The following is a 72,089-nucleotide window of genomic DNA, read 5'->3' as shown; positions in this document are numbered from 1 at the left end:
GCCTGTAGAAAAATCTGATGGAATCACGTCCTCATGTTCTGATATCAAAGATACGCGAAGTGCAACTTGTATGAAGCTGTATGAAGCCTTTGCAATATTTTGCATTTATATTTTTTGTATATATTTTATAGTTTTCACATGATTTGATATAATTGTATTGATTAGTTCGTTAAATTCACATACTTTATGTGTTTGATTATTGTCTTATATTAAATCTAGTATATCTTAAGTTTAAACCAAACGCATGCTGTCCACTCAATTGGACATCTGAAGATCTCTTTGAAAAATTTGTAAAAAAATAAAATAAAAATCAATTCTTGTTTTTCATGCCCTAAGAGCAATAAAAACACATAGGAAAAAAATCCTGACTGAGGATATCATAATTCATGCATGAAAGGGTTAAGGAGAATTAGCAAATATGACAAAAATGTCCAGGTGGACACTGTCAAAACGGCAATCAAGAAATGAACCGATGACTTTAACCCTCAGAAGTACACATTGCAGAACATAACGCAGAATTTAGCAGTCAAAACTGATTCATCGTTGATTCAAACCTTTTCAGCAGCTGTCAGGGACAAGTATGTGCAGTCTGGACGGAGTAAAAGTTGCAGATGTCTGGTTAGGCTAGTGTGCACATGACCATGGACAGGAGTCGTCCCATATTCGATTTCAATTCAAGTCATTCAACTGTGCTCTCCTCTCAGAGTTATATTCACCATCGAGTCATCTCCCACCACATGTGTACGTTTTTAGAGTTGGTCACTATCTCACTCTTTACTGTATAGATACAACTTTGGCATTAGTGATCACTTGAATATACAGCTACAACTTATCGCGCCTGCCTGCTGATCGCTGATTGGCTAAAAGCGTCGATTCACCATCGACTTACAATGGCTGCCGCATGCGCGTGTCCGCTAAGTCCGTGAGACCGGGTGTCCCGTTTGTCATTTTAGGCCTCAGAAGGGTTATTTGCACTTTATTAAAAAATATATTTTAGGTATAAGTTCCTTTCTTTATGATTCCTGTCTTATGTTCCCCTTGTCCTGTGTGGACTTTTGTCATTTCCTGTCCTGTACCATGTTTTGTAGTCCCTTGTAGTTTTTCTTGTTTATTAGTCTCCCCAGGTGTTTCTAATTAGCCCCGCCCCCTTGTTATCTTGTTTAGCTTGTTTGCCTGTGTATTTAAACCTCTGTGCTTCAGTTGTTGTTGGTCGGTTGTTGTAGCTGTTCCTTGTTTCTTTTCCATGTTCCTGTCCTGAGTTCCGTTGTTTGCCCTGGATTACCTGTTTGTTTTATTAAAGTAGTGCTTGCATGTGGATTCTCTCTCCGCTTTGTTCCTACCTCATCGTTACATATATTTTAACTGTGTGCTGGAATGATCATTGTAACAATGCATAGTGGGCAGATCGAGGCTTCGTGAAACAATGAAACAGTTGAAGCAAATGTGCCATATTGTGTCGAGGCTTCGAAACAATCCGACACCCGTCTCAACGGTGACACCTAGTGGTCACTTGCAGGTGTTGATCTGAAACAACCTTGACAATGTAAAAAAATGTTTTGTTTTTATTGTATTTTTCTAATATGTGAAGCTTGTAACCTGTAGGCTCCTCATAGTGCATAATGTTATTTTGGTCATGAAAAAAGAATATTAATAAAAGAAATCAAGCCACAATGTCTCACTTTTTTATAGATGTTTATTCAAAAATATTAATTTCTCTGCTGTGGAAGGACTAAGCCTATCTATCTATCTATCTATCTATCTATCTATCTATCTATCTATCTATCTATCTATCTATGCATCTATTAATGTGTCACTATATGTACTCTGTCTGTCTCTAGCCTATCAGTCAGTGTGTCAATTTAAATGTAAGCCTAAATATAACTAAACAAATCGCACTATAAATGTCACTATATCACCAAAAATCCGCTATCTCAAAATCAAACTCCTCTCACAAAAACCCACGAGGTCAAGATGCGTTGACTTCACTTTTATACAGATGTGCGATTGTGTGGTCTGTTCCCGACCCTGTCAATCAAACGCTGATTCGGCGGACCATGCCACCTGTCGAAACACTTGTGAAACACCCGAAGCTTCATTTAGCCGTAGCACGTGACATGGGTGTTTTGAATCACGCTTCGGATCAGTGTTTCGAAACATCTGCGCTTCGGGATCTCGAAAAGCTTCGGAACGTCAGTTTCGCGTCAGCCATCCCAAACAATGCATTGAAAGTGTACTTTCAAAATACATTATAGTATATAATAGTATTTTGTACAAAGTATAGTTTTATTTGTCTAATAATGTACATTTGTTATTGAAGTCAAAATATACAATTTGTAGTATTTGGAATATTAATCAAATGAATCACACCACGACAGCCTCGAGGGCAAGTGCGCCATCATGCGCTTCGGAAGACCCGAGTTCGAATCCCAGCGTCTCTCTCTCTCTCTCTCACTTCCTGTCTAGCTACTGTCCTATCATAATAAAATGCCAAAGATATATTGTTTTTAAATAAAAAAATATAAATACACTTACTATATTCCTTGTATGTTTCGAAGACACTCGTAATGAATTTGTAATGTACTTGTAACACAAATAAAGTACACTTTAATATCACTAAATAAGCATGTAATTAGTCCCTACATAGACATATACTTAAAGGGATAGTTCGCCCAAAAATGATATTTAAGCCATGATTTACTCACCCTAAAGCCGTTCGAGATGCATACGTCAATCTTTTTTCAGACGAACACATTTTCAGTTATTTTAGAAAATGTCTTAGATCTTTCAGTGGTTATAATGTGAAGCAATGGGGTCCAGCTGATTCAAGAACGAAAATGTACATGCATCCTTCTCAAAAATAATCCATCCGGCTCCAGGGGGATAAACGAAGGCCTTCTGAGGGTAATCCATGCAGTTTTGTCGTAAAAATATACATATTTAAAACTTTATAAACTAAAATAACTGGCTTCCGGTGGCGGTCGGTGCGCGTTAACAGAGATGGATGCTGGCGTATGACGTATGACGTAGCGTAGGAAGCGTCGTGACGTAGAATGAACGTGACAGCGGAGCCAGAGAGCAGAGCAAAACAAAACTCAACGTTCGTTCTACGTCACGACGCTTCCTACGCTACGTCATACGTCATACGCCAGCATCCATCTCTGTTAACGCGCACAGACCTCCACCATTATATGTATTAATTTACCCAGCAGATAAGTCAGTGACACTTTAAGTGAGCAAAGAGCATGACTGCATTATATAATTAGCATTGCAAGGAGAGATAGCCTAGGCTGATAGTAGACCATATTTGTAGGGCTCCATAATTTTACATCATTAATTTATGCTTCTTCATTTTTCCATTATGATCGGTAAATAAAAACAAACTCTGGATTTTACACAAATGATGATAAGCTATATTTCAGTAAGACACAGTTCCGAAAGTGTGTTTTATTTTATTTTAAACCATGCATGGCAAATAAGACAATAACAGGCTACCAAATAATACAAGCCCTGGCCATTGTTTTTTAGTTGTTGTTTTTTTGCGTACAATGGGAATTAAAAACCCTACAGTGCTGAAAAGTAAAAAAAAAAAAAAGAATAAAAAAAAGAAAGAAATATACTAAAACAGTTATTATGTTGATAGCAAATATTATTATTTTCTACTTTCTTGAGTATAATTAAATTGTGGTACTTTTACTTTTACTTACTTTTACGCTACAAATATTTTTCACCGAAAGTACAGAGTACTTTGACAAAGGTGCCGACTAGACAGGGCGAGCTCACAAACACTTTTCAAACTGCGTGCGGTGGAGGTTGAGCCCTCAGCCCTGCGCTTCAGCCAATAACAGACAGGTCTGACTCGGGTGCAAAACCAATCAAAACTTCCAGTTCAGCTGGGGGGCGGGGCGTTAAAACCGCGCTTTGACATTCAATTATCACTGGCGCTCGTGTTTAGAATCCGTATCGCTAACGTTTCAATATTTTAGTGAATGTAAGTGAGCTATGCTTATATTTTGATTTTAAAATGTAATTATGGCAACTCTGCTCATGAAATGCGTCATCCCATTGATATTACCAGAGCATTGAGCAGTTGAAGTAAATAAAAAACTCGGCTCATAACATGGACACCGTTATTGCATGGACGGAGCAAGAACAATGTAAGTGTCTTGAAAACATTAACACAGTTCAATTGAAAGGTAAAACTCTTTAACAATACAGTTAGCAGGTAAACTGTGCTAAACTGTACGAAGCAAACTTTGTACAAAGCTGAAAAACCCTCAACAACAGTGAAATAAGATTGCATGATTTATCTGTCAAGATGCATGTAAAAGTGTAAGTTAGTTCGTTATGAAATGATTCAAATGAAAACATTCAAATTATCTTACCTGGACTAACTTTTAAAGATTAGTAATAAAACATTTGCTCTTGACAACAGGGAAAGCTAGTATGTTTGCTTAGCATACCGTCAAAAACTACAATTTATGAGTTTAATATCATGTTTTGCTTTGAAATCAAAATTACTTGAAATTACTTCTGTGGTTTCATGTGTGAGAATATATTATTTTATTCAATTCTATAATACAGGCTATGTTGATTAGCATTGCATTAATGGGTTAGTTCACCCAAAAATGAAAATATTTGAAAAAGCCCATGATTTACTCACCCTCAAGTCATAGGTGTATATGACATTCTTTTTTCAGACGAATAGTTATATTAATTAATATAAATGTCCTGGCTCCTCCAAGCCTTATAAAAATTTAAAACCCAAAAAAGTGCATCAATACTAAATAACATTTACATAACAAAACAAATCTGTACTTTTTGCCTTTTCTGTCTCATTGTTATTATTTTATCAAACTGTGTAAATATGTAATTTATTGTTAGCAATGCTTTGGCAATGTAAAGCTTTTTACCATTACAATAAAGCCACTCGAATCTTGAATCTATTAACATTTTATTAATGTAAATAATAGATGTATACAGCTAAACAAATGTAATGTACGTGTGCCAATGAATTAAAAAAAGTTCAACTTAATAGGCCTATTTCACAAAATGGCGACCGAGACCGGAAGTAGGGTAACGATACTTCCGGTCGCGCCGCCGCCCGCTACGATCGCCATTCATTCTCAAAATGGACTGTGAACAGCTTGTTTTCTCTGTCATTAATATATCTGACAAAAGTAAGAATAGCAGATGTTGTCCGTTTTGTTGATAGTTTTCATGGAGCTGTGACAAGATCGAAATTGGACAAAGGTTACAAATTATTTTTGACGTTTGCTTACATAAAAAAAAAAGTTCCATTCATTTAAATGGCATGGCACTTGATGACTAAGCTCACACTTACTATAGCTAAACAAAATAAATAAATAGAAATGATGTCTGATTGTAGGCTATGTTTGAAATCTAGTGGCTTTTGTTAAAATTTCATGTTATTAGTGTTAGTTTGTCCCGGAGATTGCAGCAATCTTCCACTAGTGACTAGATTATGGCTCATTTTTCATGTTACCACCATGAATGAAACTAAGAATTGTACATCTTTACAGTGAATTTGACCTAACGTTGCTAGTGGGTCTAATAATGAAATTAAGGCAAATAATTAAAAAAATGGTTAGACTAAAAACATGAATGAAGTGAGTGATATTACATGTTTTAAAAAATCATGATGTCACAAAATCACATTTTACTGTCGGGTCCCCTTATGAAAAGAAAATATATTTCCCTATATATGAATGATCAATATATTGAATGGTTTAACAGTATATTTGAAAATATACAGAATAATATATTGTGTTAATATTACAATAGTGAATAATACATAAAGAATTTTCATATATTTAAAAATGTGAGACATATATTTACTAATATATCATAATGTATGTAATTTTATATTCAGTAATACACTTCATAATATACAGGGATTAAAGTTCTCAGTCGCTACGAGAGTATACGACGGATTTCCGTCAATATCAGCGTTCCCCCCGTCCTTATATCTGAAATTCACTGTTCATAATTTTAATGCTGTAAATATGCTTACATTTCTCAAATAGTGTAATAAATGTCTTAATTTTAGTTTGAATGGGAAAGACGAGGTGATTCACCCTGCTTAGGGGGGTGTGATCAAAGCCTGGAGTGGAGCAAAAGCATGTTCCTCTCTCCACTCTAAGCGTTCTGTTATCACTCCGCTCCTGATCCAGTCCGGGTTTTCCAGTCCCGCTCACGGAAAAACTGCTCCGTGTTCACTCATTTTTAAGAAAGTTACAGAAAACAACTTCTACAAACAATTTTAATTTGCCAACAGTTAATAATAATAAATAAAAGTGCATGACGTGGAAATCAGATAACAATCAAGTGCAATATAAACATGTTTTGTCAGGGCATCACCAGTGGCGGTTCTAGACCACAGTAACTGGGGGGGCCAGGCAGGGGCCACTTGTGTTTTTAGGGGGCACACCTTTAACATTCATCTTAACCTATTTTCAGTATTATTTCAAGTCATTTTTCACCATGTCATGCATGACTGCAATCTCTAGAAAAAGCTAATAAATTATATTAGCTAAGCTAATAAAACAATTTCAATTCAAATTAATGTTTCATTATGTTTAATTGTAGTGTGATATAATGATCAATAATAACACATTTTTAGCATCTAAGCACATCTAGGCACTTTTTTACACCTGGGGTGGGCGATATGGCAATAATATCATATCACGATTTTATCACGATTATTTTTTCATGTTGGTTTTACTATTTTGCATGTGACTGAGCATTACAGCCAAACTAATGTCCCTATTTTAAAAACAAAGCCTTATAGGTAACAAAATATAAAATAAAAAAGAATGGCAGACATTTAGGCCAAAGTGGCGAAGATAAAAAATCTTTGTCATTATTTTCTTTGTTATTAAAAATTATGAACAGAGATACATATTACACATACACAACTTAATATACAAATGAAATAAACAGTGCTTTATTTTTTCAGCTATAGGTGTATTTAACAGTAGAATTGAAGAAAGTAATTAAATAAACAAATATGAAAATAAAACACAACAGACTTAAAGTTCTCAGTCAAGAGCAGTGAATGATTTCCTCTGTGTGTTTTGTTGTTTTATTAACATTAAAGGGATAGTTCTCCCCCCAAAAAGTCATAATTTACTCTCTTAAGTTGTTTTAAACCCGAATAAGTTTCTTTCTTCTGTTGAAAATAAACGTTATTTGAAAGAATGTGAGTAACCAAACAGTTGATGTACCCCTGTGACTTCCATAGTATTTTTTTTTTCCTACTATGTATGGAAGTCAATGGGGACCAGCAACTGTTTGGTTTTGGGTGAACTATCTCTTTAAGGACAAGCGGCAGCATGTTTATTATTAGGGCTACTGTCTCTTTAAGAACTGCACGCGACGCGTCTAATATACACGCATATGACAATCAGATTTTAATTAATTTTCTCTGTTTGCTTTCACTTTAGACATAACCAACTTTGTTTATGTAAACATTGTCTGTATTTGACAGTATTAGCGCAATATAAGACTCAAAAGATAACTTAGTCCAGTAACAGGCTTTTAGTGCATGTGCGCGTCGAGTGTACGCGCTCAGTAAAGCGCATGTTTGAACAGCGCATCAGCAGCGAATGACATGTTTAACCGGCAAGGCTTTAAAGCACATGCAAATAATGAACTTTTGTGAACTGCAGTGTCCCGTTCCTCTGCGTTAACATTTGATGTGAATATACGTCGTGCTGCAGTGTAGCCTATAGATGAAGGCGCCGCAACTGATAAAATGCGCAGTTGTTTGGTGTGATTTTACGATTCCAAATTTAGGGGGGCCAGAGGGGGGGCCAAGCTTGTTGACACAAGAACAATTTAACACACCATCACCCTTCATTGTGAAATTTTCACATCTCCTCTTTATATAAATCACGCCCCTTTCTTGAGCAGCGATCGGGATATTGGTTATCCTGCAAAGTTTTTGATTTGTCTAACTTTAATTGCATCCATTTGCTGTGGCAGTATATGGCCTAACAACAATGACACTTCATTTATATACCTTTTAATCTGTTCCTAATGGTTAGCAGACAACAATAATGAAAGCACATAATGTGATGGATAACAAGAGAATATGTTAATGAGATTCATGGTACCAGTCAAATGAAGAGAACTGGCATAATTTAAATTTATATTACATAAAAAGATTGTGTCATATTTCTTTTGTTAAAGAGGTCAGCAAAAAAGTAAACAATAAAGCATTTCCTATTGTTTTAGAGAGGGGCATGTTATGCATGTGAGGTGACAAATGATTAAGAGGTCAGTAGGCCTATGAGTGACAGTAGGCCTATGAGAATATTAGCCATAGAGAATATCAGTATATATTTGTAATAATTCATTATCACTATATCATATATTTTGCTTATTTCAGTAATACAATTTGTGGTTGCCTTTCAGTGTTTTTCACAGGACTTTAATCACTAAAGACAAAGTGTTTTCTACATGTCCAATACAAGACATTAGATACACAACATTCAAGTTCATACTCTTACTGAGCATAATGTACATTTACACATTTGGCAGACACTTCTATCCAAAGCGACTTACATTGCGTTTCAAAGTACACATTTACATTTATCAGGTCTTAGTTTCCCTGGGAATCGAACCCATGAACTTGGTGTTGTAAGTAACTCTACTGTTTGAGCTACAGGAAAGCTCGACACTATGTACAATTCAATATTACTATATATTTGCTATATAGAATTGTTCTGAAAGAAGAAGAGTCAAAATTCGTTTTTATTTTTTATTTATTTATTTTTTATTTTATAAATCTGTTGAAAATGTTACAAGTTCATGAGATAATTAACTTCATGACCCTACGTGTATAAGCATAGCTGCTTTATGTCCAGGGAAAAGGATACAGAGGCGTCAGAGCTGGTTGTACAGAAAAGAGATCTTAATATAATCAGCAAAGTAAGTAAAAAAAAAATCAGTAAAATAAGCTGATAAGTGTTTTTATATAAAAAATAATAGATCCATTATAAAATTAGGCTATATGCAGATCAATAAATGCAACTTGAAAAAAATGTAAATGACGTTGCAATTTATGTTTCTTTTAGGTAGCCTAGCTACTTTAATTTAATCTACATCTGTTGTTATTTGTGATTAGAACTCATGACAACACACTACAGAAAATATGATACACTAATGTTGAGAAGAAGATTCTTACACGTCTTCTGAAGTGCACTGACAAGTCTGTTCATCCAATGAAACCGAAATGCCCCATGTTAACATAGGCGTGGTTTCTGAGCTTGACACTTAAGTATGTTAAACTTATTTGAAATTGCGTCAAATACGCAGGAATACACACTTCAAAAACAAATCGCTTTATTATGCATACCAGTGTGTATACAACTGGTGAAACATACGTTTTTAATCATGGATCCGTGAAAAATGGCTGCGACGAATCTGTAGCCGTCTAACATCTGCTGGAAATCCAGGTAAAACTATCTGTGTGCACGCGCGTTTCCCCAGTTAACATGATCCCCAGTTGATCCGTAACACCGGCATCAACACTCCATTTTCAACATCTGCTTCTTCCTTCACACCACAGACACGTCTTTTTGTCGTCTGTGTCTGGCCTGATTTAACTTCTCCCCCAGTTGTTCCATGAAAACCTGCAAAGCACGGCCTGCGGTGTAAGATATCTACGACGGATCGTAGATTCGTAAGTTACACGGACTTCATCCTCCGTGAAGTGCTTAACACACAAAAAAGTGCCCCTCTTCTCTCGGTATAGCCCAAATCCAGCGCTTTTTCAACATTTCGTCACAAGAAAAGCTGTGCAATAATAAATACGGTTGTTTCTTCTATGAGTGCAAACATAAAAAGGTACGCAACAGGACTGGCCGCTTTTAGTCTCCGCATTTGTCCTCCGACTGCTACTGCTAGCGCTTTCACCGGAAAAGAGTTTACCCTACTTCCGGTCTCGGCGGCCATTTTTGTGAAATAGGCCTATTAAAACAAGCAACACGCAACCAAACCTACATGCTGATACTGTATGATTATAAACAAAGTTTGAAAGGCAAATTCATTGCAAGACTGAGCTTTTGCTTTCTCTCTCTTTAGATGAATAAACAAAACATACTTGTAACCTAGTTCCTCCTCCCATCAGTCTGTTCCTCCTCCCATCAGTCTCTTCCTCCACCCATCAGTCTGTTCCTCCTCCCATCAGTCTGTTCCTCCTCCCATCAGTCTCTTCCTCCTCCCATCAGTCTCTTCCTCCTCCCATCAGTCTGTTCCTCCTCCCATCAGTTCATCAGAGAATATCAGCCTCAGTCTCTCAGAGATTGTTCAGTCTGTCAGGATGAAAACAAGAGAGAGGAACTGTGAGGAAGATCTTTCTGGACTGAGATCAGATATGAAAAAGAAAAAGGTAATATCTGTTGTAGAAGATTCATTTGTTAATTCATTTTTGAAAACCATGTTTAAAAGCCAGGCTGTATTTCCTTGTTAAATTCAGTTCTCTCTCTTTCTTTTTTCTTCTGTAGGTCAGAATGAGGATGTCACTGGAAGCTCTGTGTTCTTGTCCTGCTCTTACAGTGATAGAGTCAAGACATGACAGTATATTAAAGACTCAGTGACAGCAGGAATATATGAGACATCATTCAGAGAAATGTTTCAGTTGAGGATCAGGATCCAGAACACAGTGTTTTCTCAGAGGAGTTTAAGAAAGAAGCTTCACTCAGATACTCATGTAAGTCTGAGAACATTTACTCATTTACTGCTGTTCATTTCACTAATACTGGATCAAACGTCACATCAGACAGAAGGACGAGTACAGCATCCTGCTGAAAAGACCAGCTTATTTTTATTATAGCCTACATCAAACGTGATTATTTCAATATAATTTTATACACAATATTTGGTATACTAAAGTAAAAAATAAAATAAAAATGTATTGGTTTACTATAGATACAAATAATAATAATAACAACTAGCCTATAATAAATTGATTTTTACATGGTAAAAAAAAAAAAAAAAAACTGCAAATGTTTTTAAACATCATATTATAGCCTATGTAATTTAATTGTGACATAAATGTATGGTTTTGGCAAGTAAAAACTGTGAATTACCAGATAATTAAAGGCGGGCATACACTGTGCGGTTTTCGTCCGATTTTGAGCCAAATTATGTATTTTTCGGGTCGAGCTGATTTTCAAATTTGTCATGCGTCGTTTGTCGTAAACTCAGTGTTTTTTCCCTCACTGCGCCTGCGCGAAAACAGAAGTTTCATCTGCAGCGAAACGAAAAGAGGGAGACCTTTAAGTTCTGTAGTTCAAACTAGCTACAAATTACTGTTGCTTACCTCCAGTTCGTGTTGCAAAATGGATTAACCATTATTACCCACTTCTTCCAAGCCACCTGCAATGTATGCCACACTTTTTTGCCTCTTTAATTAATGTTAAACAATGTTTTTGAAATAAAGTTGTTTTTAATTTTCATTGATGAATTATTGCAGTGTTCGGACATATTATAGACTGTTAATAATAATGATATGCCTATAGTTCATTGTAATCGACCTAAATGTTTTAGACAATTTTCAATGAGGAGGAGTAAGCTTCTAATATTTTATTATCCTCACATCCTTGGTTATGCGGTGATGCGCTATGAAATTATTGCGTGACAATTTAATTATAATAGCCTATCAATTTAATAATAAAAGTAGCCTAGGCCTTCCCTAATAATAATAATAATAATAATAATAATTTAATACATAAATTGGAAATGCAATGGAAAGAATCATCTTGATATTGATTGCTGATGCTTGCCAATATCTCTGGATTAGGGTGACCACCCGTCCCGCGTAGCGCGTGCGCGCACAGCGTTTGAAGCCCAATTCATGCGTCCCGCAAATTGAGACCGTGTCACGCATAATCCATGCTTGCTCAAAAAAAAAAGTTGGTCTCTCTATCCTCGAGCCTCAGGCAGCCAAACGAACATTACTTGACAGTTCAGCACGCTATTGTTGCCACACCCACCCCTCAGTTGAACTGCTGACTGTTGTCAACTTTTTCGTTGTTGTCATGACAGCGCACGCACGCGCATACCAGACACACCGGGAAGGAACTTTTAGATGCGCGCTTTCCAATTCGAAAAATGGAGAAAGAGACTGTCTGAGAGGCACCGCCATCATCAATTAAAAAGAGAAGGTGTGGGTTCAAGAAAGACTGGTAAAATGAATATTTGTGGCTGAAAGGTGTTGAGGGGGATACCGAGAGGGCTTTTTGTGACCTTTGCAAAACGTCCTTCTCAATCGGACATGGAGGGGAATACGATGTCAATCGTATTTTTTTTTTTTGAAAATACTTTTTTTTTTTACTGTTCCTGTGGTGTTGAACAACTACAATTCCTGTTAATCCTATAATTTTATATTATAATTTATTTAAAGTGAATAAATTGTAATGAAAAATAAATTAAATTAAATAGTAGCCTAAATCGTAAGTGGAAGTGCATCTGTCAATTCATTGAATGTTCAAAATATTATGAATCTTTATTTAGAAAAAAATACACATTGGTTGGCCTATTCATGAGCATACATCAGCAATTATACATGTTTAGGGGAATAGGGCATTATTAATATACCATGATGATGTAAGGTGGTATGTGCTAGAAATGGGTAAACCACTATCCACAGTGAGTCTGCCCATGGGGTGGGGCACCGCCGCGCCAGGCAGTGTCCCACATTGTCCCTCAGAAACATACCCCTTGTCCCCCCTTGGGCTTATTAGCAGGTGGTCACCCTACTCTGGATACATGATATCGTCTAGGCGCAACCCGGCACGAGGGTTTATCACGCTGATTCGCGCATATTTCACACGTAGCCTATAGTGTGAGCCGTGAAGTCGCAGCTCGACGTTCAGACCGTATAGTGTGAGCACATAAATCTGAGCTTTGGCTTTACATCGCATGCGATCTACTCGTTCAGTGTGAGTATAGGTACCTTGCTGAAATCGCACAGTGTATTCAAGTCGTTACACATAGGCCTATATGATTACATTTTTTTTTATAAATAATTCTTATCAGTAATGTACATTAGTGTGTTTTGAGTGATATTTGATGTAAATTAATAAATGTTTATTGCATTAGTGTTGTGTGTTACCCTGATGGTGTTTTGTTTTTGTGTTTGACCCTGTGCACCGTCTATATGAGTATTAATCATGTTTTATTACCAGGCCATTTCTATTGTGCTACCTGTTTTATTATGGTGGTTATTGGTAGCCTACATTTTAAAGTAAAGACAAATTTTGAAAGTTAAAGTAGGTATATTAACATTATATATCACTTAATGAAATATAAAGTTGGCATACTGTTAAACTGGAACTAAACTGGAAGATATTTTTTTACAGTCTAATCTAACCAATGAAAATGATAAATAAAATGCTTTTAAAATAGAATAAACAATAAAGATAAAATTAAAAAGCTTTTATCATTTATTTTATTGATGAATTAAAGTGTATATATTACAGACAGATTAGACATTCAATTACTAAGATCAGAAATATTCTGATAATGGGGAAAATTCAGCAGAAGATCATGAGTTGATTATAGCCTACCGAAGTAAATTTAAGATGAACGAATATCTGCGCATGTCTGATCATTCACGTGATTTCTGTTGACGTCACTTACGTCTGATGTCATACGTAGAACGCATGGCGTACGGAAGCTGACGAGCTACTACAGTTTCTTTTGTAAACAGTAGTAACGTTATTTCACCCTAATTAAAAAAGTATTTAATGCAGTATAGTCAAATAAAATATATATTGATAATATTGTTCCAACATGATAATCAGGTATGTTTGCTGAATGCAGAATGAAACGCTACTTGGACACACGTGTACTTCTCAGCAGTGAAGGCCTGATGTAACGTTAGCTTGTTGCTCGTGTTCGTGTTTGGCCTGCTGTGTTTTGGTTGTCAAATGCTTTATTTAAACTAGAATTAAAAGGGAATTTTTAGTGTAGTTAAAATATTAAACATGAATTGGTTAAGTAATGATTATAAAGTTTATATGCATGGTTTATCTGCTGTAACTATTATTTTGATTAAGAGCAGTTAGCATTAGCACATCTTTTTAATTTTTTTGGTAAGTTATGTGATAGTAGTTTTATTTGTAGTGAATTCAAGGGTTTACCAATAGGGTCAGAAGGGTAAAGCTGTCCCCTTAAGAACATTTACTGCCAGTTTGTAACATATTTAGAGATGAATTTAGTGACATCAGTGATCAGTAATAAAAATAAGTATGGGAGGGACACACTATCCTATCTTACCATCTTACCTTTATTATGTGTGTTATGTGGGAATCAAACTCATGACTTTAGTGTTTGTACCGTACTATTCAAGTTGAACTAAAGGAAGTTAAATTAACTTGTGTTTTCTGTTTCTGCAGTTGTGGCTTCATCTGTGTGTTTGCGGTGCTGATCAACAAAGGTAAGCACTTAAACTACTTTTGAAAGATAAATGAATGCTACTGACTGTTAAAGTACATTTACAATAACAGTTTGTGTTGTTTCAGTGTCTCTGCAGGAAACAGTAGAGGCTGTTATTGGTGGTTCTGTTCTCCTGCCATGTTCTTCCGCTGAACGTGATCTGAAACTTCAAGATATTAATGTGTTTTGGAGACACAACAGCAGCAAGATTGTGTGTGATATAATTCCCAGCAGTCGTTCACTAGAGAAACAGGATCCGGAGTATAAGAACAGAACTGAAACTTTTCCAGAGGAGTATGAGAGAGGAAACTTCTCCATCAAACTCCACAATCTTATTTATGCTGATGCTGGAGAATACACTTGCCTCATCTCACACTTGGATGAACATCATACTGTACAGCTGATCATTATGGGTGTGTGAAAATAGTAGATTAGGGCATGAAGTTTTTAATTGAATTAAAGTTGTTTGCTTTAAAATCTAAATACTGCAAGAAGTTGATCCCATATTTGATGTTCATTAGTGATGTTTCAGTCTGAATGTTTCTGTATATAAATTATAGACAGATCTGTTATCTTTATCACTGTGAGGTAAAGTTTCCTGTTATACGTTTTTGTTGCAGAAACAACAGCAGAAAAAGTAACCATATCGACTGATCAAGAAAACCAAGGAGGAACAGAACCAGACAGTGTGGAAACATCATCGCCTTGGCTCTGGGTTGGCATTGCACCTGTAATTATAGTTATAGTTATAGTCATTGTTTACTTGAGAAAAAAATCCTCAATCTGTCGTAGGGCAGACAGACACGACAAGGGTTCAGACCCTCATGAGGCTGCACACATGAATCAGTTATAGCTGATAATAATGATAAAGCATTTGGTATGTGACACAACTGTATAACTGTAACAGCAGAAACTGCTTGAGCTTTAGCGCTAAACACAGAGTCAGTGGAGGAGGTTGGTGCTTTTTTTTTGCTGCCACAATGTTTAGTTTGAAAAAGTAAGAAATAATTATACAAGTCTGTAAAGGATTTTGTTGAATAACAGAGAACAGAATATAATCATGTAGATTGAGTGAGTGTGTGTTACTGTATTTCCTGCTGATCACATTAAGCCTATAACAGTTTTATTTTACAGCTGTTAGGATGGATTTTGGGAAACAGCATTCTTCCTTTCATTCATCCGTGCGCGTTGGAAGTTGTTTAAAGCCACAAATGGTGGCAAAGGCTCCACGATCTACTTAAGCTTACAATGCTTTTGGGAAACGCAGACAAGATTCACAGAACAGTGTTTATGTTGGTAACACTGCCCAGTCAAAACAACAGCAGAATATAAGTTACTGACCTGATCATAAGACATATTTTCTTAAATGTCTTTCGTTATTTATTATTTTATTTGTTAGGAGTGAAAGAGTTTAATGTTGTTAATGTTGAGTTAAAGACGATCGCCTGTAACCATGGGATCAGAATGTAGAAACATTTCCTGCACGTAAGAAAAAAACTATCTGGTAGATAATAAATATGAGATTAAAAAGTTGAAATTGACATAAAATGTCAATTATGCAATAAGTCAGAATTATGAGAAGAAAGTTGAAATTATGACTTAAAAAATTGAAATCATATTTAAAAAATCTAAATTGACTAAGTCCTAATTATGATGATGAAGTCAAAAGTGCTGCACCTCAAACCATCAGATTAATCTGTGCAGAAAAGCGAAGCGACTCACAACTCTTGTATTCACCAGAACTTAATTTTCCTCCACAAGTATTTTATTCTGCAACTGCTAAAGGGCCAAACATTACATATTCTAGCTTTAATATTTATTTCGATATTTTGTACCATTTATGATTATCACTTTAAAGTGAAGTGCTTTTACTTGCCATTGTATAAAGTGTGCTATAAATAACTTTGCCTTATCTTTCCACTTTGTAAGTTATATTTAGTTTTTACAGTTTTCTGATGCAAAAGACTATTTTGTACTGTTATATTCCTGCCTTATGCACTACATTCTTACTGTATAACAGAATGAGATCATGAAAAGGTCTGTCTGTCAATATGTTGTGGCCTTAAATTATGTAAACATACATCTTGAAAATATTGCTTTATTTGCAGGAACTGTGAAGTGTTTAACATATTCTCATGTATAAACAGAGGAAACAAGGAGCATAGATTCATTGTATTTGCATGATCTCATGATGATCAAGACCCAATAAACTGTTTGATGAAATAATGCATCTGTCAGAATTGTTTGGATATTTACAATCTTATATTTTCTACTAACACCAAATGTTTTGCATTTACATTTATTCATTTGGCTGACGCTTTTATCTAAAGTGTGAAAGCAGAAATGTGGTTTATGTTTAAAACAAAAAAACAAACAGCACATCAGTGGTATATTAGTTTAGTTTGGTTCACACATTTGGATAAAACTCAGTGTCTGAACGCCAGTGTCTCCTCATCAACACTAACCCCTTCCTGATGCTTGGTGTGTTTTGGGCAGTGCACTGGGACTCTGTGAGGGACCTGTGAGGGTTTGAATGTTCTCTAAGGGCCCAGCTGTATCTCGGCACCAGAACATCACAATACACACATGAGATTGGGCTTTTCTCATGTGTGTGTAAGACAAACATCCTGATGCTCAGAGTTTCCACATCAACACTCTCCTTACTGATGTAACACATCTGATACTGGCATCAGGTCAAACCTCTGCAAACTATTGATGAACAATCAAACTGAATGCCTATTCAGAAACAGTATGAAGATTAGGCATCAAAGTATTTTAATAGACTGCAAAACACACCGCATTACGCAATAATACATACAATACAAAAGTCAAAAAGAAGAGAAATACAAACCTGTCTGTCAGGTTTGTGAGTTCCTGTCATGATAAAAGTAACCAGTGAAATATGACAGTAATATCAACCCTGAATAACATTTATACAATAAAGCAAATCATTGTGCACTTTTTTGCCTGTTCTGTCTCAATATTTTATCAAACTTTTTTATTTTTTCTTATATTTGCATAAATATGTCTCTGTCAGTTTCTCTGTAAGAATGAGAAAACCGATAATAATAAACAAAACCAAGACATGACGTGTATATGGGACACACTGTACCTGCGCACTCACACACACATCTAGTCTGACAACAATCCTGAATCTCTGAATCTCTCCTCCCATCAGAGAACACAGTCTCTTATTGTACAGTCTTACTTCTGAGCTCATTTGAAAGGCAAATTCATGTAAAGGTCAGGCTGTATTTCCGTTCTTTTCAATTCTCTCTTGTTTATCGTTCTCTGTGGGTTACGATCAGGATGTCACTGGAAGTTCTGCAATCTTGTCCTGCTGTTACAGTGATGATAAACTAAAGTCAAGACATAATAATGTATTAATATTAATAATAGGATGTCACTGGCATTTAGACTGCATTTAAAAGCATCCACAGTCCTCAGAGATGGTCAGGAGAGCGTCCACAGTCTGGGAGAACAGAAAGCCCAATCTCCCATACGGCCTTACCATAAATACACTGTGTGTGAGTGAGACAGGGAGCCAGTGGAGTGATTTGAAGATTAGGGTGATATGGTCGTATTTGCGCACTCTCATCAGGATCCAGCAGCGCTGTTCTTTATTAAGACTCAATGGCAGCAGGAATATAAGACATCATTCAGAGAAATGTTGAAGTGAAACTGGTGAAGTAAAGACTGCTACTGTTTATGACGTCCAGAATGTCCTTCACTATTCAAAAAATGTCCTCACTAGTAAAACCTGTTAAACACCAGCTAGTGCTCCAGATCTCACTATAGTTAAAATAGCTTATAAACAGGACAGATCAAGTTTCTATTTAAATCTAATGATCACTATTATCACTTACAAAACATGAGATCATTTAACCTAAAGGACATCTTAACCCGTCTGTGTGGGAATCAAACTTTGACTTTCATCTGTGTGTTTGCAGTGCTGATAAACAAAGGTGAACATCTTTATAACTTATTTAATAGTCAAATTCAGGCCACATGAAGTAATGTCAGTCTTGTGTTTGGACAGTTTGTGTTGTTTCAGTGTCTCTGCAGGAAACAGTAGAGGCTGTTATTGGTGGTTCTGTTCTCCTGCCGTGTTCTTCCACTGAACATGATCTGAAACTTCAAGACACTGATGTACACTGGAGACACAATAATGACCAAATTGTGTATAGTATAATTGAGGATAAATATTCAGTGTCTGGACCCGGAGTACAAGAACAGAGCTGTAACTTTTCCTGATGAGTTTCTGAGAGAAATACACACACTCAACAACCTGATGCAGGAAAACACACTTGTTTCATCACAAACCATTATTCTGAACAGGAGACTTTAAGTTGATCAATAGTGTGCAAAACTGGTTGATTAATATATGATTTTAATTTTAAAAAGTTTTATTAAATCTAAAAACAATAAGTGTTTGACCAACTAGTGATCCTCCAGCCTGAATGTTGCTGTATGTAAATGATAGGAAAATGATAGGAAACAGGAAACAAATCCACTAAAAACTAAGCAGAAGATACAGGAGAAGCAGAGAGTGTAAATATAATGACCTTTAATATTTGTGTTGCATCAGCTGTATTTTCCACAGTGCTTATGGTTTGTTTCATAATATTCACTAGTGATGTGATGTGATGCCTTCAGGCGCTCGGAGCAGCTCTTTGTTTCGTTTGGTGGGCACACCAAGGGTCTCGCCGCCTCGAAACTCAGTCTGTCCAGATGGATAGTGGACGCTATCGCGGCAGCTTATGCGTCTAAAGACCTGCAGTGCCCTCTGGGCGTCAGGGCTCATTCCACCAGAGGCATGGCCTCATCGTGGGCTTGGTCCAGCGGGATTTCTATTCATGACATTTGTATGGCGGCAGGCTGGGCCTCCCCCTCTACATTTGTTAGGTTTTATAACCTGGAAGTTCCCGCCTTGCAGGCTAGACTTTTGTCAGTCTAAGTCGTGTGTATGTTCTGCCCAGAATGTTCGTGCGCAGGCTACTCTCACTTGATTTTAGCTCTCCTGGTTGAGCTGCACTGTAAGGGTTGATATTCTTTCAGTATGGACCGGCTGCGCTGCTCTGTGTCCCCTATTGTGTGCTTATGTACATATGTACTTATCTGTGTCCCCCGGGCGTTCCCCTGGGACTTATGTGGTGGATGCTTGGCGTGCAAGGCGTTGACAAGAGGTTCCCGTAGCGTAAGCAACTTACGCAATACGAGAGTACCTCTCGTAAGAGAACGTACTCGGTTCTCTCTAGAAGAGGGAATGAGTATTGCGTAACCTACCGTGCTCGCGCCACGAGCTGATCTCGCTTCAGTCGATGAAAAGTTTGTGGGGGGGATGGGGGGGAGATAACCCCCCCAATATTTAAATCTATGCATTACAACCCCCCCAATATTTATACCATGATCACAATATCAGGAGGCATACCCAAACTTCAACCCCCCCAATGTTCAAACCAAATCTACGCCCTTGGCTTAAAGTCTCCTGTTCAGAATAAGGGTCTGTAATGAAGCAAGTGTGTTTTCCTGCATCAGGTTGTTGAGTGTGTGTATTTCTCTCAGAAACTCATCAGGGAAAGTTTCAGTTCTGTTCTTGTACTCCGGGTCCAGACAATGAATATTTATCCTCAAGTATACTATACACAATCATGTCATTATTGTGTCTCCAGTGTACATCAGTGTCTTGAAGTTTCAGATCATGTTCAGTGGAAGAACACGGCAGGAGAACAGAACCACCAATAACAGCCTCTACTGTTTCCTGCAGAGACACTGAAACAACAGAAACTGTCCAAACACAAGACTGACATTACTTCATGTGGCCTGAATTTGACTATTAAATGAGTTATAAAGATGTTCACCTTTGTTTATCAGCACTGGAAACACACAGATGAAAGTCAATACGCAATATGAGAGAACCTCTTCTAGAGAGAACCGAGGTTACGTTAGGTAACCGAGTACGTTTTGCTGTATATGAAGGAAATGAGTTTCCAAAGTATTAAATGTATTTTGTATAATTTCATGTTAGTACTGCACATCATTTTCCAAACATGTTCGTTAATTCCTGATATCATGTCAATTAAAGCAATGTATTTGTATGACAGTGTGCAAAAGATAAAACAGATAAAAACTGATACACAGCTCTAACACTAATACTGGAAGATCATTTTATTTATCATTTTATATTTCTTAAGATTAAAACTGCACATCGTTTAGACAAAAAATGATTAATTCCTGACAGCACATCAAATTAATATTTTTTTTCCCCAAATCCCATTATAACTTTGTTCATGTCTTACTGTCTTACTACATCACTCACTCCTACTTCCTTCTTGTGTGCTGAATATTGCAAACTTTTGACACGTAACTTTTCATGCACAATGAAAACTGCTTAATCAGTAGAGGAACAGAGTGAACCGAGCAAATGATCATAATGTCCAGAGACATGGTGTTGGGCTCTTTACAGTAACTGGGGCTCTTTGAGGGCTCAATGAGGCTCTTGGTGTATTTCAGTATAGAAATCTGTGGAGAAATAGGACTGGACTCTTCTTACTTGTGGAGATGTTTATAACTCCAGTATCCTGGAGCCACAGCAACACTATTCTGATAAATCATCAAACAATGGCATCAGGTGATCCACTTCTGCAAACTAAAAGAGACAAAGACAAACTGAACGTATCTATGTAAGAACCAGACTGACCAGAACAGGCTTCAGTTAGCATTGTGTTCATATAACACAAAAGCACAATACAACAATGCGGTAATACATACAAATGCTCTGCTTTTGCGTGCACACACACACACACACACACACACACACGCACACACACACAAAAAGACAAACGTTACCAGCATGTTACTGGATTATTACAATCAATGTCAAAATTAATGTTTGGAAATGTAAACTATATTTCCTTCTGTGGCGAACTGAAGTAAAATATATAAACAACTGTCTTAAAACTATATTATTTGGTACTAACATGCCTAAAACTTTTTCACAGTACTGTATATTTACATGAAGTGAGCATGACGGAAGCAAGATAGATTTATGTTTATTTAAGTGTATCTTAAAAATGTTTCTATTTGTTTACTGTAAGACATCCATTTATGATTATGTTTTATTATCACATCTGTGTGTTTAGTCTTTTAAATAAAAAGCTTTTATAGCAAGGCTTTTTTAGTAATTACAAAAATACACAAATTCAGATTACTTTATAAGGAGATTTTAACTAGACATTTGAACTTCCCAGCAGAAAGTCAGAAACATGATTCAGACTGAGAACAGAACTGAAACTTTCCCTGGTGATTTTTGATCATCAAACTCAGCAATCTTCAATACGCTGATGTTGGAAAATACACCTAAAATCACAAACTCATCTGAACTTCAGACTGTACAGCTGATCATTAATGATGTGTGAAATTGGGTAATTTGTGTATTAAGTTTTTCATCCAAAAAAAGTTGTTGTAAAGTTACAGACATTGTTTAAATACTCAGTATTCTCAGGTATATTCACAGCTTTGTGTTTCATTGTGTGCAGACAATCTCTTTTTCATCTGTTGAAGTTTTTGGATATTTATTTGGGTGTTTATATTGGATATTTTAATAAAACTAAATGTTTTCTCATAACCAAAATAATAATAAAAAAGCCCATTAGGTATACACTTCCCTTACATTGTTTCTACTTAAAAAAAAATAATGTTTGAATTCCAAATAAATGTCTCATCATATCCAACCTACACTTTGTAGACACTGAATATACAGTCTATTTAAAGGTTTATTATGAAGTTGTTAAACTGGTTTAGTTGGTGGAGAACTATCACTATCAGCCTATTGGAGGCAGAAGAGGAAACTGCAGTGTATTCTCTTCAGAATATGATGTCTTGCTTTGGTTTGGCCATGAAGACATCGACCTTAACCTTTATTGTGTAGTATTTCTTTATTATATATGGAAATTTAACAAGTTTTAATGCGCAAGACAAACCAAACATGCAAGAATTAAAAATGTCAGTAAAACTTTGTAAAGACATTAAAGCCAAACCTGGAGTTGTGTTTTGAGGCAGTGCACTGGGGCTTTGTGTGTGTATATGACAAAGATTGTGCTGAGAGTTTCCACACTAGTCAATGAAACGCATCAAATAATGGCATCAGGTCAAGCCAGAAACAGTATGATGACAATAGGAATCAAAAGCATTTTGTCCATAATATAGTAACACAATACAAAATGCAATTATACAGTACAAAAGAATGTACAGTATGTCAAAATCAGGAGAAATATTTATGTTATAACAATACATTAAAATATGCATTATATGACTATAAACAAGGCTGATCCTGTCATCCTCATGGCGGCCCTCTTCACCATTCCTCCATTCCTCCATTCCTCCATGGCGCCTCCCTCCATCATCGCCGGCTGTGGACATGTCCAGAACATATGACCCAAAGTGGCCTCTTCTCTGGGACATCTAGAACATGTCATATTTCTGCCTTACCCAAGCCAAGCCTAAACCTAACATTAGCCCTAAACCTAACCCTAAAATGTGATTGGTTGATAAGGATGTTTTTCCAGGACCAACAAGGATGTTGATTCAGGAAACTTCCTCCTTGGTGAAATCATGTTCACCTCTATGTACATATTCTTCTGGGAAAGATGCAAATGTGCTCCTTGTCACCTTGAATATCAAACATACCATATTTTAGTCATATTTCCAAGAAAATAAAAGATAAAGATAAATTCAAGGTGACTTCAAGAATCCAAACTGTTTAAGCTGTTATGACTTTTCTGAGAATATACCACTTCAATAAAGTCATTATTCTTTGTTTTAAGCATAAATATAACAGAATACAGTGCAGGTTATGATCAGAACTAAAGATATAGAAATACAGTGAAGAAGAAGGAGTTGTTTAGTGTTTTTCTCACTGTTGTGTGGCGCCCTCTACTGGATAAACACCTGAACCAAATCTTTGAAATGCTGTAATACAGTGATGCTGTATTTTGATGCTTAAGCCACACTTTAAAATGTAATTTTATAACAACATATATTAAACCAGATGACATTTATTTTAACGACATAGTGCACTGTGTTACTGTAAATTTACTTAAGTGCACTTCTCAAGTGCACAGCATCATTCAGTCTAATTATACAAAATACCAGAGGTGGAAAGTAACGAATTACACACTCACATTACTGTAATTGATATTTTTTTTATTTTACTTAAGTATTTTTTTGTTTGAAGTATTACTACACTACGCTACATTTTAAATCATATCCGTTACTGAGTAAAATAATAATAATAATACTAATTAAACAAATTAAAAAAAAAATACTAGTGGGTAGAAGACCGCGCTCCGGAAACTGCAGCATTGATTGATTGAAGGGCGGGAGAACAGAGGCGCTAAAATCACAAAAAAATATGGAGACGGAGAAGTACGATTCTTCACACACACAAATATGGAGACGGACAAGACAGATTCTTCACACACACACACACACACACACACACACACACACACACACACGTGAAGCGAACCCCTGGCCAGTATGGGAATACTTGGATTTAGAAAAACAAACGCGTGGTTGTCCTCGAATCGAGCATATAGGCCTATCCACTTTGCAAAAATTGTGGGCGCAAATTTGGCTGCAAAGGAGGAAACACATAAATCATGTTTGGGAACACCATCCCTCCATGCAGATAAAGGTATGTCCGTTTATGATTTATGTTTATGACGCCAATCATTTCTGTGATGCAGAGGAAATCCGGGAATCCAGTCATGAAAATGGAATTTACAGTAACGTTACTAGGCCTAACGTAGATGTCACGTAAAACACACTAAAGTAAAGCTGTATAATAAATCAAATATTGAATATTAAAGCGCAAAAGCCTGCTATATAAATGTATAATATGTGCGAATAAGATGCGCCGTAACCCGTTTCGTCTACTATACTCAATAATGCAGGGCCATATGTAGCAAAATAAAGTGTTTGGAACATTTCATAGAGATTTTTGCAAATTATGTTTTTTGACTTCTTCAGACCCTATAGTTTGCAAAACTACCTGTTTCCGATTTTTTCCCGGGCTGCACAGGCCCAAAATCCAAGATGGCGATATCACCAAAAATTGCAAATAATCGCCTTTTTAAACATTTCAAATGGATATATGTTAGGTATATCATTATATACATACATTTTCTAATTAATTGAATGACTTGGGTAATAAATATGACCATGGGTAACATGAATTATCATGATTATCAACCAATGATGGGTGTAACCACCATTATGCTATTTATTGGCATACCCGGAAAAACACATTGACTGATTAAAAGTTTCCTTCATATAACCTAATAATCATTTTAATTAAAATAATGTTCTGCGCTCACCACAATAATTCTGTTAACAATCAGATGACATGGAAAATTATTGGGGAGAATGGATTACGTGAAGCCAATGGGAAAGATGGGAAAGATAGCCAGCCCTTGTTACTAGGAAACGATAAACAAAATGAAACTTTTGAGCTTTTGCAGGAAGAGGGAAATTATTTTTCCAGCCTGGGCAACTGGTGTTTTTTTTTTACTTGCTAGGACCCCACTGAATACAAAACAACCTGTTTCCAATTTTTTTCTTCATTTTTAGTGCCAAAATTCAAGATGGCAGACAATATATGCAGAAAAATCACAGAAAATGAAATATATAATCTTTTCACTTCTATAAATCTATATGACCCGTTCCTAAAATAACACAATTCCCCACACTACAAGTACGCGTGGCGCTCATGGTGTTTTCAGTATCTCACAAACAATATTAGGACATGAATACATGAACATTTCCAGAGCTGCTCTGAGAACGACTAATGAGCATTTTAATCATTTTATTTGAGAAAAACATTGTCAAATACAATCTTAAACAGGACACAACCCATCAAAATAAAAGTTTGGTTCAACTAACTTTAGAAGAAAATTATGAAATGTATTACTATTGTAGGCCTCATAATACAGTTTTTTTTTTCTGATGGCTTAAGCACATTTTTTGTAACTATTGGCTATTTTTGCAAAACTCTATACACACAAATAAGAAAACCTTTCACCAAATTAGCAAAACATTGTAGTTCTCTTGCAAAAGCTAATAAACCTTGCTTAACTCTTCAAACCTTCGTAAAAATGGTATTTTCGTATCAAACAGTTAACACAAGCCATCACATTAATAAGCACACAATGCGCCAACTACACACTGATGGTGTCATAGTTCTGTAAACATACAGGGATCCAAACTTCAAGTTTTGTTGTTTATTTACACACATCAAAACAAACACAAGTGTTTTTTTCCAAGTCAAAACACAAAATAGTAATTTTTACTGAAAAAAAAAAAAAAAAATCAGTCTACATCGTGTCGTCTCTCTGGGTCCGGCCACAAAATTTCTACATCACATGCAATGTCCTCTAGTCCAAGGCACCGGGGAAAATATCTTCTGGAATGCCGTTTCCAGGCCTGACATGATGCCCGGTCAATATCCCCACATGCCTCCTCCATTGCCTGTAAAAGGGCTATGTGTTGATGGGGATGACGGTCATAGACCTTCCAGCGCCAGGCAGAGAAGAACTCTTAAATTGGATTTAAGAATGGAGAGTATGGGGGGAGGTTGAGTACAGTGAAGAGTGGGTGATCTGTAAACCAGTTGCGGACCAAAGCAGCCCTATGGAAACTAACATTGTCCCATATGATGACGTATCTGGTCTGCTCTGGTCTCTGAACATTAGTGAGCATGTCATGTAAGGTGTCCAGGAATGTAATAATGTGTGCACTGTGCAGTGTTATATGGGCCTAGCGTTGCATGATGGTGAACACCATTTTGACTTATAGCTGCACACATAGTTATGTTACCACCGCGTTGTCCTGGGACATTGATTATGGCACGGTGTCCAATAATGTTCCTGCCACGTCTCCTTGTTTTAGTGAGGTTAAAACCTGCCTCATCCACAAAAAGCAGCTCATGACCCATGGCATCTGCCTCTAGCTCCATCACTCTCTGGACAAGACAAAACAAATGCAGCACAGCAGGCCCATGCACAGCACTACAGTATGCACTTCCAGATTCAGTACCAATGATACTATATGATACTATAGTTTACCTGCACATAGTCATAACGCAGTTAGGGTGACCACCCGTCCCGCTTTGCGTTGTTCCGCACAGCATTTTCACCCCTTGTTCCGCCCGTCGCATATTGAGAAAATGTCCCGCATTTTCATCAGCCTGTTGGTTTTTAATTATCATATTAAGAAAACGTGCATGCGTTCTTTTGCCTTTTTAAAAAGACAACAACCGTTCATTTTTTGTTTTTCAATTAGGGGTTAAAAAAGGAAAAACAAATGGACACAAAAGTAGCCTACATGGATCGTTTGGACAGAATACGAGACAGAGTTCTTTATTAAATTCATAAAAGAAACAATAATTAGCTTATAGGAATACTGGATTCTAAATCTCAAAGAAATGCCACAATCAAATCCTCAGAGCAGAAATGAGGGCGAAACACCCAGAAACTCCTTATATGTGTCGTTCGGGGGTCTTTCCCTGCCATTAATGCTTGGATAACACACCACGTCTCCTTCCATTAATAATAATAATAATAATGTCTAATGCGGTGGCTGTGATATTATAACCAACGTCTGTTGCCGTGATTTTTGGAATGACTTATCGCGTGAGAAAAAAGGACGTTTTAGTCGCATAACATCGGTTAATGGAAACGCCGTCATTTCGCAATAGTTTTTGATCGATATTTAGATAATAGCGCAAAATCTGTAATGGAAAAGCGGCTACTGACACAACATGTCACCGTATGTTGTGACACCTCCAGTAGTGACTGACAGATTAATCCAGCACCTATACTGACGTAATTGAGACACAAAATTCTAAATAAATTGCCTAATTTTGTGATATTTTTAAATATCAATTAAACGCATTAAAGTCAGTAATATTTTTTCAAACGTGGTATTTGTGTCACGTCTGTATTTGCTTGGTATGTGCCACCTAATGTTTTGTAATACCAGTGCTACTTTATGTTGTTTATCTTGCAAAGACACAAAATAAATTTATCATGGGTCACTACGAATAATGCATTAACAGTCGCGTCCATTACTGTAAACCTTAATTTTTGCGTGATGCTGCACGGACGCAGGCCAGTAGGTGTCAGTATAAGTGAGTGTAACACTGGTCAGCGCAAGAGCAATCTGACTACCGGAGCGAAGAGCTCGAGAAGGGTTATGAGATAGAAGTTCAGATAGATATGAGGGGGCTAAGTTGTTTAGGAACATAAAAACAAAAACTAGAGTTTTAAACTCCACTCTAAACTGCACAGGCAGCCAATGCAATGATGTTAAGAGTAATGTGAGTGAATTTACGGAGGCCCTATAAAAGTCTTGCTGACGCAATTTGGACCAACTGGAGACGGGCCAAGGAAGTAGCGTTCATTCCACAATACAGTGAGTTACAGTAGTGTAAACGTGATGATATAAAAACATGAATTACTCTTTCAAAGTCTTGAAAAGAGAGAAAAGGCTTAATTTTGGAAAGATGACGGAGATGAAAGAAACAAGATCTAACCACTGAGTTCACTTGCTTGTCAAGTTCAACTCTTTGTCAAGCCAAACTTCTAAGTTTTTAACAAGAGTTTTGGCTTGAGATGCTTGAGATGAGGCATGATGATCATTAACCAAGTTTGTGGGAATGCCACTAGGGGGATCAGATAATATAATTTCTGTTTTCTTTTCGTTTAGATTGAGAAAATTTGATGACATCCATATTTTTACATCCTCCAAACTCTCCGGGCCCAGGATGATGTTGCCTGAGCGTTTAAGGGGAAAATAAATCTGGGTGTCATCAGCGCAGCAATGAAAAGGCACCATGCTTATTGAAAAACAGAGGGAGCAAAGAGAAAAAAGGGTAGGACCCAGTATAGATCCCAGCGGGACACCCCCAAGAGAGAGGAACTGTGAGGAAGATCTTTCTGGATTGAGACCAGATATGAAAAAGAAAACAGGAAATTTATTGTTGTAGAAGATTAATTTGTTAAAAAAAAATTATATAATTTTATCACTAAATTTATCACTTTCATTTTTCTCTGTAGGTCAGAATGAGGATGTTGCTGAAAACTCTGTGTTCTTGTCCTGCTCTTACAGAGATAAACTAAAGTCAAGGCACGAGTGTGTATTAAAGACTCAGTGACAGCAGGAATATATTAGACGTCATTCAGAGAAATTATTCACTTGAGGATCAGGATCCAGAACACGGTGTTTTCTCAGAGGAGTTTAAGAAAGAAGAGTCACTCAGATACTCATGTAAGTCTGAGAACATTTACTCATTTAATGAGGTTTTATTAACAAAGTTCGGGAGGAGCACGTCAGATAATAGGGCTTGGGTGTCGTGACGTCATTACTTGGTGTGGCCGCCATGTTGATGGCCTCGCGAATGTAAACATACAGCAAGTCGAATGAGGAGAAGCAGAGTTGGGAGAAAGAAAAAAAGATGTTAAAATCCCGAAAAAAAGATGTGGAATTTACCGGGATACGTTAACTATGGAAGAAAAAAACAAAAAAATTAACACAAAAAAGTGTAGTTAGTAACTGTCAACCCTCCCGTTTTTTCCGGGTTTCTCACATATTTGAGCTCTTTTCCCGCTGTCTTCCCATTTTAGTATTTTCCTCTATAATATCCCGAAAATGAAAATTTCAACATTCATCTTTCTGTTGCTATCCCTCTGCTGACAGCAAAAAATCGTACAAAACTGCTGCATTAACTAAGCGAGTTGTGAAGCTAGGTCTAACGTGACTTTGATTACAGAATGTTTTGATTAAAATACGGGATATTTTACAGGAAAATTTGTCCACATACTGGTCCCTGGCTTCCCTATTTAACGTATCCCGGTAAATTCCACATCCTTTTCGGGATTTTAACATATTTTTTTCTTTCTTTTCTTTCTCCCAACTCTGCTTCTCCTCGTTCGACTTGCTGTATGTTTACATTCGCGAGGCCATCAACATGGCCGCCACGTCCCAGAATGCAACGCGGTGCCCAAGCCCTATTAACACAAGTGGAGAGCACTCAGCAGTCAATGGTAAGAGGTATATATACACCCAGCAGTCTCACCTCAATCCATTGACAGTTTTGCAGCATTTAGCCCAGCAGTACCGTCCTAACATGTCAGAATCGAGCAATTCCCGTCCGATGAATAATCTTTCGTCTTTGAGGAACCTTTTACCATAAGCCGTCTCTTTTGAACTTCAAAAGATGAACTTCCACACCACAGGAGCTCAGTTTCTCCAGGTAAGTTTATCCACTGCCAAAGCTGTGATGTCTCTTTGGTTGTGTTCTGGATAATAATTTAAGTGGTGTAAGTATGGCCTGGAAAGTTTTAGGAAAAGTTAATGCTCGAATTAAATGTATAGCTAGATATGCTAGTTTTTTAAATAAAGAAATTTCAAAGGTTCTTGCTTCAGGCAAAGTCAACTTGAATATGCGTGTTGTTAATGAATGACGGATTTATCCAGTATGTGGATGACAAAGTTACAAAGGTCACAAAATAAATTATTGAGAATAGTTTTAGGAAATTATTATTTTACTCATGTGGATAATGGACACTTTCAGCAGATTGGATGGTGACCTATTGAAAGACGGTTAGCATTCCTGAAACTACAAATGGTACAAAAAGTAAGACTTTGTACGGACGTTTGAATACACAGGTGTGCAGGAGTGGAATAAGTTGCCATTGGACATTAAGGTTTTAATGGATAATGTTGGTTTTAGTATAAGAGTGAAGAGATTGTTTTTAGATAGGATGGCTAAATATAGATATATATTTGTGTGTTTTTTGTGATAGTTATTTTTGTGTGTGCATGGTTTGTCGTGATGTCTCGTAAAAAAAAATAAAAAAAAGACCACAATGCAAATAAGTTAATGCAACTTTATTGTGTTATCCTTGACAAAGAAGTTGTAATAATGTTGTATTGCTACTTTTATGAAACTCAAACTCAACGAATATCTGCGTATGTCTGATCAGTTCACGTGAATTCTGTTGACGTCACTTGCGTCTGATGTCATGACGTAGAACGCATGGAGTGCGGAAGCTGAAGAGCTACGATACTTTCTGGTGAAAAAGTACTATTTCACCCTCATTTCAAAAGTATTTTCTTATGCAATATAGTCAGATAAAATATAGATGACCAGAGGAGAACTGGCCCTCCAACTAAACCTGGTTTCTCCCAAGGTTTTTTCACCTCTGGCTTGCTTAGTTGGGGACACTAAATATTAATATTCAATAGTATTATTGATCTGACTGAAATGGCGCTGTTGTTTTGAGAACTGAACTGAGCACTGGATGATGACTTTTTTTTTGCAGAACTGCTTTATAGATGATATTAACTAATTTAATAATTGATTATCTTTACAATGGAACTGAAGTAACGCTGAACTGACTTCAGCTGAACAACAGCCGAAATGCATAATCTTTCTTGTTATCACTGTACAGCTGTGTGAAAACATCTGTATTGTATAAAGCGCTATATAAATAAAGATGACCTGACGTTAATAGCCTCTTATTGAGTTGATTAAACAAGCACTATATTAAACAAACTAAACATGCCCTACAATTTAATAAGAGACATTTTATAATGACACTTCATATTTAATGGTATTAGATGATTTATCAATTACATTTAATAGATTGCACTTTCAATAAAACTTGCAAATGGTTTGTAAAAGGTGTTTTTTAAAAACATGTATGCCTACAGTTTAACAGGTTATTTTGAATAGCATCTGAGGGATCCATTGGGTTTATATGGTGGGAAAATAACAATGGCAGCCTCTTGAGGGCAGCAGAGGAAACATATGACACTGTGTTGAATTTGAGTTTTCCACATCAAGCAGAACTGAATGAAACGCATCAGATACTGGCATCAGGTCAAACCTCTGCAAACTATTGAAGAACAATCAAACTGAATGCCTGTGTGTATTTCAGAAACAGCATGATGATTATAGGCATTAAAAGCATTTTGTCCTCATACTAAAACAATATTAAAAACAATATGCTTTGAGACAAACCAAACAAAATGCTAATACACACAATACAATATATTTCAAAAGAAGAGAAATGCAAACATTTAAATAACAATAGAAATCTTTGTGTACTTTTTGCCTTTTCGGTCTTATTATTATTTGATCAACCTTTTTTTTAATTGTGTGTAAATATGTCATTTAATGTTAGCAATGCTTTGGCTATGTAAAACTTTTTACCATTACAATAAAGCCACTTGAATTTTGAATCTTTTAATAATGTAAAGAATAGATGTAATCAGCAAAACAAAACTAATGTACGTGTGCCAATGAATTAAAAAAAGTTAAATTAAAAAAAGCAACATGTAACTGAACCTACATGCTGATACTGTAAGTTTATAAACAAAGTTTGAAAGGCGAATTCATTGCAAGACTGCAAGCTTTTGCTTTCTCTCTCTTTAGATGAATAAACAAAACTTGTACCCTAGTTCCTCCTCCCATCAGTTCATCAGAGAATATCAGCCTCAGTCTCTCAGAGATTGTTTGCAGACAAGCAGTTTGTATGCAGACAATCTCTTTTTCATCTATTGAAGTTTTGGGATATTTATTTGGTTGTTTATATTGGACATTTTAATAAAACTAAACGTTTTCTCATAACCAAAAAAAAAATAAAAAAAAAATAAAATAGGTAGCCTATACACTTTCCTTACATGGTTTCTACTAGGAAAAACAAGGATTCTCTATTAAATGTAGAATTCCAAATAAATGTTTCCTCATCATAACCAACCTACACTTTGTAGACACTGAATATACAGTCTATTTAAAGGTGTATTATGAAAAGTATCAGAGTTGTTAAACTGGTTTAGTTGGTGGAGAACTATCACTATCAGCCTATTGGAGGCAGAAGAGGAAACTGCAGTGTATTCTCTACAGAATATGATGTCTTGCTTTGGTTTGGCCATGTAGACATCGACCTTAACCTTTATTTTGTAGTATTTGTTTAATTATATATGGAAAAGTTTCAATGGTCAAGACAAACCAAGCATGCAAGAATTAAAAATGTCAATAAAACTTTGTAAAGACATTAAAGCCTGGAGTTGTGTTTTGAGGCAGTGCACTGGGGCTCTTTGAGGGTCCATGAGGCTTTAATGGCCTCTAAGAGCCCGAGCCGGATCTCAGCATCAGAACATCATAAACACATTGAACTTTTCATGTGTGTATGACAAACATGGTGCTCAGATTTTCCACATAAACACTACTCCTTACTAGTCAATGAAACACATCAGATGGCATCAGGTCAAGCCAGAAACAGTATGATGACAATAGGTATCAAAAGCATTTTGTTCATATAGTAACACAATACAATCATGCAATACAAAAGAATATAAAGTATGTCAAAATCAGGAGAAATATTAATGTTATAACAATACATTAAAATATATAAAGATGTAGAAGCCAAACAAATATCAATTAATTCAAAAAGTTCAACTGAAGTAAAACAAGCAAACACACACACACACACACACACACACACACACACACACACACACACACACACACACACAACCAAACCTACATGCTTATATGACTATAAACAAGACTGTGGTGGGCTCCTGTCATCCTCATGGCGGCCCTCTTCACCATTCCTCCATTCCTCCATGGCTCCTCCCTCCATCATCGCATGATGACGTGTCCAGAACATATGACCCACGGTGGCCTCTTCTATACATCTAGAACATGTCATATTTCTGGAAATATTCTTGCCAGTTTACTCCTATAAAAGTGTAGCCTATGGATTATCTTAAAGTGCAGTAATCCATGCCTGACACAAACAGATGTTGAATGAATTTGCCTAAATGCTGACTCTGAGAATACACTTCAATATAAAAGTCCAGGAACACACACAGGGAATATGTAACAAACAGTTTGTTCGATCTCCACTGTTGATATGGATTGTTGAAGACTGACTTTATCCTGTTCAGTAATAAAGTGGCAAAAAGTGTGCTGTGTTCTCACTGTCACATGACTCTGGTGTGTACAGCTCCTCATGAAACAAAAACTAAACTGCTTTTTAATGCTTAACTGGTCTGTGGTTATTCCATGTGACATCTAGATTTCTTCTTTATAACTAGTTTCATTTTTCTGTCTCAATTGGTGTGAAAGCAACTTGCTAGCCTTTTTCGGCTAGCAAAAGGAACATTGTTTGCTAAAGGACAAATGAGTCGGTCAGTGTGTTGCTGTCTTGACAAATCTGTACCACAAGTGTTTTTTCTTCATGATGTGTTTACTAGTGTTAAATCTATTTTGCTTTATTTATGTTATTTCATAATTATGTTCAAATTAGAACTGCATTTCATTTACCAAGTCTGACTCATTACACATCAGTCATTTTTTTTTACTCTGTATATAGAGATGAATCATGGTGCTCAAAGTTGAGATCTGCTATACAAGTTGATATAGATACACACTCCACAAAATGAGTATATGGTGTCTTCATCTGCACAATGGTCAGAACTTTTTTTGTAAAATCCCACAGAAAGTTCCAGTAGGAACAAATGTACAATGCATTCTGCACACCTGGGGCCTGATGTATAAACATTGCGTACGCACAAAATGGGCATAGAAATATGCGTACGCATTTTTCCACGCACATATCGGGATTTATAAAAAATAAACTAGGCGTAGATAAGTGCGCACCGTAAGGATGCTCTTGACCGTGCGTACGCACTCTTTTAGAAGAGTATGTGTTTTGGCGACACCAACTGGCCCAAATAGCAATAACTATTTAAAATGAAAAACTTCTAAATTATCCTATTACATCACCCAATAAATCAAATTGCATCAACCCGAATTATCATTATGATATGATTATGATGGAGTTTGATGGATTCATTGATTTTAATAAAATTTGGACTCTATTTCATTATAGCTCTGCACTGGTGTCTTGCAGAAGATCACTTTTAGACAGAAAATCTAAAGAAATACAAGATAATACAAATATAATTTCGCTCACCAACCTGTCACTTGAAGCAAATATCCATCCCTTCTTAAATGTCCGCGCCAGCGAGCGCGTTGGGCCGTTTAGTGAAACTGATGCAAATAACAGTTTAAATAAATAAAATACTTCTGATATAAACTATGTTTTACTTATGATATAAACATTTAGATTAAATATGCCATTCAAATTAATAGAGAACACTTAAACATGAAATCATTACTGAGAAGTTACAACATTTTTTATATTCAAATTCAATCAATAGAAATATTTGTTGTGGATGCGATGTTTTTGAACACTTTTCCTGTAGCGTGCTGTGTTTAAATGTTTTAACCACAGAGATAATTGCTTATCATGATAATACCAGATTGTCTGAGAAAATAGTTTCGTGCAAATAATGCCCAAGGCCTATCTGTTTCCATTAAAAATATAAATCAATTAAAAATACTATTCGGCCAGTGGAAAAGATTAAATGTATTTTACACTATTTGATTTATGTATTCAAAAACAAGACAAGGATAGGCAAATACATGACTTTTATTAATGTAATGTGTCTTGTACCGTTAAACGTTATCACGTGGATGAATAATCATATGCAAATGATATGCAGATGAGGATATGCATAGTAAAACTAGGTGTTGTAAGCTCCATATATGGTTATTTCAGGGTGGAGACGCATGTGCGCACAATCTTCCGCTGACTGGGATTTATAAAGTGAATTCTGCGCAGGTTCTGGCGTACGGACGGTTTTATAAATCTGAAAACTTTTGTGCGTACGCAAATTCTGCCTTATGTGCGTACGCACACTTTAAGGATGAAATCTACGCAAAGTTTTATACATGAGGCCCCTGGCCTGTACATTGTTTTATTTTTTGTTTGTTTAGTTCCCCCCGACAGCAACATAATGTCGGCCCAGATCCGGCCCACATCTGGTACACGATTCCACACGGCTCAGATCTTTGTTGGTCCTGAAACAACATTCCAGTCAAACCAGAACCCCACACCTCACACAAACCATAAACTAGCCCTCAAATCAGTGGACAATTATTGGTTGATAAAGATGGTGTTCAAGCCCCTAACATTAACCCAAGCCTAAACCTAACCCTAAAATGTGATTGGTTGATAAGGACCAACAAGGATGTTGATTCAGGAAACTTCCTCCTCGGAGAAATCACGTTCACCTCTATGTACATATTCTTCTAAGAAAGATGCAAATGTACTCCTAGACACCTTGAATATCAAACATACCATATTTTGTCATGTTTTCAAGGAGATTCAAGGTGACTTCAACTAAGAATCCAAACTGTTTAAGCTGTTATGACTTTTCTGAGAATTTACTACTTCGATGAAGTCATTCTTCTTTGTTTTAAGCATAAATATAACAGAATACAGGGCATGTTATGCTCAGAACTAGAAAATAATATAGAAATACAGTGAAGAGGAAGGAGTAGTTTAGTGTTTTTCTCACTGTTGTGTGGCGCCCTCTACTGGATAAACACCTGAACCAAATCTTTGAAATACTGTAATGCTGTATTTGGATACTTAAGCCACACTTTAATTTGTCATTATATAACAAAATATTAAACCAGATGACATTTATTTTAACAACATATAGCACAAGTACACTGTGTTACTGTAGATTTACTTAAGTTCACTTGTCAAGTGCATCATTCAGTCTAACTTATACAAATGCATAAAGCACACTGCAAATACAAAGATTCAAAAACAGCCCAAATTAGACAGAACTTTCCTGCTAAGTTTATGCTGTGGTCACTTTCCATTTCTCTACTTTAATGTACAAGCTAGCATTAGTGCTAGTGGTGGAATCAGATTTCATAGTTGACCTCTTCTTTCTTCTCTCGTTCTCGATTGCTCTGACTCTGCCGGATCTTTCGTGTGGACTCGATCCCTGAGCTCTCAAACAGCCGTGCCATGAAGGCCAGGCCCTCACGTTTAATGTAGGACTTTCCAGCAAAAGTGTAAAGTACAGGATTTATAGATACTGATGAAGGTGAAAGTGGAGGCGAAGCCCCGGAAAGAAGTCCAGGTTTGATTGACTCTGTGAGGATGAGGATGAATTAGTTATTAAATTAGAAAAACACAATTAAAGGATCCAGAATGGCATTTCCTTCTGTGAATGTTTTTAGGCCCTGTTTACACCTGGTATTAAGATGTGTTTTGGTTGATCAGATCTTAAGTGGATGACGCTAAATATAGGCGTAAACAGGGTCTAAAACGTTTTGAGCTTGTCCACTTTCAACCACTTCCAGAGGTAGTCAAAGAGGTATGCGGAGAGTACTTCCAGTACTCTCCGCATACTGACCTAAAGTGTAAACATTATGGGAAGCTCTCTAGCCAGACCGGATTTAAACTTTGTCGGCTGGAGACTCAAGTTTCATTTGAAGACGAAAAACGTACCAACCCCAATATTCTCTCACCATTCCTGAATAATAACACACACTCACAGCTTTTGGCTGGTCCTGATCTCCATTTTTGTTTCGAAGATGAACTTACTGGTTTGGAATAACCATTAGTGTGAGTAAATGATGATAGAATTTGTATTTTGAGTGAACTAACCCTTTAAACTTTGAAATATATGTTATATATGAAATATAATGTTTAAATATATACGGTGGTAGCATTTTTTATTTGAGTCTTATCATTCAAAATGGCCAAAATTCAGTTCAAAGTCAGAGTTCTGTCTGACTTCCTGTAAGTAGTGTGGGTTTGTTGTGTGAAGGACAGCAACACGAGGGTTTTGAAGCTTCTTTTCTTTTCTTTTTTTTTTTTTTTTTTTCAATTTGCATTTCACATTTTTTGTAATTTTTTTATATATTCACAGTGTATGTTGTGCATAACTGGGCATTTCAGTGTTGTTTTGCTTGTAGCTGAAGTACAGTTGTTCAAGTTGAAGTTTATTGCATCTCCTAAAAGATAATAGACATTAAATCTGTGCATGCAAATCTTTTGCTCTTCTAAGCAGAAGTGTAAGCAGTGTGGTTTAGCTCAAATAAAGTGTTAATCTTATCATCAGTTCCTCTGAGTTGGTCACTTGACAATAAATGACTCATGGTGTCATGTTGTTCTTGACAGGTGGTTTACCCTTGAGCAGAGTTCACATTTGCTTTAGACATATCGCATTTTTTAACCTCAAACAGAAAAAGAATGGCAGTGCAGTCAGTGAGTGGGGATTAACAGTTTGATAGAATAATTGTTGTTGCTTCTTCATGTAGACTATATATATGAAGAGTTCAGATGCAAAAGCCTCTAAGTGTCATCTGAAATTTTCTTCTAGAATGATCATTTTTATCAAGCTTGAATGTTTATGTTCAGTTATTTCACTTTAATGGCAATGAAAATTACCTATTAATTGTCATTAAAGTGAAATTACTGAACATAAATATACGAGCTTGATAAAAATACTCATTTTAGAAGAAATATATATATACAAGCCAGAGTGAATTACAAAGGTTATGAAGAAGAAGGGTCAACACTGTAGCTTTTAAAACTTATGGAATCCTTATCGTTGTGTTTCAATATACCATCGAAACATGAAAAGATAATCTACAAATACTGAAGCAGCAAACTTTGCAAAACACAAAATGTATGTCACTGAATACTCTTTATCTGGTTGTAGACCTCAGACTTAAATCTGATCTTTATACTCGGCAAGCGAGGGAGACGGACCTCTTGGGAATCGGCATCAGAGTCCTCCGCGACGGAATCAGCCCTCCTAGAGACGGATCTTCCAACCCCAGACACAGATCCCGCCATGGTTCCCCAACCACTCACCAGTCCGCCAACGGCATCTGCACTGCGACCTAGGAGGAAGAAGAGGAGGAAGGGAGCCTCCCGTCCTTCGTTTCTGCTTGGTCCTGATCCTGCTGCTGCAGAGAGCGCTGTCCCAGACCCCTCTGCTCCTACTGAAAGCACTGTTCCAGAGCCCGCTACTGAAAGCGCTGTTCCAGAGCCCGCTACTGAAAGCACTGCCCCAGAACCTGCAGCAGTGGAGGCTGTTCCCGAGCCTGCAGTCGTGAGCGCTGCAGAGAAGGCCGTGGCCGATTCAGCCGCGGAAGCTGTGGTGCGGTCTGTTTCTGCTCGTCAGGAGATGCCGGTCATCATTGCGGCTAAGACCCTATCTGATTATTTGTCATGTCTTAAGATTCTAGAAGTCCCTGTCAGTCCTGTCTTGTCCCCAGACCCTGTGCCCAAGCCAGCTGCAGAGAGCGCTGATCCCAAGCCCGCTGCAGAGAGCTCTGTCCCAGAATCAGAGGCTGTTACCGAATCGGAGATGAGGGGCGTAGATTCTGAGTCTGCTTCGGGCAGTACTGGTTCTGAAGTCGCTTCTGAGAGCCCAATTCCTGTTCCCGCTCCACAGCTGCCTGCTGAACCCCCTGTCATGATTCCTGTCCTGTCACCCGCTGTTTCTGTTCCTGTTGCGGTTTCCACCCCTGTCAAGCCGCCGTGGGTTTCCCCGGTCACCCCTGTCTCCACTAAACCCCGGACTGTTTCCCCCAAGACTTTTCCTCATGTGTCCCCATCCAAGTCTGCCCGGACCCCTCGCCATCAGCCATCGTCCCGTCAACCCAAGACCCCTAGTCCACCCATTCACCCTGGACTGCCCCCTAAGAACTTTGTGTTTCCTCCACCTCCCCTGCCTTGTTTATTGTTTTTGATGTTTCACCCTAACCCAGTTATTGTCTTTTCTTGTCTGCCTTTATTGTTATTTGTTATGTTTTGCTGGTTTGTGTCCTTGTCTCAGTCAGTCATCTGGAAGCCGCTCCTTAAGGGAGGGGTTCTGTCATGATTCTGCCTTCTAGTCTTTGATTTCCCTGGTCTTGAGGCAGGATCATGACAGACCCATGTTTTATGTTCACACACATGGCCTTTTGCTGGGCCATGTGCTTGTGTTGTCTCGTTCCTCGCCCCGCCCCCTTGTTATCCTCGTTTAGTCATCATTGCTTTACCCTTGTCACCTGTTTCCCTCATTAGTTTCTCCCTATTTAATCCCCTTGTGTTTGCTGTCCTGTGCCGGTTCATTGTCATTCATTGTGTGAAACAATCCGTGAGTAACCTGTTGAAAGTCTAGAAAGAAGAGTTTGATCCTGTCTTAGCTGTTAGTTTTTTGTCTGAGTCTTAGTCTAGTCTTGTCAGTCCAAATTAGTCTATCCTGTCTTGTTTTGCCCCCTCGTGGGTTTTGTTTTCCTGTTTATTCTGTTTAGTTGTATCAATAAACCGTGTATATTGCATACTGTCTGCATTTGGGTTCATCTCCTCTGCATCACCATAACAGTTTCCATTAGAGTTTAAAGACGACTGTGAGAACTGAGACACATAAATGTATGAAGGTACTGGCACTCGGTTTAAGGTTAAACCTCCACTCTAGACAAAGGTGAGAGACTCTGTTTGTCATTGGTTTTCAAGTGACCAGTGGAACATATTTCTGGTTTTGCTTTAACACTTCAGTTGAGTTTAACCGCACTGTGTAGCCTGTGTAGTTACACTGTGTGGACTTGTGCTGAATATAAATTATTTTACACACACACACACACACACACACACACACACACACACACACACACACACACACACACACACACACACACACACACACACACACACAGAGTCAGTCTCATGACTCATGCCAGGCCATTTAAAAAAATATATATACTTTTAGTTAATTTATTGGTAGGTGCGCAAACATGCAAATTCTGACTGAAAAAGATAATCAAAGAATTACACATCGATATGAATATATTAACTGAAGCTTGATAACAGATGCACAGTTTACGAATTACATTTTCAATCGTTTTTTTTTTTTGTAGCCAAGACTTACAGTATGTGCCCATATATTACACCATCAAATATTATATTCTTGACTTAAGCACATGATATTTTAAGAACATGTTATATAAGACAGATGCTGTTTGCTTGCTGAATATTTTCCACTTCGGTGAACTGGAAGAGCAACAAGGGAAACAATTATAGCATTCAGTTGCAGTTGTATAAGTATAGATGAATAAAAACAAAGAGGAACAATATTTTTTTGGCATAACAGTTCAGTAGAAATGTATTATAATTAATTAAAATCAATAGTTAAAGCTTAGAGTAAAGACATTTAGCAATAAATATATATGAATTAACTTACATTACAGCTGGTTTGGGTCTTGAAGCTGATATATAACCTGAGTCTGCAGATCAGTGTGAATGTGTTTGTCCAACTTTTCTGTTTTTCCAGCAGCAAAAACTAAGAATGAAACAATAAATTCAGATTCAATAAGTCTTATATATTTTTTCTTAAATTGTAAAAATATAAATAGAAAAAGCCAAAATAGTTAAATGTAAGTAAGTAGGCTAAACAAAGTATACAAAACTTCCGCTGCCTAATAACATCATTATATTGCTTTTTTTTTTTTTTGCACTATTGTGTATTTAATTTGATTATTTTTAAAACAATAAGTGTAATATCTCACCGATCAGCACAATGAGCAGAAGCCCGTTCATCAGAGCAGATATGATGATAATAATCTGCCATTGTGTCTGATTCTGATCAATAAACTCCAGCGCTGTATGATTGTGACACTCAGTTATTTGAGTTGATTCTGTAATGAAAGTGTCCAGAGTTTGTTAATGTCAGTCTCCAGCTGGAACACATTGACTGCAAATTTATAAACCTTTAATATCTGTAAGATATTAATCGCTGTGTAGAGCAACCAATGATAGTGATGATTATGATTTTCATTAAAAAAAACTGTAATAAAGTAGTAAATAACAAGTAATACATAATAAACATTTAATTTCACACTGTTTTGATCAATAGAGTAAATGAACTCACCGGTGAAGTGCAGTCTGGTGCTGTTGCTGAGTTTTGGAGGTGTGCGTGTGTTCATACAGTAATAAACTCCTAATTCATCAGCGGTCACATTATTAATAACTAGATTATGATTAAATTGCAGTGAATATTTCTTTCTGAATGTTTCATTTGAGTAAAAAGGCGCTGTTGGATTTGAGGTTGACTGTAGAATCACTGTTGGAGGATCTGGTGTTTTCAGTAAAATCCAATAAACCTCATTTTCATCAAGATCACAGTTTATGGTCACATTTGATCCCAAATCAGTGAGTTGATCTGAGACTGCAGCTCGACAACAGATTAACACATCTATAAGATAGAAATAGATAAACATGCATTAAAATTCATTTTTAATTAGCCACATAAAACCACTGTGAACCTTTAACATGAAACAATTTATAGTTAAGCTCATGTAAATATTTTCATATGTTATAAACTCACAGAGCTGAAGCTGAAGGATATTCATGTTCCTGCTTGAAACTGTTGAATCTGATGAAACCTGGTTGATGAAGTTAGTTCTACTGCAGCTCTGAACCAGACAGCAGAGGAAGTCAAGTTTGCTCTGACCACATTGTACACACTTTTTTTTTTCAATAACGTCTCACAATCATCATTACTTTATGAAGTTATACATGGCAGTAAATTGCTATTTTGTCACATAAAGCCAACACGCTCTCATGACAACTCATGATAATTTGTATAAGATGCTAAAATCATATACAGTCCAACTTAGATTGTAATAAAACTTTTATAGTTTTTTTTTTTCTTCCGTTTACATCCATGCAGGTTTAGGTTTGAATTATGATTTCATCTTGTGATCCCATGCAAATAATTATGAATTCTCATGAGACTGTCTAGTCACACTGTGGAACAGAGAAAAGTTACATTTCTGCCAAGTGACAAAGGTTTGGAGTGTAAACGGTTCTCTTGGCCTCTGCTGTAGATGACGTAGCAATACCATTTTGCAACAGCAAGAGGCGAAGGGAAACTCACAAACATAATAACCTAGTACATCAAACAATGATATACAAATGAATCATAATGGATATAAATATAAACAAAAAGACTTATAGACTATAATTTAATGGTTGAGACTTTATTCAGATCATTCAGTGGTTTGTGAAAAAGACTAACAATGAAAAGGCCAGGATTAAAAACCTCACTAAATGTTTTACCTATTTACTGCAAAATTCCTCAACACTATTAGCATGCATATGAAATATTACATTTTTATGGAAGAAAAAAAAAACACTTTAATGAAAAAAATAATCACTTTAATCAAAATCTTTAATCCCTCACTTTAATCAAAATCTTTAATCCCTCACTTTAATCAAAATCTTTAATCCCTCACTTTAATCAAAATTAAATATGAATTGTTTCTGGATATTGATCTAGGTGTCAAATCTGATACTTAAAGAAACTCAAATAGGGATAACTACCATATCTGTCCAGCAGAGGCCCCATAGACATCCATTCATTTTTCTGGATGTGGCTAAATGCTCTTATAACAGCTTTTGTGATTAATTTTAGTGAATATATGGGCTATATTTAAACATTATAAAATACATTAAATCTGTATAAGTTTAGAATTTTGTTGTTGTTGTTCTTTTGAAGTGTCTTGTTATTGCAATAATGCCACATAAATTTGCAATAATGCTACAAAAGTTGCCAGTAAAAGACAAGACTTGATTGTAATCACATATTATTTATTTCAATAATCCAAGTGAATAAAAAGAGTTAACTTTAGAATAAGAAATACAATTTTAAAAGTAAATTAAACCAATTTTAAAAAACAGCAATAACAAACACCTGTTTATAATAAACATTAATAAGCAGTTTCTAAATACATATACACATGTTTTATTCTTTCTTTATAAGCATATCTATAATGTGTTTAATAATTGTATTTTCATACTTTATTAATGATTAATTTATCATTTCTAAATTAAGTATTACATTATTTACAAACCAGTTATTTAGTTGTCAGTGGTTCATAAGATCATTTAGAAAGCCCAAGTAAATGATTAATAAACTATTTAAATGTACATTTATACATCTTATTATTTAGACATATATTAATAGTTACTCAGTGTGTAAATGCTTTATTAACATGTATTCCTATTGTAATTCAGGTAGTTATAAAACATTATAGTTGTCAGTTAACTATTTTTGCGAGCTCATCTAAAGTGAGAACTATTTCGTAAAGCTTTTAAAAGGGAGATTTAAAGACTGCCCATGCTTTTCCCATTCATTTTCAGTGTGGGGTTGTATTGACCCCGAACACCAGGGGCCCTATTTTAACGATCTGAAACGCAAGTATCAAGCGCGAAACGCAAGTAACTTTGTGGGCAGGTCTTGAGCGCTGTTGCTATTATACCGGCGGGATAAATCAATGACTCTTGCGCCCGATGCAAATCTAAAATGGGTTGGTCTGAAGTAGCTTCATTATTTAGGTGTGGTTTGGGCGTAACGTGAAATAAATCAGAGTGTCATCTCACATTCCCTTTAAGAGCAGGCGAGCTTGTTCCATGGCGGATTGCTATTATAACGGCGGATTTGCCAGGCGCACGCCAGGAGCGGTTCACACGTTCTCGTCAGAGCCATAAAACACAGAGAAGTGACATTGGGGATGGGAGAAACCCACCCAAATTAGCTTTGGTTAAACAGGCGTATAAAAATGTGGGTAAACGTGTAAGCTAGATTTATGCCTATTTTTTCACATCTTCATGGACACAACAATGATTTCCCTCGTGTGTTAATATTTTCCTTGTAATAATGTATGGTTTTCTGCTGTCCTGCAGAGTTTAGCTCCAACCAGCTCCAACACACATGTTTGAAAGTTTCTAGTATGCCTAGTGAGCAGTGGCGCAAAAATGGGGTATGCAGCGCATAGGGGCGCCAGACGGGAGGGGGGCGCCATTGTGCCAAAACATTTATTTGAAAATATTTAATAAAATGTTTAAAATAATTTTAAAATAATTTTTGTTAAAAATAATGTTTGTTTAGCATTAGTAATTAGTAATGAGTATTTTTTATTTTATTTTATTATATAAAGTGATATCAACTGACTATCCTCCGTTGCTCTGTGACAGACAGTCACATGTCAAAAATGGACAGAGGAGGGGAGCGTTCTGGGGCGCAGAACAGAAAACGTAAAAAACAACATGAAAAACAATGCCTTAAAATGAGGACATCAATGTCCAAGTGGATAAAAAGAGATCGGTAAGCTTATATAATTTGTATCACTGTAAGTCTTGAAGTTAATCATTTAACGTTGTTGTTAGTGAGGGCATAGTTACCAGTTAATTATCCCCGTTGCTCAATAAATAAAAAAAGCCGTTGCGTTGCGGTATGTTTGTGAATGGGCGTTTGATTTAAATGCCAGAAAAAGGAGGAGACTGTCAAAAATGCTAGCTGAGCCTCTAATCACCAAGCACAACCTAGTTAGTGGGCTTTTTGTCTCATCCTCTGTTAATGCGGACAAGACCATTATGTCAAGGGACGGATGCACGGCTTTCTATGGGCTAAAGCTGCACAATAATAAAACATAAAATCGACAAAGCCCTGCTGGAACCGGACTGGACAACCAGACTGTAACGTCATATGAACCACTCTTCGGTTCGGTAACTTTTGGCGCTTTTCCATTACCAGCACCAGCTCAACTCGACTCGGCTCGGCTCGTTTTTCGCTCCGTTTTCCATTGCAGATAGTACCTCCACAATAGTACCTGGTCGTCATAGCGACGCCGCAGGAAACTGCCGTGACTTAGGCTGAATCCCAATTCTCTGTCTTGAACAGACGCCGGAGTATGATGTATGATGTATGATGACGTAACCAAGTGGCGTCTCATTTCATAGGGGTATGTTTTCAACCCTAGCGCTTACATAGACAGTAAAAGAAATGGACACAGCGACCCCATTGGATTCAACGGAGACAAAGTGAAGCCAATTAGAAACTCTTACTTCCTGGGGGTCCAGCGTACTGCGCAGACTCAAACTGAGCTTGACGCCGTAGATGTGACGTGAGCAAACTGTCTGTCTTCTAGTAGCTGTGCCAAGAGAAATCTGAATCATTCCCTTCCGAGACTTGCAGAGACGGAGAGTGTGAGTAGGAGCTGTCTATGAGCTAGGAGCAGGAGAAACTTTTAGTAGGTGTTCTGATTAATTACTTTGTCATTTTTCCTCCACGTCCTTCCGATTGCACGCGCGCTTCTCCTCCTGTCCATACGGTAATTTCCTACTGTGCGACAGAGAGTCGCGTGGCTATGACGCAATCGTTAGCCTATTTTTACAAAAATTGCTTCTACGGGGCCATAACGGAAGCTACAAGGTAATGAAGCCTTTTATACATTTTCGTGTTTCTTTAGAAATAAATAATGGACGAATGGAGTCTTTAAACGCCTCAGATGTGAAGTTATTCACTGTCAAAGTGACGCCAAAATGAATGGGAGTCAATGGGATGCTAACAGCAGGTGGGGGTCCGCTAGCCAATGGCGGCGCCCGGGGGTACCTTCAAAATAATAGAAATCCATGCCCCCCTGATCGCTTACCACTCGGTTTCGAGGGACAAGGGCTAGGGGTAAGACGAAGGGGTAGGGGAAGGGGTAAGACAGAGAATTGGGATTCAGCCTTAATCTTCTACGCGAGACGCGCGAGACACACCCGCTACCCACACACACAGGACAATGGAGGAAATCGAGTGTATGCTGTTTTTGGATGTTTTTGTTTTTGCTGTTTTTTTATTCAGGATACTCCGTCTGGCGCGTGCAATGATGACGCAGTGAATAGTGACGATTCTCTCTGATCAATCAGCAATCTGTCGTGTTTTCACGTCACATTTTAGTATCGCCTCAGCCCGCTTAGAACCTCGCCGGAGGAGGTGGTATGAAAAAAAGTACCTGGAACCAGGTACAGGTACAACTTTTACACAGTGGAAAACCAAACAGAGCCGAGGCGAGCTGGTACTGTGTAGTGGAAAAGCGCCATTAGATCCAACCAGTCTTCCACCGGAGCTGTTTTCGTGAGTTTTGTGGTCCACAAAATGCTCCGCTGTCGAGGCATTAAAGCTGTGTCTGTTCATTTGATTTTGAACTTTCTCCTCGACTTTTGACTATTAGATGCGGTGTGTGAGTAAATTACCTCATCCAGATCTATTTTAATAAAAACATGCTTGTGATGGTCGGAGAGGGGTGCTTATTTGGAACAATTAAACTTTTTTTTTTTGTTGAAAATAACGGTGTATAAAATTACATCTGTAATTTACTGATTAGGAAATAAAATCATGAACTTGGCTGTTCATTAAAAAAAAAATATATATATATATCTTAAAGACCTGATTTATCATATCATTTAGTTTTTAATACTTTAATGTTTTAATCACAAAAATATATGTTTGGTAGTTTTTAACCACTAGCCTATTTCATTGTGTATATATATGCAAGTAGTCTCATAGGCTACTGAAAGTTGACATTGTAGTATATAACAGTAACATAATGGTACATTTACTCAGCCAGGAAGATGGAGAGGACAATGAAGAGCAGGTGAAAGAGAATAACAAAGCAGGTCAAGAAAAGGAATGGACCACACTGGATTTTATGACTAAATGTATCGTATCGTCACCTTCCTAAAATAATTGCCCAAGGCTTTTTCATTTTCAGATGACTTAGGCAATTATTTTAGTAAGGTGACGATATTTCAGACTTAAGGCATACATATTGTGAAATATCTGGTCCATTTACTCAGCCATGAAGATGAAGAGCACAGAGAGAAAACAAATGAGTCAAGAGCAGGTGAAGAGAACAGGTACGAACTGTCACACAAGATATTTTGACTTAAAGAGGTCATGACATACTTTTTTATATGTTCTCTGAGTTAGGCTACACTTATAATGCAAGTAGCCTACAGTTTTTGTGCACCAGAAACTCATAATATTGTAAAATAATATCATTTTTCACCCTGTCTCTGACTGAAAAAGGTTTGTTTATGAATGAGAGAGCCAGTGAGTGTGGCCAAGGGTGAAAAGCCGGTATCTGTCTTGCTAAAGACATGTAAATGTATTTTGGCAGAGAAATGATGAGTTCAGAGCAGGTGAAGAGAACAGGTAGGAATGGACCATAGGATTTTATGACTTATCAATGACAATATCAAGAATCATTGCAGATTAAGGTATTGCAGAGGTATACATTTTGTGAAACATTGGTTTTGTTTTCTCAGTCGTGAAGATAAAGAGCACAGAGAGAAAGTAAATGTCTCGAGAGCAGGTCAAGAGAACAGGTAGGACTGGCCACGCGGGATATTATGAATTACAGAACATTACATTATTATTAGGGTTGCAGACTTAGTTATTGGTTTGTCTTGTAAAAATCTAGTGCATGGAAAGATGGAAAGCCACACCCTCAAAATGACATCAGAGGAGAGGAGATAGATATAACAGGAGAGTGCAGAGATGCAACAGAGGAGGTAACAGAGGAAAGACCTTACTCAGAGGACCCATCAGACTGGCCGGCACCCCATCACATTATTGACACTTTTAGGCAAAAATTGACTGAGAAAGGGCCTTTGAAATGTCCTGATGGGCCATATCCTAGATCGGAGAAGAGTAACAGGCACTTTTCTAAAGCTTATTGTTATCGCTTATTATCAAATGGGGAGAGAATTGAGCGAGACTGGTTGTTGTATTCCAAGAAATCAAATAAAGTGTATTGCTTTGCATGTCAATTATTTGGTGGAGTCAAAGCATGTGACAAACGGCTTGTGTTGGGATACAATAACTGGCAATGTCTATCAAAAACCCTACAGCATCATGAAACAAGTAACCATCATATAGATGCTTACCTTTCATGGAACGAATTGGCAACTCGTTTGCAGTTAGGAAGAACAATTGATAGTGAATTGCAAAAGGTGATTGCAGCAGAAAAGTCCCGCTGGAAAAATGTATTGACGAGTGATTGACTGCATTCTTTTTTTAGCTGAAAGAAACTTGCCCCTGAGAGGGAAGAAAGAACAATTGGGGAACGCTAAAAATGCCAATTTCCTTGGCTTAATTGAGCTGCTAGCACGTTATGATGTTAGAATGGCAGAGCATCTAAGAGAAATATCTTCCAAAAAAGTAACATCTTACCTGTCGTGGTGTACTCAAAACGAGTTTTTGCAGTCTATATCTGCATGCATTGTCAGCAAAATCTGTACACGCATTAAAGCAGCAAAATATTTTGCTGTTGAATTTGACTGCACTCCTGACATTTCAAAACAGGAGCAGGCCTCTGTTATAATCAAATCAAATCAAATCAAGTATATTTGTATTACGCTTTTCACAATACAGATTGTATCAAAGCAGCTTCACAGTATTAAATTAAAATAAAATAATACAAGTTTCTAGTGGAATTTATTTACTAGTCATCTAATGGTATTTAATATTTTGGAGATGTTATCCGACAGAAGATCCACTCCGAATCTGCTTGGGTGTAAGCCATCGGCACGGAAAAGCCTAGGACGCTCCCAAAACAGATTCCAATTATTTACAAAGAGCAGTTTCTGCTCACTGCACCATGACATTAACCATTCATTTAGCGCGAATAGTCTACTAAACTTTTCATGTCCTAGTCGGTACGTGGGAAGCGGTCCTGACACAATGATCGTTATTTCAGGCGATGTGCTGCGTACCGTATCGATCAGATTCCTGAAGTCTTTCTTCAGAACCTCCGTCTGGCGCAGCCTGATGTCGTTCACTCCGGCGTGCAGGACCACAGTTCCGACGCGCTCGTCACCGTTCAGAATCTTACTCGTTTCAGAAACACGAGCACCAGGAAAGCAGTGACTGTGCACCTTACTTTTACCTAACGTAGCGTGTACGTGCCGAACGATGGAATCGCCGATGATTACAGCATCGCGTTCGGTTTCGCGAAGAGGGGAGAAGCGGTTTTGTGTGGATAACTCGAAAACCGGGAGGGTCGGAGAGAGTCTTGGTCTAGACCTGACTCGCGTCTTCCGCTGCGGAACCATCCAGGCTTCGTGGTGGCGTGTTGGAGCCGGAGTGAACGAGACCATGGCTGATCGTGACCTCGGCGCTTGGGACCGATGCTGAGTAACGCACGGAGTAGACGAGGTCGGAGTCAGCGGGTTAGTAACGTTAATCACTGATTTGTGTGCATCGGCGCGTGATGTTTCAAGAGCTAACCGCCGGTCTATCAGCTCGGCCTGTCTCACTAAGAGGTCGTGGATCTGTTTCTCAACAGCTTCCAGTTCAGACTGCAATGCGTGCAGCTCAAATGTGTCCTCACCTGCACCAAGAGGTAGACTACTTACATCTGATATATTCGCCATGTTTGTTTGTAAGTGAGTGTGGAGAAGACGCGTTCAGCCGTGATCCACGGACGTAACCTATAAGAGTATCCGGCGTTGGATCACTAATAGGCTAGAGACGCGTCTGCTCAACAGTCCGCGTTGTAACTATGAGGTTTGAGCAGTAGTGCTTCTCAGTGAGGAAAAGTAGAAAATGTTCATTGTAAGTGAGTTTAAAGGGAAAAATCAAGAATTATAAATCAAATCGATAGAGCTCCAAAGACAACAACGTGTTCAGACGCGACGCATGCGCATTCGAATTCGAACAGGAAGTGAGGTAACTCCGCTGTAAGATATGTCCACACAGATGAAGGTAAAAAAGCAAGTGTGCAGGCATCATTTGTTGGTTTCACTGCTGTGAAGGACACAACTGGTCAAGGCCTAGCAGAGAAACTGATTGAAGTGATTGAGAAGAATTTAGGATTGGAGTTAAGGAATTGTTGTGGACAGAGTTATGATAATGGATCCAATATGAGCGGGATTAAGAAAGGGGTCCAAGCTTTGATTCTAGACAAAATCCCAGAGGCATTATTCATTCCTTGTTGTAGCCACAGCCTTAATCTGCTTTTATGTGATGCAACATCCTCTAACAGAGAATGTTTAACTTTATTTGGCACTCTTCAGAGATTGTATACAATCTTCTCTTCATTAGTCAAGAGATGGGACATTCTAAAAGAATTTGTGGAAATTACACTGAAGCCACTGAGTAACACCAGGTGGGAGGCAAAACTGGATTCTGTTAAAGCCTTGCGCTTTCAGCCTGGGGGAGCTCTTGATGCCTTGGAAAAGCTTGAAAAAGTGTCTAAAGATGGTAAAATTGCATCAGAGGCTAAATCACTCTCTGAAGAAATTGTGCGCATGGAATTTCTTGTGTGTTTGTCAATTTGGTATGACATTTTGGCTGAGATCACACATGTAAGCAAGGCACTACAAGCAGCAGATGTGTCTTTGGACACAGCCATTATGCTGGTCAATTCTCTGAAAGAGTTCTTGGTTCAGGAGAAAACGCCTCCGCAAACAAAAAAAATTCCATGATGAAACCAACAGTTACAGTGATGATGAAGACCCTGAGATGCATCTGAGGTGTAGGGTGTTTAATGTAATTGTTGACACAGCTATCCAGGAGCTTGGTGATAGATTTAAAAATATTGTCCATGTCTCTGACAAATTTAGTTTTTTAATCAAAATGGAAACCATGACAAAAGATGAACTGGAGGAATCTGTAACGAGGTATGCACTAACGTCAAGTGACATTTCAAGAGACATCATTCAGGAAATCTACCCTGCAAGCCGAATTCTCAAAGGGCACAAAAAAGCCATTGACAAGCTGAGCTTTATTTTGCAGGAAAATCTAGACAAGGTCTTCCCAAATTTGACAGTAGCTTTAAGAGTGTTTCTAACAATGCCACTAACAGTTGCCTCTGCTGAAAGATCTTTCAGCAAACTGAAACTTATTAAATTATACCTTCGTTCAACTATGAACAATGATCGCTTGACCCACCTGGCAATCATCTCCATTGAAAACAACCTAGCAAGATCAACTTCATTTGATGAAATACTTGAAAAATGGGCAAGTACAAAAGCAAGGCATGTCAAAGTACTGTAATTGGGGAGGATGAAGAGAGAAAAGTTGGGGGTGGGGGGGATTAGTGCAATTAGATGTGATATAAATGTATGGTTTCTTTCATATTTAATTGTAATCAATTGTTTTTAAAATATACTTTATGTACTTTTACTACTTTTATTAGTTAAATTGTGTTCTGAATTGTATATTTGTTACACTTTGAAGCAGTTTGAAAAGTGTTTAGACAAAAAAAAAAATGCTTATAGTTATAGATGGAAATATCCATGAAAAATCCCTGGTTGGCTGATTAATAACCTGAACCAGATTACAGGCCCCAGTTATAGTAAGAATTTTCTTTTTCAGCGAACATTTTGATGCAAGAAAATCAATGTTAAGGTCTCCCAGGACATAAATTTCCCTATTTTCATCACATGCTCGCTCAAACATTTCTCCCAAATCGTCAAGATACTGATTGCCAGACCCTGGTGGCCTATAACAGCATCCCATCAACATAGGCTTTAAATGGGGTAGGTGAACTTGTAACCATAACATTTCAACGTCACATGACATTAGATCTTCTCTGATTTTAACTGGGATGTGGCTCTGAATGTACATGGCAACTCCTCCCCCATAAACATCCCTATCCCTTCTATAAATACTATATTCCTGTATTTCTACTGTAGCATCATCAAACGTATTGTCTAAATGAGTTTCAGAAATAGCTAAAATATTAATATTATGAGATGTTGACATGTTACTTATGTCTGGAATTTTGTTTCTTAAACTACAGATATTTATATGAGCTATTTTTAGGCCTTTCTTGGGAAATTACATTAATATAGTGTCTAAAAATTAACACACGTTCAATACAAATGTATGTAGTCCTATAGTCCATGTGAGTACTCACTCAAACCCACATTCTTAGCTGATCTTTCCATTTGGACCTGTCATCCTCTGGGAGGGAGAATGAACAATAAGTCTGTCATGGCGAATGTAGGCAATGTTTCCCTTTGCTCGTTCAGCCTTCATGACCGGAACTAGTTCCCTTCGCTTTATCCTTACGGCTTCAGAATAGTCCTCATTAAAGTAAATATTCGTACCTCTCAGTTTGTTTACCCTGGTCATCACAGCTGCCTTGTCTTTCCATCTTAAAAACTTGACAATTATCGATCTGTGTCGGTTTCCTGCTGTTGTAGGATCACCCATACGACGGGCTCGTTCCACCTCGATCCGTTCTTCATTCATTTCTAACTTTTCGGCTATTATGCGGCGGACTTTGTTCTCGGTTTCTTCCTCACTCTCGCGTTGCGATTCAGGAATTCCGTCAATAATAATGTTATTCCTTTTTGACCTCGCCTCAAGATTGTCGATTTTCCCATCCAGTAATGCCGTCAATTCGCACACTTTGTTTATATCCCCATGTGCTTCTCGGCACATTTTAACAATCTCCTCGGTGTTCTTCTTTTGATTATCCACCTGCGCTTGTGTGTAATCCAAACTCCGTTTGTATTCTGTGACGTCTTTTACAAGATCATCAACTCGCTTGTTTGTTGTTTCCATAAAGAGTTGTAAAAACCTTTTAAAGTTTTTTTCCTGAAGATCCATCATGTCCTTAAAAAAGATGAGTATCTTGCATCGATCTCGAAATTGCTTCTCTTATAGTGTTCGTAAGAAACTAGTTGCTCAATTAATATTTCCGTTTTTTGATTGCTGTGATGTGGTTTATCAGACGGCATTAAAACCTGATCTTGTCTCACTTAATTCGGCATATAATAGAATTTGCAGATTTGTTTTAGGATGTTCTTTTTCCACTCACCACTGTACAATGTATGATGCACTTCAGTGGCCATCTTTGAATGTGAGACGGCAGATTCACTGGTTCCAATTTATATTTAAATGTATTTACTTTGATTATCCTAGTTATCTACAACAATACTTTGTACTCTTTTCTTCAAACCACCAAGTTAGGCATTCTGTCCAGACTTACTTTCTCGTTCCTCGTGTTAAAAAAACAATTGGTAAGAGAGCATTTATGTTTAAAGCCCTATTAGACTGGAATAATTTGCCTGTAGATATTAGATCCATTACTTCATTTCGATTGTTTAAACAATCTTTATTATCTTATTTTAAAGTAGATTGCACATGCTATCATTGAAACTGTCGTTGTTGTTATGTGTACTGTTGCTTTTTTTAATTTTTAAAAAAATGTTTTTATTATTGTTGTTGGTGTTTTGTTGTCTGCCTGTTTGTTGACGTATTGTTAATTGTAGTTTTTTCTAGGTTTTTCCTGGTCAGTGGCGGAATTTTTTGCGCTTTTGCGCCGGAACACGCCTCCTCTTTGCGCTGAACCGGCCCCGGGAGTGCAAGTTCATTTCCTAACTCACCGACATTAGGACAGGTCTGTGGAGGGAAAAGTCCACTGTGCGTGGGTGCAAAATAGGAATGATACATATGTCGGTGTACAAAGTCAATTGCGCTGGGTGCAAGATAGGGCCCCAGCATGAGTGCGACTTCTTTTTTTTATTTATTTTTTACATACCTTTAGAACGAACAAATCAAGCCCAGTGTTTTTTGTTTTTGTTTTTTTTGTGTATAGATAGATAATGTAGAACAAGTGACAACATTTTATGCAACTGAGATGAAGGGAACCATGTTTTTTTTAAGGGAAAGTCGATTGGGGTCAAATAGACCCCAAAGTGAGGGTTAATCTCCTCCCTCAACTCTCCCATGGATGTCTGTGCTTCTTTTTTCACACATATTCTTTGTGTGTAAACATACTAGCCATTAAAGCTCATTCACACAACTGTCTTGATGTATCAGCACTGAACTTTTTATTTCTTACTTATTCTATCAGAAGTCGTGGCAGCAAAAATGAAGCACCAACTTCTTCCACTGACTCCATGTTTAGTAGCCTGGAAATCCAGACCTAAATCTAAAAGATTAATGGTCTGGCGTCGACTAATGAAAATCGCCCAGCTCGAGGGGCGGCACCAAGCATGCATTTGAAAATCTCACTGCACGCAATTGGATAACACTACGACCAATCACAACAATAAACGTCATAGGCTACTAGCGGAGCTAACTGGTAGATTATACTCTTACCGTATCCGGTCGGCAAAACAGCAAAAACGTCCTTGTTGCAAAGGAAGGATTCGATCGGTGTCTTCTGTTCCTGTTTTAGATTCATCCATAGCCATCTTGCAATGTTTACTAATGACTTCGACGTCACAGCGCTGTCGTCATCTGTTTAGCTCGCCTATATCAGATAACCCGATGTGATTGGTGCAGCTCAGATCGAGGGGCATATTTAATGAGCATCATTACTCAACACCAGAGTAACTCGCTGAGCAAATTCAACTTGTGCTCTCGCGAGAACTGATTACCAGGGTAGCAGAGAGACACGGCAGGTGAAAACATTGTTTTTTCATGCAGTGGTCAATTTTGAGATTTTGGGCCAGCTTGCTCCCTTAACATGTAAGCTTTCATGTCAAAATAAAAAATATGTCAACATTACACATTAAGGTGGTTATTTCATTATATTTAGTCAACTTGCACCTTTAGATTTCTACCGGAAATCACCTAAAGTTAGCATTCTAACGCAAGCTTTTTTTGGGGAAATGTATGCAAATGAGCGTATATTTAAGTATATAAGGGCCTCATTTGCATATTAAAACATTAATTTACACAAAACTTGTAATACATTTTTTTCTTATATTCATGCAGTTGAGCTTTATAGCGCTAAACATGTACCCTGGTAATCCAGAGTTCTCGCGAGAGCACAAGTTGAATTTGCTCAGTGAGTTACTCTGATGTCGAGTAATGATGCTCATTAAATATGCCCCTCGATCTGAGCTGCACCAATCACATCGGGTTATCTGATATAGGCAGGCCAGAGGCGAGCTAAACAGATGACGACAGCGCTGTGACGTCGAAGTCATTATTAATCATTGCAAGATGGCTATGGACGAATACCAGTTGTTTGAAATGGCTTTGGCCGCTGTTGCAGCCGATATTTAAAATAAATAAATAATGTGTTTGTTCTCTTCATATGCTTGCAGAACCTCATCCAGTTCTGCTGGTGAGAAATATGCAGACCTCTTTTTGTCTGGCGCTGTTGCCATGGTGACTCATAATATCTACGCTCCATTGATAATGGCTTTTTATAGTTGTGGTGCACGCGCTTAACTCAGCGTCAGTCAACTCAGAGTTGATTGAACTAACTCATTTCAGCTGTTCTGTAACCGAAAACTCAAGAGTTTCCCATCTCAGGGCAAGTCAACTCAGAGTTCAATTTTTAACTCAGAGTTGGTTGAATCTCGTTTCTGAAACAGGCCCCTGTAGTAATACAAGTTTTAAAGGAGAACTTGGTAACTTTTTTAACTTAATAAAACTGTCTAGAAATCATTTGGATGGTTAAACAACGTGTTCTGGTGATATTGGTGACTTTCCCCGCTCCCCCCAGCGTTCCCAGGCGGAAAACCAACCTTGCAACTTGGGGACTACCGTCCCGGCAAGATAGAAATTGGAAGTCTCGTGAGAAGCGAGAACGAAAACGAGAACGAGCGCGAAACACGAATTGCTTTACGGCAATTCGACATAAACACACCAAGGTTATAATCGTTAACGAAAACGAACGAAAAAACGAAAACTAGGTGGGAAAAAACATTGTCGTTAACTGAAATAAAAATAAAAACGAGGCATTACAAAAAAACGATAACTAACTAAAACTATAATGTGTGTTTGGCAAAACTAACTAAAATAAAATAAAATTATAGACTAAATGTCCTTAGTTTTCGTCTTTGTCAAGGTCTTTCATTTTTTAACGCAGCGTTTTCGTTCAGCTGCATTTCCTTTCCCTGCTCTCCCTCCGTCTCTCTGTCACTCATGCGTCTCTCACATGCGCGCGCGCACACACACACACACACACAGCCCCTCCCCTCCGTGCACACCGCGTCTCCATGAGAACGAGTGTTCGTTCGACGTTGAAAGCAAGTTCGCGAAAGGTTGGTATCTCTATCTCGTGAACACCTTTACACAATCACACATTAAAAAGTGGTATAAAAATATTTTAAATTCTTATTATAATTTTGTCAGTGTTAATGTCGACCAGAGAAGCGATTGGGCCTTCTTTAGAAAGTTAACTAGTCGCAAGTTTGAGGTAAAATGCACTTTTTGGTTGTGGTTGTCGATGTCAAAACACTATATAAGCTGTGATTCAAATATTAAATAATGTTATGTCATTTTTTTACTTTTACACTGAATGTTTGCTGCTTCAATCCAGATGAGTAGGCTATTGACTGTATAGGGTAAATTTAGTATAGGCCAGGGTGTGAAAATTGTACAGCTGTGGTATTTGTATAGGGTGTAAATTCTGTATAGAAGATGTGTAGATTTTTGGTAGGGCGTGTGGATTTTCTAAGACGTAAAGGAATTTCAATGGGGTGTGAATTTTTTTTCTAAAAATGTATGATGTTTTTGTTGAGTTATTAATACACAATACTTTTTCTGACCTTTTTGAATCTTGCCCCTGACAAATAACCCAAATTACAAAAAAAGACTAAAACTAACACTAATAAAAACTAAACTAAAACTAAGCATTTTCAAAAAATAAAAACTAAACTAAACTAGCAAACCCACTTTAAAAACGAATTAAAACTAAACTGAATTTGAAAACAAAAAGTCAAAACGAAATAAAAATAAAAACTAATGAAAAATGCAAAACTATAATAACCCTGAAACACACACGCATGTATGATGTATTACCAGATTACCCACCTTGATAGACATAGCTCCACACGATACAGTTGGCTTGCTCCGATCAAAACAAACGCACATGAGCAGCGGTAGAGAGGGGGAGGAGGCCGCCGCAAGTGAGTTTTTTACGACCGTGTTGTGAAATATACGCCCCCCCACAGCTGTAGGGGGAGCTCGTGGGGAAAACATGCGACAACAAAAGGGAAAATCAGCGAAGAAGTGACTAGAGTTCGCTAGAGTTGCCGAGTTCTCCTTTAAATGTGCACATTTGAATAAAAATCAGTTTCTGAACGCATCTGTCTCCTCATCGTCATGTCCAACCTCTTTCTTTTAGTTGCTGAATGCAGGCCTACATTAAAAGGTTATTTTGAATAGTATCTGAGGGATTGATTGGGTTTATACATAGACAGTATATAAACTAGACACAGAAAATAACAATTGCAGCCTCTTGAGGGCAGCAGAGGAAACATATTACACACTGTAGTCCTGTGTTGTGTCCCATGATGTAAAGAGCTGTGTTAGGTTTGAAATTTAAATCATGTGATGAAACACAGCAGAGAATGGCATCGGGTCAAACCTGTGCAAACTATTGAAGAACAATCAAACTGAATGCCTCTGTGTATTTCAGAAACAGTGTGATGATTATAGGCATCAAAAGCATTTTGTCCATTTACAATACAAAATGATATTACATACAATACAGAAAAATGTGTCAAAAAGAAGAGAAATGCAAACCTGGGGCCTGTACCATGATGGTAGTTGAACAAACTCAGGGTTGCAGTATTAGGTTCGAGTTGACAAAACCAAACCAAACCAACCAGGCTTTGTTGGTACCATGATGCTGATCATCAGCTTTCTCTGTCAACTCAGGCTTTGATCCTGAGTTTAAGAGTTTAGGTGTGACATCAGTAGCGAACAGCCAATCACATGCTGAGAAAGACTGAAACTCATTCAAAACTCATTGAAATTAATTTCTCGCTAGAGAAGCAGCGCAATTCTCTTATTAAATAAAAGTATTAAAATATTAAGAATTTTAAACAAATTTACACAGTAAGAAAATAGCTGGACAACTAAAAGAAAAAGTTGTGAAGTTAGTTTATACAGTTGATAAAGGTATAGAGAGAATTGAAGATTTAAGCTCACATGTAGTCATTTTATAGCTTTATCTATTGATTCTAAAGCGTATTTATATTACCTTTATATATTTATTCATTTAAACTGCATAATAATAACTGATGAAATAAAATTGTACAAGTGTGATCGATTAAGGGTATAATAATTACATAAATAATATCTAAATCATACAAATTTATTATTCTAAATAAGCATTACTATAAGCCAGACGATTTTGTCTTTAAAAATCATTTGCTATGTAGTGACCCTTAATTTAGGTGGAGTGACTTTTTCGCATCAGACATGTGTCACTTTGCTCACAGCTGATTGGTCCAAGTTCGGTTTGCAACCTCTTACCTGGAACATTATAACAACTTCAACTCTTCATAAAAGGTTGAATCATTATCACAAGGGGAGTTGCCTATTGTTCCCTTTTACTCTTTGTCAAACGTACTACACAAAAACAGCATGATTGCAAAGACATCAAAGACCCCAAACAACATTGTATTGAAAATAAAAAGGCAACTTAGACAATTGTAAAGCACATGCAAACATAACATAAATCTGTTGACTCTTTGTATAACACTCAAACAAAATAGTCTATATAGAGAAAGTTCAAGAGTCCATGCAAGCAAAATATAAATAACAAAGATAATACTCAACAGTATTGTCTCTGTCCTTTTCTGCTTTGAGGTATGTAGGCAATTAAAGTCCTGATGAAAAAACAATGTTCCCCAAAAGAGCAAAACGTATAAATCCACTGGTTCATACGGAGCCCCTAAGGGACGTGGTGGTGGAAAAAATTTTAGGTTGGGAGAATTTTTTTTTCCAAATCTTTTGCGTTCCCCCGAGAAACTTTGCATTCCCTCGCAAAACTTTTGCGTTCCCTCGCAAAGATATTTGCATTCCCACGCAAAACCTGTTTTGAGCTCGGACAGACACTTCCTGTTTAATGTCCCGCTGGCAGTGTTTCAGAGCTCCGTACGTTAATGGAGCGTTTCATAGTGATTGAACTTGGACTCAAATATAAAGAAATGCGGTCAGTGCTTAACTCGAGTTCAGTGAAGCTGGCAATATTCACATAGGCTATTCGAACTTCCCTATTCTTGAGCTAAACGTTGTTAAAACACAGACACCTATTTACAATCACAGTAACCTAGACAACGAGCTACAACCCAATTCTCATCAAAACCAGCTTTATGGGCCAGATGTTCAAAACATTTAATCTGGATCAAAATTATCCGGATTTGGAAATCCCATTTTTTCTTGTTCAGGATCAGGGAATCCGTCTTACTTTTATGCCGGTTTTTCAAAGCAGCATTGGACTGGATCACCCTGATCCTGATACACAGTTTTCAGGCCAGTTGTTCAAAGGTAAGCTGATCGGATTTTGGTTATCGGATTGGATCAAATCTTGAAAATGGGTTGTTCAAAAGGGAAAGAATGAATCTGAAATCAGATTAGCGACAAATGTAAGCCAAAAAAAAAAAAAAAACCAAAAAAACATGGCCACCCCCCTTTTCCTTTATCCCTCGGCTCATCCTAATAAGAGTCTTTAGAGCCCAACAAAAAAAGCACAGGCAAATGCTCAAAATCAACATATATGCAGATAAAAAAAATAAACGATAAACATTTTGGCATGGCACATAAAACATTGGCAAGTGAGCACCTTGCTCACTTAAGTAAAAAAACACACAATTTTTTTGTTGTTGTTGTTTTTTTTTTTGTGTGTGTGTGTGTGTGTGTGTGTGTGTGTGTGTGTGTGTGTGAATATGTAAGTCTGTAATTTAATGTTAGCAATGCTTTGGCAATGTAAATCTTTTTACCAGGCAAATAAAGCCACTTGAATCTTGAATCTATTAACATTATAATAATGTAAAAGAATATACGTAATACGTATACATTAAAACAAATGTACGTGTAGCAATGAATTCACAAAGTTCAACTGAATTAAAACAAGCAACACATCCAAACCTACATGCAAATACTGTATGTTAATACACAAGGTTTGAAAAGCAAATTCATTAGACTGTGAAGTTTCACTATCTATCTCTCTCTCTCTCTCTCTCTCTCTCTCTCTCTCTCTCTCTCTCTCTCTCTCTCTCTCTCTCTCTAGAATGAGGATGTACAATAAACATCAGACGTCAGAGAATATCAGCCTCAGTCTCTCAGAGCTTGTTCAGTCTGTCAGGATGAAAACAAGAGAGAGGAACTGTGAGGAAGATCTTTCTGGATTTAGCCCAGATATGAAAAAGAAAACAGGTAATTTATTGTTGTAGAAGATTCATTTTTGTTTTTTAATAATTGTATCACTAAATTTAGCACTGTTGTTTTCAATTCTCTCTCTTTAATTTTTCTTCTGTAGGTCAGAATGAGGATGTCACTGGAAGCTCTGCGTTCTTGTCCTGCTCTTACAGTGATAAAGTCAAGACATGATGACAGTAAAGACTCAGTGACAGCAGGAATATATGAGACGTCATTCAGAGAAATGTTTCAGTTGAGGATCAGGATCCAGAACACAGTGTTTTCTCAGAGGAGTTTAAGAAAGAAGCTTCACTCAGATACTCATGTAAGTCTGAGAACATTTACTCATTTACTGCTGTTCATTTCACTAATACTGGATCAAACGTCACATCAGGCAGAAGGACGAGTACAGCATCCTGCTGAAAAAACAGCTTATTTTTATTATTATACTCAAACTTGATTATTTTTCAGTTGAAACTAGCACAATATTGTGTCTAACTTTTGTCTAGCTTTTTTTCATGTTATTTATTGATGAATTAAAGTGCAGAGACAGATGATTAGAGATGTACTTGGCCCTCTTTTATTTTTGTTATAGGCTATGTAAATGATAGCCTATCCAAGAGGTGTGTGAGTGTAATATGTCTTTATACCCAGATGATGATGCTTTAGTTGCAGATAAGGAGACAAATAGAATACATGAAAATGTATAGATGAAGAGCTTGTTAAGATGAAGGACTGGCTGTCTGAAAATAAGCTTTTATTACATCTGGGTAAAACATAATCTATTCTCTTTGGGTGTAACGATGAGGCAGGAATGAAGCGGAGAGAGAATCCATGTGCAAGCATTACTTTTAATAAAACCTCCAGGTAATCCAGGCAGACAACAGAACACAGAATTTAGGACAGGAACATGGAAACAGCTACACCAACCAACAAACAACAACTGAAGCACAGAGGTTTATATACACAGGCAAACAAGCTAAACAAGATAACAAGGGGGCGTGGTTAATCAGAAACACCTGGGGAGACTAATAAGCAAGAAAAACTACAAGGGACTACAAAACATGGTACAGGACAGGAAATAACAAAAGTCCACACAAGACAAGGGTGAACACAAGACAGGAATCATGGCATTGGGTCTAAAGTACCCAAAAGTAGTTTTAGGAAATCATTATTTTACTCATGTGGATAATGGACACTTTCAGCAGTTTGGATGGTTACCCATTGAAAGACGGTTAGCATTCCTGAAACTACAAATGGTATAAATTATTAATAATTGGGCCCCAGTGTATTTTAACTCCTATTTCTCTCGGGTTAATGTAAGACATGGACACTATACTAGACAAAGTATAATGGATCTGAATCTATATAAGTGTAAGACTTTGTATGGTAATAGGACGTTTGAATACACAGGTGCGCAGGAGTGGAATAAGTGGACATTAAGGTTTTAATGGATAATGTTGGTTTTAGTATAAGAGTGAAGAGATTGTTTTTAGATAGGATGGCTTTATAGATTTGGATATATGTGCATTTTGTGTTTTTGTTTTTTGTGATAGTTATTTTTGTGTGTGCATGGTTTGTCATGAAAATGTCTCGTAAAAAATAAAAAAATAAATAATAATAATTAAAAAAAATCAAGGACCACAATGGAAATAAGTTAATGCAACTTTATTGTGTTATCCTTGACAAACAAGTTGTAATAATGTTGTATTGCTACTTTTATGAAACTCAAACTCAACGAATATCTACGTATATATGATCAGTTCACGTGATTTCTGTTGACGTCACTTACGTCTGATGTCATGACGTAGAACGCATGGAGTATACGGAAGTGTAGAGCTACGATACTTTCTGTTGTAAACAGTAGTATTTCACCCTAATTTCAAAAGTATTTTCATGCATTATACTCAAATTAAATACATATTAATAATATTGGTCCACCATGATGATCAGGTATGTTTGCTGAATGCAGAATGAAACGCTGTTTGCACACACACGTACTTCTCAGCAGTGAGGCCTGATGTAACGTTAGCTTGTTGATCCTGCTGTGTTTTGGTTGTCAAATGCTTTATTTGAACTCAAATTAAAAAGGAAATCGTTTAAGTGTTGTTAAAACATTGAATTGGTTAATTAATGAATATAAAGATTATATGCATGGTTTATCTGCTGTAACTATTATCTTGATTAAGTGGTTAGCAGTTAGCATTAGCTGTTTAAACTGGTGTGCTGGGAGTTTTAGTTGATAGTAGTTTGATTTGAAGTAAATTCAAGGGTTTAGGATAAGAAGGGTAAAGTTGCCCATTTAAGAACATTTACTGCCAGTTTGTAACATATTTAGAGATGAATTTAGTGACATCAGTGATCAGTAATAAAACTAAGTATGGGAGGGACACGCTATCCTATCTTACCATCTTACCTTTATTATGTGAGTTATGTGAGAACCAAACTCATAACTTTAGTGTTTGTACCGTACTATTCAAGTTGAACCAAAGGAAGTTAAATAAACTTGTTTTTTTCTGTTTCTACAGTTGTTGCTTCATCTGTGTGTTTGCGGTGCTGATAAACAAAGGTAAGCACTTAAACAAACTACATTTGAAAGATGAATCACTGCCACTGACTGTTAAAGTCACAGTTACAATTGACGATCTGCACAGAATGTTATAAGAACTTCTGCAATATTATAATCCAGCAGGAAAACTTCCTGTGAAATGTCTTTTGCTGGTGTGTCGGTGTCTTCAATGTCCTGATGTAGCTTTAACAGCATCAATAGTGTAATACTTAGTTTATAATCAGATTATAGTCACTTAATTAGTCAGGCCTAGCATTAATTTAGTTATTCAAACGCAAGACAACATAAAAAGCGTGTTCCTCCTCAGCAGAATTCAGTTCAACCATCAGTTTTCACACTTTCATGTGAAAATAAACATCTACACACTGTAAACTAAAGATTTATTGTGAACTTTATTTAGATTCATTGAACAAAATGGGAGTTTTCACTAGTGCACTGAAATCAGTGAGCTTGTGTTAAACTGACTGACAGCTTCTGTTATTATAAAGGGAGAGCGCAGTGCTCACTCTGTGTCATTTATTTGTAAGAATTTTTTTTTTTTTTTTGACTTTGTGAATGTCATACTTCACCTTTACAGTTTATGTTTAAACCTAATGATTTTATCATGTTTAATATTAATTCAAAAGTGAAACTTGAAAAAATATTACAGTGTTACAGGAAATAGTTCATTTGACCCAATAAACGCTCCTCTGCCCCCATCTCCTGTTATAGTGGTTATTAATGTCTTTTTATTATTAAATGAAAGTGTTTTCTATCAAATGTTGCATTTCCTACATCTTGAAACATTTGGTTTTACAAATGGGGACAATCTCAGAAGGATGAAGAAATAATGTTTTTGGTTATCACATTGAAAATAACATTTGAAGTACTGGAAAAATGTTGTGTGTGTGTGTCCAATTACACACACTGTGTTTCTGTTGTTTCAGTGTCTCTGCAGGAAACAGTAGAGGCTGTTATTGGTGATTCTGTTCTCCTGCCGTGTTCTTCCACTGAACATGTTAAACTTCAAGATATTAATGTGTTTTGGAGACACAACGGCAGCGACAAGAGTGTGTGTGATATAACTGAAGGCAGTCGTTCACTAGAGAAACAGGATCCAGAGTATAAAAGCAGAATTGAAACTTTTCCAGAGGAGTATGAGAGAGGAAACTTCTCCATCAAACTCATCAATCTCACTCACACTGATGCAGGAAAATACACCTGCTTCATCACACACTCATCTGAACAACCTACTGTACAGCTGATCATCAACGGTGTGTGAAACTAGTGGATTAGTGCATTAAGTTTTTAATGAAAACAAAGTAGTTTGCTTTAAAATCTAAATACTGCAAGGAAATGATCCATATTTAATGTTTACTAGTGATGTTTCAGTCTGAATGCTGCTGTTTATAAATTATAGACGGGTCTGTTGCCTTTATCTCTTTAAGGTAATGTTTTCTCTCAAACTTTTTGCAGAATCAACAGCAGAAAAAGTAACCATATCGACTGATCAAGAAAACCAAGGAGGAACAGAACCAGACAGTGTGGAAACATCATCGCCTTGGCTCTGGATTGGCATTGTATCTGTAATTATAGTTATAGGTTTCATTGTTGCTTGGTGGAAAATAAAGAACTCAAGCAGTAGGGCAGACAGACACGACATGAGTTGATGATATAAGTTAATGATAAAGCAGTTGGTACATGACACAACTGTATAACTGTAACAGCAGCAACTGCATGAGCTTTAGCGCGAAACACAGAGTCAGTGGAGGAGGTTGTGCTTTCAGTCTTCCTGCCACAACTTTTAGATAGAAAAAGTTAGAAATAATCATAAAAGTGTGCAAAGGATTTGGTTGAATAACAGAGAACAATGGAAACGAGAAGATTGAGTGAGTGTGTGTTGCTGTATTTCCTACTGATGACATTAAGCCTATAACAGGTCAGAAGGTCAGGCCTATAGAAGGTCAGGCTAGCACTATATACAGTAGAAGTTGTTTAAAGACACACAAAAAAAAAAGTTTATTGTCGAGACCAATGGTGGCAAAGGCTCCACGATCTACTTAAGCTTACAATGCTTTTGGGAAACACAGACAAGATTCACAAAACAGTGTTTATGTTGGTAACACTGCCCAGTCTAAACAACAGCAGAATATAAGTTACTGACCTGATCATAACACATGTTTTCTTAAATATCTGTCTTTCATTATTTTTTTTTATTTTTATTTTAGGAGTGAGAGAGATTAATGTTGTAAGTGACATTTGCACTGATAAGACGATCACCTGTGTAAGGGTGGATTCCCTGCAGTGGTTCAAGCTGCAAGAACTGCCGAATGACAAAAGAAACGTTATTAGCAAGATGGGAGAAAACTGCACATTTCTTGTCTGTTCCACCCACTGCCACTTATACCAACGACGGAAATAAGCGCAGTTACAATAGCTTAATATGTGGGAGAGCATTGCTATAGAGAGTGACAATATTGTATTGCAATATGTAGCACTTCAAAGTCAATAACAAATCAAAACTAGTTAGCACATTATTTGTAATTGAAAAGGTTTAATGACAAAATATGGTTATGGTTACACTTAAAATAGTTACAAAATAGATGTATGAGATGATGATAATTTATATTATTAATTGTACCCAGCATATATGAAAAATGTTATCTGAGAGAGAGAGAGAGAGAGAGAGAGAGAGAGAGAGAGAGAGAGAGAGAGAGAGAGAGAGAGAGAGAGAGAGAGAGAGAGAGAGAGAGAGAGAGAGAGAGAGAGAGAGAGAGAGAGAGTGTTTAAGAGGAAGCATAGGTGGTAAAGAGAGAGAGCCCCAAGAAAGGGACCCAGAGAATCAGAGAGCCAGAGCATAAATAGAGACAGAGCAAGAGTTTCAATCTTCTTTTATCCTTTCCTGACCATGTGACTTTAACCCAACTGTGAGACATTTAAACTGACCAATCAGATAATTACACTTCCACCACTGTACTAATTTGACAATTAATTGACCCCCAAAATACAAACATTTTGGCCTACAGGCCTAGATCACTATCAGCCCATCGGTGCCTTTAGGAACTCCAAATGGCCCTTGTGGTAGAAAGAGGGGGTAGAAAAACAGTAAAGCAAATCTCTTGGTTCATTTCAAATATCTTGGATTATTTCAATTCTACACCTGTAAGCATGGGATCAGAATCTAGGACTAACCCTGCATGTAAGAACAAACTATCATGATTTGGTATATCATAAAAATTAGATTAAAAAGTTGAAATTGACATAAAATGTCAATTATGCAATAACACAGAATTATGAGAAGAAAGTTGAAATTATGAAGAAAAAAAATTAATAATCACTTAAAAAAAATCAAAATCGACAAATACATAAATAAGTCAAAAGTGCTGCACCTCAAACCATCAGATTAATCTGTCACAACTCTTGTATTTGCCAGAACTTAACGTTCCTCCACAAGTATTTTATTCTGCAACTGCTAAAGGACCAAACGTTACATATTCTTGCCTTGACTATTTTTTTATTTATTTTTTCATATTTTGTACCCTTTATAATTATCACTTTTAAGTAAAGTGCTTTACTAGTGTGTATAAAGTGTGCAATAAATAACTTTGCCTTGTCTTTCCAGTTTGTAAGTTAAATTTAGTTTTTACAGTTTTCTGATGTAAAAGACAGTTTTGTGCTGCTATATTCTTGGGATATTAGCAATTAGCTTGGGATATTCTTGGCACCGTTGCAATATAGACACTGCATTCTTATTAACAGAATGAGATCTTGAAAAGGTAAATTTTTGGTTGAAACACAAGTGAGTCTGTCAGTATGTTGCTGCCTTAAATTATGTAAACATTCATCTTGCAAATATTGTTTTATTTGCAGGAACTGTAAAGTGTTTAACATATTCTCATGTATAAACAGAGGAAACAAGGAGCATTTCATTGTATTTGCATGATCTCATGATGATCGAGACCCAATAAATTGTTTTGATGAAATAATGCGTCTGTCAGAATTGTTTGGATATTTATAATCTTACACTTTTTACTAACACCAAATGTTTTGCATTTACATTTATTCATATGGATGATGCTTTTATCTGAAGTGCTCAAGCCCCTGCCCCTTTTGTCTCAAAATGTATTGTGCCCCTCTCTGATAAATGTAAATAATAATAATTATTAAAATAAATATTATAATAAATAACAATACATTTATACACCATTGCCACTAACAATAATAATAATTTTTTTTTTTTTACATATTTTGGTTTTTTTTTGGCGGAAGCATTCGGCGGAGGTGAAGTGGTAGGCAGAGTTTCCTTTGCAGCGCTATCTGCAAACTAATCTAAATCTAATTCAAACTAATCTGTTTGAATCTTCAAACTGCACGGGCAGCAGGTAACATTAAGCAAATACGGAAAAGTTACATTTATCCTACCATGCTACTGTAAAAGTTGCGGTAGCATGCGAGTTATGCTTAACAATCATAAAAGTATAACTCAATTTCAGTCTCATTCTGAGTCTGACAATGTCATTCGTTTTATCCAAGGCCATAGCAAGTGTTATTAGCTTGGGGAAATACATATAGTGAAAGGAAATTTCAAGTCCATGTCCAGTTCTTAATTGTAAGGAATTTATATCTTAGGTTAATTTGTTTATTATTCATATTAACTAACATTAACTAATCATGAGCAAAACATTTGTTAGGCTACTGTAAGCCTATTTGTTAATCTTAGTTATTAATAATACAACTTTTAATTGTTTGTTCATGTTATGTCACAGTCAGTGCATTAACTAATGTTAACAAATACAACTTTTGATTTTAATATTATTTTAGTAAATGCTAAAATTAATATTAACCAAGATTAATAAATGGTGTAGAAGTGCAGTTCATTATTAGTTCATGTTAACAAATTAACTAATGAAACCTTATTGTAAAGTGTTACCGATTTCATGATAGCTAACACTTTAATGAATACATAACATACAATTTATAACATCAACATAACTAAACACAAATTCCTCATAATTACCTACTTGATTCTCTGTTTTGTTTGGTAAAGTAAATAATATTTAGTAATATTATCATCATTTGCCTATTTTTGTTTGATGTGTTATGCATTCTAATTGTATCAACATCTTTTCATTGGTAATGAAGAGAGGCTCTCTGACTGTCAGGTTTCATACAAACGAAGCAGGCAAGATGGTAAGTTTGATATTTTAATAGCAGAATGGATCGGACACAGCGTGAAAGGTGAGTAAACAGGAAGTAGATAATTGGATGAAGCTTAACTGAATGATAACACTAGCTGTGTCCCAATGTGAAGGCTGCATCCTTCGAAGGACTGAAGACTTCAAGGATGCAGCCTATGCGTCCTTCGAAGGACGCACCATGTAGCCTTCATAGGATTTACTAATTGCGCAACCAGGTGTTTCTGATCACCGCTCCTCAACGGTGCGAGAGGACAGCTGCCATGCTGATAATTCATTTGATATAGCCTAATTGAGTAAACAGCTATGGAGCCAGAATTGTCATTGTCATTTTTATGTTTTATATTTTACTGGAGGACATGTTGAGGATGTTTCAGCCCCGGCGCTGCCGGATCATGTATTTTCGGTTTAGCCCTGTTTGAATATAAAACCCAACTGAATATAAAAAAAGTCCAGTATTTCTCACGCTCGTCATTGGCAGCTGTCACAGTTGCCAGGCGATAACAACAATCCTCCATAGGCTAGACCGGTCCGAACGCTTCAGATGCGCCCTTTGATATGGGACGCAGCTGTAGTTAGCAACAATTTGTTAATATTGTGACAATAGACCTACATTTTGTTACTTTAATTTTCGGAACTGCATATTTCGTTAAATATTCACGTACAAATGTGAAGTAACCTACTGAAGTACCTTTTTTCCCCCTCACATATGGTTTTACATTAAACTACACAAAAGTATATAATGTAACAACCTTGAAAATATTCAGAAGTAAAATGCAGTAGTAGCATAATATAAATACAAAACTATAATAAAAACCCTGACAAGGAGTTTTTCCCCTGCAGAATACATACCTCTAGTTTTACTCTTGATACTAAAAACTTATTAAAAGTACTTTTTTCAGAAATTACTCTTTTTGAAAAAGAAAAAAACCCTCAGTGACATGGCAGCCATCGATTGAGTCAGCCCTGCAAACCTGTTGGTAGACAACTTAGTGGATAGTGTAAATATGCACTCAAACACTCTGGAGACCATCCCAGATGAAGTCCCACCAGCAGAGGCCTTACCAGGGGCAGCCCATCCCGGTCCAGCAGCTCCACCAGGGTCTCCCTGCTCAGCTGAATAAAAGTCTACATAATTTTTTTTCTTATTTTATGTACTGTAAATGTTTGTTGATTTTGATATGTTTAACGTAGGTTGTTAATAGTTGGAAAAAGTACTTTAATGTAGCCTGTGGAACAAATGATTTTCATTTACCAATTTTATTTGAAAAAAAAAACAAACAAAAAAAAAAAGTATACAAGAGTTCGTTTCAAGTAGAAATTATGACTATCAAAAAAATAAACAATGTCCAGAACAATTCATTCTCTTTTATTTACACATTTAAAGTTGCATAAAAATAATGTACAGATTTTCTTTCCTTTTAAAAAATAAAAGTGAAAAAAACAAGAATATGTAGAAAAAATATTTTTCAATCATTCTCTCAAGAAGAGAAAACAGCCTGTCCATCCTCTCCCTACTCTCCTGTGCTCTCCTCACCTCTGCCTTCGTGCTGGTGCTGCTGGCTCCTCCTCACCGTGGGCACCCACTGCTGAACTCGGCCCTGAGGACAAACCTCTATGGGACAAACCAGGGTTTCAGCAGTGGGTTTCCCACTCACACCCTCACCTGTCCCAGGACACTTGCAATCCTAAGGGCAGAGCAAATGAACCATGGCTTGTTAACAACAACAGCACAATACATTTCAGCAAAGACGTGTGTATTCACTTTCTTACTTTGTATTTTTTTTCTCCTGAATTGCTCTAAAAAAGCTTAACACATGGGTGCAATCTTAAGTGCATTGTTAACACTGCAAAATATGACACATCAAGACATGCATACAAAATACTTAAGAAATCATATTTCTATATACTCAAATTTGGTTAAAACCTTTGTAAACACAGCTTGCACTACAAAAACACATAAAAGTGAAACCCCATTCCCTTATCAACTGCTTTTCTTATTGTTGTGGGCTTTATAGGGTGAGTGATATTTCTTATAATACACAAGTGAGAGACTAGTGCAAATATTACAAATAGGTCGTTAAACTAATATTAGCACAAGTTTTGCCTCAAACTGCCTGACAAATGAAGCCACGCAATGGTGACGAATGAGTTAAGATGAAGTTTATAGTAAACTTTAACTCTGGCTAGTTATTTGAGTAAATGAAAACATAATACTCACATTTAAATTTTAATTTGCTTTCCACCACCGATCTCTAGTCTCGACCGCCTTTAAAAATAAATAAATGCTGTCGTCAATGGCGCGCAATGACTTATGGGGTAGAATAGGGTAAGATAGGCCGCTAAGTGTCCATTTATGTATCCTTCCTTTCACGGGGAAACGAAGGGCGCATTTGGCGTCGCTTTTGAATCAGGGTAGCCTTCGTCGCGTCGCGATGACGCAACCAGCCTTCGGAGGATGCAGAACTGAATTGGGACAGCCTTCATCGCGCCGCGGTGACGCAAGCGGCCTTCAAATGCGACCTTCCAAGGATGCAGCCTTTGAATTGGGACGTCCTTCGTCGCGCCGCTGTGATGCAATCAGCCTTCAAATACGACCTTCGGAGGATGCAGCCTTCACATTGGGACACAGCTAAAGTCTCTCTTTCTCTTGCAGATGCAGATGATGAAGATTCTCTGAAGATGGACTGAAGAAGATCAGGATTGACGGTAAGTATGCAGGTAGGTGAAGTAGAGAGTTTGTGTGTCATGAATAGACGTATTGACGAGACCAGACAAAGAGTGAGTGACTGAGTGCTGAATATAGGTGAGCTGGTGATGGGATCCAGGTGACGGTGATTACTACTTAGAGGAGAGAGAGGAGAGTGAGTGCAGGTGTGCGCCAAGGAGGATTCTGGGGAGTGTAGTGCAGAGACAGATGAGGAAAACAGACGGTGGATGTGACACTGACCTACTGCTCTCCATCGAGCGAGATATTCCAAATAATTGAATATAAATTATATATTAAAATATATAAAAACACAACAGACAGACGGGTACTGCTTTAATACAGGTGATTTATTTAAAAAATAAATGTTTTTTAAAAAAGTGCCCTTTTAGGTCCTTCCGCCCCTGCCCCGGAGGAGGTCTGTGCACGCCACTGGACACTGGTATATGAGTTTAATTTAGTTTGCACATTTAGATAACATTCAGTATCGCAACGCCAGTGTCTCCTCATCACAACCAACCCCTTACTGATGCGTGGTGTGTTTTGGGCAGTTCACTGGGGCTCTTTGAGGGACCCTTGAGGGTTTTAATGGCCTCTAAAAGCTCCAGCCGTATCTCAATCTCAGCATCAGAACAATCACAAAAATTGGGCTTTTCTCATGAGGGTCACATATGACAAACATCCTGATGGGCAGAGTTTCCTCAAGCACAACTCCTTATGAGTAAATTATGAGTAAATGTAACATCAGAAAAAGGCATCAGACCACATCACAAGTAAACTAACAATCTCAACCCTAAAAATATCTCTGAATCTCTCCTTCCATCACAGAATACAGTCTCTTATTGTACAGTCTTACTTTTGAGCTCATTTGAAAGGCAAATTCATGAAAAGGTCAGGCTGTATTTCCCTGTTGTTTCGATTCTCTCTCTTTCATTATTCTCTAGGTCAGGAGGAGGATGTTACTGGAAGCTCTGAAATATTGTCCTGCCGTGTGCAGTGTAGCAAATTAGCTCTATGAAATATTAATAATCAATAATAACTGGTTAAAATTGATTATGAATATTTGGATCAGTTAATATAATTAACTTAATCTCGTAAATTATAAGTATCGTCAAGTATAAACGCCTCGTCCGTTTGGGGAGGTGCGCGCGCAGTCTGCGGAGACTCACGCTGCGGAGCCAGGCGAAAATATAAACAAGGCTTTAGAGCGAGCTAAGAGAGCTGATCTTGTGATCAGTGATTTTTAAAGCGTGAAGATGTCACACCCTCTGGAGGT

At 37.1% G+C, this 72,089-nt stretch overlaps 1 protein-coding gene across 2 annotated transcripts; it reads left to right on the top strand.

The window, feature by feature from the left end:
- The first annotated feature begins 13,459 nt into the window (after positions 1–13,459).
- Positions 13,460–66,885, top strand: LOC311084416 (T-lymphocyte activation antigen CD86-like). Of its 2 annotated transcripts, none has more exons than XM_084116424.1 (4): positions 13,460–13,832; positions 14,427–14,467; positions 14,553–14,879; positions 64,388–66,885. In XM_084116424.1, the coding sequence occupies exons 1-4, from the start codon at positions 13,822–13,824 to the stop codon at positions 64,579–64,581; spliced, it is 573 nt and encodes a 190-aa protein (XP_083972550.1). In that variant the 5' UTR covers positions 13,460–13,821; the 3' UTR covers positions 64,582–66,885. The 2 variants fall into 2 exon arrangements, with proteins under 2 accessions (XP_083972550.1, XP_083972549.1); XM_084116423.1 differs by lacking the exon at positions 64,388–66,885 and adding an exon at positions 15,087–16,692 and having other exon boundaries at positions 13,482–13,832.
- The last annotated feature ends 5,204 nt before the right edge of the window (positions 66,886–72,089 follow it).

Source organism: Abramis brama, assembly GCF_963993115.1.
Source record: "Abramis brama genome assembly, chromosome: 6".
Taxonomy (NCBI): Eukaryota; Metazoa; Chordata; class Actinopteri; order Cypriniformes; family Leuciscidae; genus Abramis; species Abramis brama.
This window is presented reverse-complemented; position numbering and strand designations above follow the sequence as displayed.

Excerpts from the sequence above, each read along its gene's own strand:
- LOC311084416 (XM_084116423.1), top strand. Across the intron at positions 14,468-14,552 it reads TGCGGTGCTGATCAACAAAG|TGTCTCTGCAGGAAACAGTA; the intron begins GTAAGCACTTAA and ends GTGTTGTTTCAG. Across the intron at positions 14,880-15,086 it reads TGTACAGCTGATCATTATGG|AAACAACAGCAGAAAAAGTA; the intron begins GTGTGTGAAAAT and ends TTTTTGTTGCAG.